The following is a 72,089-nucleotide window of genomic DNA, read 5'->3' as shown; positions in this document are numbered from 1 at the left end:
CAACGAAACAGTGAGGTTGTCAATCTCACTGGCTTGCTGTAACAAAGGATTAACCGTATTGTGTGGAAGATGATTGTTTGCAGAAAACAGTAGAACAGTATTGCAGTAGATTGTATTTCAGTATAGAGAATTGGACCGGGGTCCACAGTTCACTAGAGGTGTCTCTCCCATAAGATAAACAGCATGTTAGGAGAACAAATTACAGTTGGGCAATTGACAAATAAAGAGGGCATGACCATGCACATACATATTATGATGAGTATAGTGAGATTTAATTGGGCATTACGACAAAGTACATAGACCGCTATCCAGCATGCATCTATGCCTAAAAAGTCCACCTTCAGGTTATCATCCGAACCCCCTCCAGTATTAAGTTTCTAACAACAGACAATTGCATTAAGTATTGCGCGTAATGTAATCAGTGACTACATCCTCGAACATAGCACCAATGTTTTATCCCTAGTGGCAACAGCACATCCATAATCTTAGAGGTTTCTCTCACTCCCCCAGATTCACGGAGACATGAACCCACTATCGAGCATAAATACTCCCTCTTGGAGTTACTAGCATCAACTTGGCCAGAGCATCTACTAATAACGGAGAGCATGCAACATCATAAACAACACATAGACATGAATTGATAATCAACATAACATAGTATTCTCTATTCATCGGATCCCAACAAACGCAACATATAGAATTACAGATAGATGATCTTGATCATGTTCGGCAGCTCACAAGACCCGACAATTAAGCACAATGGGGAGAAGACAACCATCTAGCTACTGCTATGGACCCATAGTCCAGGGGTAGACTACTCACACATCACTCCGGAGGCGACCATGGCGGCGTAGAGTCCTCCGGGAGATGATTCCCCTCTCCGGCAGGGTGCCGGAGGCGATCTCCTGAATCCCCCGAGATGGGATTGGCGGCGGCGGCGTCTCTGGAAGGTTTTCCGTATCGTGGCTCTCGGTACTGGGGGTTTCGCGACGGAGGCTTTAAGTAGGCGGAAGGGCAGGTTAAGAGGCGGCACGAGGGGCCCACACTACAGGCCGGCGCGGCCAAGGGCCAGGCCGCGCCGCCCTAGGGTGTGGCCACCTCGTGGCCCCACTTCGTCTCCTCTTCGGTCTTCTGGAAGCTTCGTGGCAAAATAGGACCCTGGGCGTTGATTTCGTCCAATTCCGAGAATATTTCGTTACTAGGATTTCTGAAACCAAAAACAGCATAAAACAGCAACTGGCACTTCGGCATCTTGTTAATAGGTTAGTTCCAGAAAATGCATGAATATGACATAAAGTGTGCATAAAACATGTAGATATCATCAATAATGTGGCATGGAACACAAGAAATTATCGATACGTCGGAGACGTATCACTATGTCCGAGGATGTAGTTATTGATTACATTACGCGCAATACTTAATGCAATTGTCTGTTGTTAGCAACTTAATACTGGAAGGGGTTCGGATGATAACCTGAAGGTGGACTTTTTAGGCATAGATGCATGCTGGATAGCGGTCTATGTACTTTGTCGTAATGCCCAATTAAATCTCACTATACTCACCATAATATGTATGTGCATGGTCATGCCCTCTCTATTTGTCAATTGCCCAACTGTAATTTGTTCACCCAACATGCTATTTATCTTATGGGAGAGACACCTCAAGTGAACTGTGGACCCCGGTCCAATTCTCTATACTGAAATACAATCTACTGCAATACTTGTTCTACTGTTCTCTGCAAACAATCATCTTCCACACTATACATCTAATCCTTTGTTACAGCAAGCCGGTGAGATTGACAACCTCACTGTTTCGTTGGGGCAAAGTACTTGGTTTGTGTTGTGCAGGTTCCACGTTGGCGCCGGAATCACTGGTGTTGCGCCGCACTACATCTCGCCGCCATCAACCTTCAACGTGCTTCTTGACTCCTACTGGTTCGATAAACCTTGGTTTCTAACTGAGGGAAACTTACTGCTGTACGCATCACACCTTCCACTTGGGGTTCCCAACGGTCGCGTGCTGTACGCGTGTCAAGCTAAATTTCTGGCGCCGTTGCCGGGGAGATCAAGACACGCTGCAAGGGGAGTCTCCACATCCCAATCTCTTTACTTTGTTTTTGTCTTGCTTTATTTTATTTACTACTTTGTTTGCTGCACTAAATCAAAATACAAAAAAAATTAGTTGCTAGTTTTACTTTATTTGCTATCTTGTTTGCTATATCAAAAACACAAAAAAATTAGTTACTTGCATTTACTTTATCTAGTTTACTTTATTTACTATTTCTAAAATGGGTACTCCTGAAAATACTAAGTTGTGTGACTTCGCAACCACAAATAATAATGATTTCTTATGCACACCTATTGCTCCACCTGCTACTACAGCAGAATTCTTTGAAATTAAACCTGCTTTACTGAATCTTGTTATGCGAGAGCAATTTTCTGGTGTTAGTTCTGATGATGCTGCTGCCCATCTCAATAATTTTGTTGAATTGTGTGAAATGCAAAAGTATAAAGATGTAGATGGTGACATTATAAAATTAAAATTGTTCCCTTTCTCATTAAGAGGAAGAGCTAAAGATTGGTTGCTATCTCTGCCTAAAAATAGTATTGATTCATGGACTAAATGCAAGGATGCTTTTATTGGTAGATATTATCCTCCTGCTAAAATTATATCTTTGAGGAGTATCATAATGAATTTTAAACAATTGGATACTGAGCATGTTGCACAAGCATGGGAAAGAATGAAATCTCTGGTTAAAAATTGCCCAACCCATGGACTGACTACTTGGATGATCATCCAAACCTTTTATGCAGGACTGAATTTTTCTTCGCGGAACCTATTGGATTCAGCTGCTGGAGGTACCTTTATGTCCATCACTCTTGGTGAAGCAACAAAGCTTCTTGATAATATGATGATTAATTACTCCGAATGGCACACGGAAAGAGCTCCACAAGGTAAGAAGGTAAATTCTGTCGAAGAAACCTCTTCCTTGAGTGATAAGATTGATGCTATTATGTCTATGCTTGTGAATGGTAGGCCTAATGTTGATCCTAATAATGTTCCGTTAGCATCATTGGGTGCTCAAAAAGAATATGTTGATGTGAATTTCATTAAAAATAACAATTATAATAATTCTAGGCCATATCCTGCTAATGGTAACTCTTATGGTAGATACGCTTCACCTAATGAGGAAAAGATGTTAGAAATTGAAAGATCCACCAAGAACTTCATGCAATCACAATATGAGAAAAATAAATTGTTTACTAAAACTATGAATGAGCAATCTACCTTGTTGAAGAATATAGGAAATCAACTTGAAAATTTGAATATGGAGATCTCTGGGTTGCAAACTAAACTTGCGAATGCTGAAAACCAAATCTCATACATGTCTGCGTCACAATCTTCTTTAATTAATAAAATGGCTGCTAAACCCAAGGATATAGATAATAAAATTGTTACTACAGCAAATGCCATCCAAGTTAGAATTAATGAGAATATAAGATTGATGGCCGAATTGCGTGCTAGGTGGGAAAGAGAAGAAAATGAAAAAGAAGACAATATAGCTAAAGTTTGGACTATTACCACCACTAGTAATGCTAATGCTCCACATGTTGCTGCACCTCCTACTATTACTAATAAAAGAATTGGTGTAAGCAATGTTTCCACTTCTAATGCAAAGCGCGAAAAACTGCCTGAAACTGCTAAAACTGCTGAAACTGCCTGTGATAAAACTGTTGAAATTTTTTCCAACATTGGGGATGATGATCCCATTGCTTTAGATTATAATGGTTTGAATTTTGATGATTGCCACATCTCTGAAGTTATAAAGTTCTTACAAAAACTTGCTAAGAGTCCTAATGCTAGTGCTATAAATTTGGCTTTCACGAAACATATTACAAATGCTCTCATAAAAGCAAGAGAAGAGAAATTAGAACGCGAAGCTTCTATTCCTAGAAAGCTAGAGGATGGTTGGGAGCCCATCATTAAGATGAAGGTCAATGATTTTGATTGTAATGCTTTATGTGATCTTGGTGCAAGTATTTCTGTTATGCCTAAGAAAATTTATAATATGCTTAACTTGCCACCGCTGAAAAATTGTTATTTGGATGTTAATCTTGCTGATCATTCTACAAAGAAACCTTTGGGGAAAGTTGATAATGTTCGCATTACCATTAACAATAACCTTGTCCCCGTTGATTTTGTTGTCTTGGATATTGAATGCAATGCATCTTGTCCCATTATATTGGGAAGACCTTTTCTTCGAACTGTTGGTGCTATCATTGATATGAAGGAAGGTAATATTAAATATCAATTTCCTCTCAAGAAAGGTATGGAACACTTCCCTAGAAAGAGAATGAAGTTACCTTTTGATTCTATTATTAGAACAAATTATGATGTTGACACTTCGTCTCTTGATAATACTTGATACACACTTTCTGCGCCTAGCTGAAAGGCGTTAAAGAAAAGCGCTTATGGGAGACAACCCATGTTTTTTACTACAGTACTTTATTTTTATTTTGTGTCTTGGAAGTTGTTTACTACTGTAGCAACCTCTCCTTATCTTAGTTTAGTGTTTTGTTGTGCCAAGTAAAGTCGTTGATAGTAAGGTTCATACTAGATTTGGATTACTGCACAGAAACAGATTTCTTTGCTGTCACGAATCTGGGCCTAATTCTCTGTAGGTAACTCAGAAAATTAAGCCAGTTTACGTGAGTGATCCACAGATATGTACGCAACTTTCATTCAATTTGAGCATTTTCATTTGAGCAAGTCTGGTGCCTCAATAAAATTCGTCTTTACAAACTGTTCTGTTTTGACAGATTCTGCCTTTTATTTCGCATTGCCTGTTTTGCTATGGTTGATGGATTTTTCTATTCCATTAACTTTCAGTAGCTTTTTGCAATGTCCAGAAGTGTTAAGAATGATTATGTCACCTCTGAACATGTGAATTTTGATTATGCACTAACCCTCTAATGAGTTGTTTTGGGTTTGGTGTGGAGGAAGTTTTCAAGGATCAAGAGAGGAAGATGATACAATATGATCAAGGAGAGTGAAAGCTCTAAGCTTGGGGATGCCCCGGTGGTTCATCCCTGCATATTTCAAGAAGACTCAAGCATCTAAGCTTGGGGATGCCCAAGGCATCCCCTTCTTCATCGACAACATTATCAGGTTCCTCTAGTGAAACTATATTTTTATTCCATCATATCTTATGTACTTTGCTTGGAGCATCTGTTTGTTTTTATTTTTGTTTTGTTTGAATAAAGTTGGATCCTAGCATTCATTGTGTGGGAGAGAGACACGCTCCGCTTTTGCATATGGACAAATATGTCCTTATGCTTTACTCATAATATTCATGGCGAAGGTTGAACTGCTTCATTAATTGTTATATGGTTGGAAACGGGAAATGCTACATGTGGTAATTGGTATAATAACTTGAATAATGTGATACTTGGCAATTGTTGTGCTCATGTTTAAGCTCTTGCATCATATACTTTGCACCTATTAGTGAAGAAATACATAGAGCTTGTTAAAATTTGGTTTGCATGATTGGTCTCTCTAAGGTCTAGATATTTTCTAGTAAGTGTCGAACAACAAGGAAGACGGTGTAGAATCTTATAATTCTTACAATATGTCTTTTATGTGAGTTTTGTTGTACCGGTTCATACTTGTGTTTGTTTCAAATAACCTTGCTAGCCTAAGCCTTGTATTGAGAGGGATTACTTCTCGTGCATCCAAATCCTTGAGCCAATAACTATGCCACTTGTGTCCACCATACCTACCTACTACATGGTATTTCTCCGCCATTCCAAAGTAAATTGCTTGAGTGCTACCTTTAAAATTTCCATTCTTTATCTTTGCAATATATAGCTCATGGGACAAATAGCTTAAAAACTATTGTGGTATTGAATATGTACTTATGCATCTTATCTCTTATAAGTTGCTTGTTGTGCGATAACCATGCTCCTGGGGACGCCATCAACACTTTGTTGAATATCATGTGAGTTGCTATGCATGTTCGTCTTGTCTGAAGTAAGGGTGATTTACCATGAGTTGAATGGTTTGAGCATGCATATTGTTAGAGAAGAACATTGGGCCGCTAACTAAAGCCATGATCCATGGTGGAAGTTTCAGTTTTGGACAACTATCCTCAATCTCTTATGAGAAAATTAATTGTTGTTGAATGCTTAAGCATTAAAGAGGAGTCCATTATCTGTTGTCTATGTTGTCCCGGTATGGATGTCTAAGTTGAGAATAATCAAAAGCGAGAAATCCAATGCGAGCTTTCTCCTTAGACCTTTGTACAGGCGGCATAGAGGTACCCCTTTGTGATACTTGGTTAAAACATATGTATTACGGTGATAATCCAGGTAATCCGAGCTAATTAGGACAAGGTGCGGGCACTATTGGTATACTATGCATGAGGCTTGCAACTTGTAGGATATAATTTACATAACACATATGCTTTATTACTACCGTTGACAAAATTGTTTCTTGTTTTCAAAATCAAAGCTCTAGCACAAATATAGCAATCAATGCTTTCCTCTGCGAAGGGCCATTCTTCTACTTTTATGTTGAGTCAGTTCACCTATTTCCTCCCATCTTAAGAAGCAAACACTTGTGTGAACTGTGCATTGATTCTTACATACTTGCATATTGGACTTATTATATTACTTTGCATTGACAACTATCCATGAGATATACATGTTACAAGTTGAAAGCAACCGCTGAAACTTAATCTTCCTTTGTGTTGCTTCAATACCTTTACTATGAATTTATTGCTTTATGAGTTAACTCTTATGCAAGACTTATTGATGCTTGTCTTGAAAGTACTATTCATGAAAAGTCTTTGCTATATGATTCAATTGTTTACTCATTGTCTTTACCATTGCTTTGGATCGCTGCATTCATTACATGTGCTTACAAATAGTATTGATCAAGATTATGATGGCATGTCACTTCAGAAATTATCTTTGTTATCGTTTACCTACTCGGGACGAGTAAGAACTAAGCTTGGGGATGCTGATACGTCTCCAACGTATCGATAATTTATTATGTTCCATGCTACTTTATTGATGATACCTACATGTTTTATACATACTTTATGTCATATTTATGCATTTTCCGGCACTAACCTATTAACGAGATGCCGAAGAGCCAGTTGCTCTTTTCTGCTGTTTTTGGTTTCAGAAATCCTAGTAAGGAAATATTCTCGGAATTGGACGAAATCAACGCCCAGGATCTTATTTTTCCACGAAGCATCCAGAAGTTCGGAGAGGAAACGAAGTGGGGCGACGAGGCGGCCACACAACAGGGCGGTGCGACCCAAGCCCTGGCCGTGCCGGCTTGGCGTGTGGGCCCCTCGTGACGCCCCCTGACCTACCTCTTCCGCCTACTTAAGCCTTCGTTGATAATAACTCCAGTACCGAGAGCCACGATATGGAAAACCTTCCGGAGATGCCGCCGCCGCCAATCCCATCTCGGGGGATTCAGGAGATCGCCTCCGGCACCCTGCCGGAGAGGGGAATCATCTCCCGGAGGATTCTTCACCGCCATGGTCGCCTCCGGAGTGATGTGTGAGTAGTTCACCCCTGGACTATGGGTCCATAGCAGTAGCTAGATGGTCGTCTTCTCCTAATTATGCTATCATTGTTGGATCTTGTGAGCTGCCTAACATGATCAAGATCATCTATCTGTAATGCTACATGTTGCGTTTGTTGGGATCCGATGAATAATGAATGCTATGTTATATTGATTATCAATCTATCATCTATGTGTTTTTTATGATCTTGCATGCTCTCCGTTGCTAGTAGAGGCTCTGGCCAAGTATTTGCTTGTAACTCCAAGAGGATGTGGGTTCATGCCTCCATTAAATCTGGGGGAGTGACAGCAACCTCTAAGGTTGTGGATGTGCTGTTTCCACTAGGGATAAAACATCAATGCTATGTCTAAGGATATATTTGTTGATTACATTACACACCATACTTAATGCAATTGTCTGTTGTTTGCAACTTAATACTGGAGGGGGTTCGGATGATAACCTGAAGGTGGAATTTTTAGGCATAGATGCATGCTGGATAGCGGTCTATGTACTTTGTCGTAATGCCCAATTAAATCTCACAATACTCATCATAACATGTATGTGCATGGTCATGCCCTCTTTATTTGTCAATTGCCCAACTGTAATTTGTTCACCCAACATGCTTATTCTTATGGGAGAGACACCACTAGTGAACTGTGGACCCCGGTCCATTCTTTACATAGAATACAATCAACTGCAATACTCGTTCTACTGTTTTCTGCAAATATCATCATCCATACTATACATCTAATCCTTTGTTACAGCAAGCCGGTGAGATTGACAACCTCACTGTCATGTTGGGGCAAAGTAAATTGGTTGTGTTGTGCAGGTTCCACGTTGGCGCCGGAATCCCTGGTGTTGCGCCGCACTACACTCCGCCACCATCAACCTTCAACGTGCTTCTTGGCTCCTACTGTTTCGATAAACCTTGGTTTCTTACTGAGGGAAAACTTGCCGCTGTACGCATCACACCTTCCTCTTGGGGTTCCCAACGGACGCTTGATGTACGCGTATCACATATGTGTGTTGTTCTGGCCACCAACGATAGATCGAGAGAGAGAGAGAGAGAGAGAGAGAGAGATTGAAATCCCCAAGAATTAGAGTAACCCCTTGCACAAGTGTTGGCCATATATATATAATATGAATCCCAATAATGTTCATACATGATAGGGCATATGTGTGAAGCAATTTTTTTTCGAGAACTTGTAAAGATTCAAATTTATCAGTGCTAATGGAAACTAGTGCACATTAGAGGGACCCCCTTGCACACGTGTTGGCCATCTATGTATAGTTTGAATCCCAATAATATTCATACATGATAGGCTATATGTGAATCATTTTTTCTTCCAAGAACTTGTCAAGATTCAAATTTATCGGTGCTAATGGAAACTAGTGCGCACTAGACGAGCCCCTTGCGCAAGTGCTGGCCATTACATATAGTTTAAATCTCAAGAATGTTCATACACGATAGTCCATATGTGCAAAGGAATTTTTTTCCCCGTGAACTTGTCAAAATTCAAGTTTATCGGTGCAAATGGAAACTAGTCCAAAAAATTACATAGAGGTCCAAAAGAACTAGACAACAACTAATAGGACCTGCAACTTTACAAAAAAGACCCCAAAACATATAGAAGAAAATCAATCAAGTCCTTCTGGACCGCACATCAGATCTCTGCTCCGCATCCTTTCCAGCAACTCCGTCGCCGGGGACGCACCACTTGGGACGGTGTCGCCGGTAGTCGCCAGGACGAAGGAGAAGAAGGGCCTCAGCAACGGCATATTATTGGCTCTGAGAAGGGCCGCTGAAAGGCAAAGATGTTCACGGGCAAGACGGATGACGCCGTCGTATGCCCCGAGCTTGTGAACGTTAGCAGCTTGACTTCCCCATTGGCCAGATCTGAAGCACTGACCAAAGCAAGCCTCACCGTTAGCGCCATCACCTTGATGGCACCAGATCGGGGTTTGGCCGGCAAGATCCGCCAGATTCACCATAGTCCAGATCTGAAGCCGATGATGAGATCCCCGACTCCATTGCGCCATTCTGCTCATGGGAAACACTGGATCTAAGCTTACAACAACACTAACTCCCTCGGATCCAAATTAGCTGACTCAACTTTGCTTATCTAAATATGGGTGTATCCACACATGTTTTTACTCTAGATACAAACACGTCTAAGGATAGTTGAATCAATTAATTTAGTTTGGAGGGTGTACGATATACAGAGAGAAGTCGGCCTCGTCTCCGGCCGGCGAGGCCGCCGGAGAGAAGGGGGAGAGGAGCCGGGGGAGTGGGAGAGACTCGAGAGAGAAAGAGAAGAGGAAGAAATGAGAACTCCCTGGGGAAGAACATTATTTTTGTCGTTCTGCTCGTAGCTTGAAACTAAAAATTCCGGCCGCGCGCCAAATCATCCCGCCGCATCCATTCGAAAATCCCGTGACCAGTTTTACCCTTTTAACCCTGGTTCGGAAGCTACAACCCACCGACCATGGAGGGCTCTTTCGGTAACAATGAAATATCTTGCCTAGATCCCGAACCCTCCCCACAGGCCCACACCCACCCACCAACCATTCGCCCCATTAGCTCAAAAATACTCTCACACGCCAAAGCTCTGACTCTCTACACTACTAGATCTGCTTCGCCGCCGACATACTCCTCCATAGCGTAGCCTTGATCGTGTTGGCTGTCCACCCACCTGATCCGCTCCACCGCCGCCCTCGCCACCGAAGGATCTGCTTCACCGCCGACCTCGCCACCGATGGATTTGCTTCACCACCGACCTCGCCACCGACGGATCTGCTTCACCGCCGACCTCGCCACCGACGGATCTGCTTCACCGCCGACCTCATCCACAGCGTAGCAATCAACGCCTTTCCTGTCGACGCACCGGATCCTCTCCAACGGAACCGGGTCTACTTCACCGCGGCCCCCCTCCACAGAAGCAGATCTATTCCACCGACTACCTCGGCGCAGCGGCTGTATCAACTTCACCGAATCCCTTGCCAGCCAACCATATCTGCTTCACTAACACGTACTTCTACTGAAACAGTGTCGACTCATCGTCTCCCGCATTCGCCGCCGCTGGAATGCAAGTTGCCGCCCCCGTCCACCCCGCCGCAGCTTGGTTAGTACGCTGGCCCGTTAGATCGCGGTGTTTCTTTAGCCATGTTTTGTGTAGTTATTTGCAGATCTCATATGCCATTAACTTTCTTGATGTGTTACTTCGCATGAAGTTCGTTTAAGTATTGTACAGTACAAAAGCATTATCCGGTCGCTACCATCATGTTCATTCTACTGACACATGTGTGCATCCACATATTTATAGCCTTATACCCATTCATTTGCTGCCAACTGTTTTTGCTCTGCATGTTATTCCTTTTATAGTCATGCTATGGGCATTTCCAATCTGGTTGTTCTTATACCACGTCATTAGCTCACCGCTAGCCGCTAGCTGTTTTCCCGTGCCTGCTATTCTCACACTGCTTTTATAATCATGCTATGTGCATTTCCAATCTGCTTGCTCTTATACCTCGTCTTTAGCTTATAGCTATTTTTTTCCATGAATGCTCCTGTCGCACAGCTTGTATAGTTATTGCTGCGTGCATGTCTTGTCTTTGTATTATCGTAGACTAACTTGTCAATGTTATTTTTCCTAGGGATTGATCATGCGAACCACTTATTAGAATATCCAACATTAACAGCGGGGACGCTAGGGAAGGTTGGAATCTGAGTTCTTGGTTGGTAACTCGCGCTTACTTCCGTTATTATCTATAACCTATATGCATTGTTCCTTATGCAAGAGATTAACACTTGGAACCCTGCCATAGCAATGCCATCCATGCTTTACTATGTTTCTGCCTATTTGATATGCTTGTCTTGGAGCAACTGCGAAGGTGATATGAACCTGACATTTGGTCATTCGTAATGCCAGTTTACTTTATGTGGAAAACCTTGGCATTACCCTACTCTAAATCTGAATGTCTGAAATTCGTATCTCATGCAAAGCAACATCTAGTTGGTTTTAATCTGATATCTGGTAAATATTGGCTTATTCATTTGGCAGCTCAAGTTTTTTGTTATTTGAAACCAGCTGACTTGGTCTTAAATGTGATATCTAAACACAGATTAAGGACAATGGAGCAGGAGGATTAGCATTTCACTTGATGGCTGAACCTAAAATGACAGGCATGTCGACCACGACTAGTGCACGCAAGAGAAGGACCTGCAGCGAGCCAGTATGTGCTTAGTACATGCATCTTATCTTATCTTGTGCTTATTTCTGCTACATGCTGTTATCTGATCTCTACATTGCGTAATACATTTTTGAATAGTTAATTGTTGTAACTATGTTTGCAATATTACCAGAATGCAGTTTTAGTGAAGCAGTCATCATTAGAAGATACTCGCCAAAGCGACCCTGTGCAACATTATGATGTAAGTCTGCTTAGTACAAGTTCCATACATTGTCTTATTTATGCAACTTGTTATTATCTTATATCTACATTGCATAATAAATGTTTGAATAGTTCACTGTTGTAACTATGTTTGCAATATTACTAGAATGCAGTTGTAATGAAGAAGTCCTTAGTAGAAGATAGAGCGCAAAAAAGGTTCCGGGGTGAGCCTATGCAACGATATAATGTAAGTCTGTGCTTAGTACTTGTGACTATCTCATATCGACAATGCTTAATACATGTTTGCATAGTTCATCGTTTAACTCTTTTTGCTTTATTATCAGAATGAAAGTTGTGATGAAGCAATCTTGATCAGAAGAGAGGCCCACAAAAAGTTCTGATCTTTCTTCTGATGCATCCTCTCATAGCCGTCAACCTAGACCATTCCTTTCACCAAACAGTAAATATCTCAAGGCTGTACTTTATAAAAGACATGGTATTGCAGCTTTAAGATCTGTAGCTGATATGTTGACCAAGAGTACACAAGATTCAATCAAGGCGATTGCCAAATGTCAACGTGTTATTGATGATGCTAATAGAAGTCTTCAATGATTCTATGTTTTTTTTTATTTGGGCACATTAATTGCCTTGTAATTTTCCTAGTTATTTTATTTGTGTATGTAATTGTGTGTATCATTGATATCAGATTGTGGGCTCATGAAATTTAATGCAATTTGACTAGTCAAACAACCAGGGCCCTACTTTCATTTTGGGCCGGCTCACTTACTTATTGGGCCGCCCTGTAAACACGATAGTGGGCCCACCTGCTTATTGGGCCGGCCCACTATCTTGTTGGGCCGGCCCACTTGCTATATGGTGGACCCCACATACTAAATGGGCCGGCCCTTTAACAGGCAAGTGGGACCCACCTGTGTTTTTGGACCGGCCCACTATCTTCTTGGGCCGGCCCACTTGCTATACGGTGGACCCCACATACTAAATGGGCCGGCCCTTTAACAGGCAAGTGGGACCCACCTGTGTTTTTGGCCCGGCCCACTTTCTTGTTGGGCCAGCCCACTTGCTATGTGGTGGACCCCACATACTAAATGGGCCGACCCTTTAACAGGAAAGTGGGACCCACCCGTGTTTTTGGCCCGGCCCACTATCTTCTTGGGCCGGCCCACTGGCTATGTGGTGGACCCCACATACTAAATGGGTTGGCCCTTTAACAGGAAAGTGGGACCCACCCGTGTTTTTGGCCCGGCCCACTAGCTTGCTGGGCCGGCCCATTTGCTATATGGTGGACCCCACATACTAAATGGGTTGGCCCTTTAACAGGAAAGTGGGACCCACCCGTGTTTTTTGGCCCGGCCCACTTTTTTGTTGGGCTAGCCCATTTGATCTATTGTGGACCCCACGTACTAATTGGGCCGGCCCGATAGCAGGAAAGTGGGACCCACATGCTAATTGGGCCGACCCAATAACTTCTTGGGCACGCCCACTTGCTTTAAGGTGGACCCCACTTGTAAAATGGGCCGGCCCGATAACAGGAAAGTGGGTCCCACATGTCTTGTGGGCCGGCCTTTTTGCCTGTTGATCGGTCAAACGAGTGCATTCGGCCCGGCCCACATGTTTAGTGGGCCGGCCCATTAATGTTTTGACCAGTCAACCTTAGAGGTTAGGCCCGGCCCATGTAACTAATGGTCCAGCCCAGCTATATAGTTGACCGGTCAAACTAAGTCAGCTGGCCCGGCCCGCAAACTTAATGGGCCGGCCCGCTTAAGACGTGGCAGGCCTCGTGTGGGCCTACCGTCTACCACGGGGTTTCAGCCGGTTAACGAGGTTAACTGAAAGTTAACGGCGTCTGCCACATGGCAGTTTGCATGACGTCAGCAGTCAACGGGCTCCCGGAAACACTTCTGCAACGGTCCGATTTTCCGTGGCGGAAGGGCGCCCAAGCGCGACGGACTGAAAAAAACGTGGCAGGACTTTGCCTGACGCAGTTTCGACAACAGAACCCATATCGTCGGGTTAAGCCCATAGGCGACGAAAAATACCCCTTAGCGGACGATTTTGGGACGTTGTCTATCAGAACTTTTCTTGTAGTGTAAAATGGATAGAGGCTTATTTTTTCATACTCATGTTTTTAACTTGTTTAAATCTTGGTCAAACCTATTATTTGACCAAGATTCAAATGGGTATAAAAATTCAAAAAAAATCAAAAAATGAAAAACCAAAGAACATAGTCTTCGTATGTCATATAGTAAGCATTCAATTAAGATGATAAACAAGGTCTAGACATATTCAAACAAGAAAAATCATGTATCTACCCCTAACCCTAAACTCTGTTTCATGAAGTCAAGCATGAAGATATGTGGTTTTTGGTTTCGAACATGGAAGTTTCAAAAACCCTCCCAAGAGCTTCATTTTTAACTGACTAAGAAGCATACATGCTTACTTTTTCATATCCATGTTTTAAACTTTTTCAAATCTTGGTGAAACCAAGGATTTGACCAAGATTCAAATGGGTATAAAAATTCAAAAAAAAACAAGGTCTTCTTATGTTATATAGTAAGCATTCAATTAAGTTGATAAACAAGGTCTAGACATATTCAAACCAGGAAAATCATGTATCTACCCCCTAACCCTAAACTCTGTCTTATGAAGTCAAGCATGCATGAAGAGAAGTGGTTTTTGGTTTCAAACATGGAAATTTCAAAAACCCTCCCAAGAGCTTCATTTTGGAGTGACTAAGAAGGATATATGCTTAATTTTTCATATTCATATTTTAAACTTGTTTAAATCATAGTCAAACCTAGGATTTGACCAAGATTAAGATGGGCATAAAATTAAAAAAAACAATAAAATGGAAAACCAATGCACATATTCTTCTTATGTCATATATTAAGCATTCAATTAAGTTGATAAACAAGGTCTAGACATATTCAAACCAGAAAAATCATGTATCTACCCCATATCCCTAAACTCTAACTTATGAAGTCAAGCATGAAGAGAAGTGGTTTTTGGTTTTAAACATGGAAATTTCAAAAACCCTCCCAAGAGCTTCATTTTGGAGTGACTAAGAAGCATACGTACATGCTTACTTTTTCATATTCATGTTTAAACTTGTTCAAATCTTGGTCAAACCTATGATTTGACCAAGATTCAAATGGGTATAAAAAATGAAAACCAAGGTCTTCTTATGTCATATAGTAAGCATTCAATTAAGTTGATAAACAAGGTCTAGACATATTCAAACCAGAAAAATCATGTATCTACCCCCTAACCCTAAACTCTGTCTCATGAAGTCAAGCGCATGAAGATATGTAGTTTTTGGTTTCAAACATGGAAATTTCAAAAACCCCGCAATAGCTTCATTTTTAAGTGATTAATTAAGAAGCATACATGCATGCTTACTTTTTCATATTCATGTTTTAAACTTGTTTAAATCATGGTCGAACCTAGGATTTGACCAAGATTCAAATGGGCATAAAAATTAAAAATAAATCAAAATAAATGAAAAACCAAGGCATATAGTCTTATTATGTCATATAGTAAGCATTCAATTAAGTTGATAAACAAGGTCTAGACATATTCAAACCAGAAAAATTATGTATCTACCCCCTAACCCTAAACTATGTCTTATGAAGTCAAGCATGAAGAGAAGTGGTTTTTGGTTTCAAACATGGAAATTTCAAAAACCCTCCCAAAAGCTTCATTTTGGAGTGACTAAATTGGATAGAGGCTTAGTTTTTCATACTCATGTTTTTAACTTGTTTAAATCTTGGTCAAACCTATTATTTGACCAAGATTCAAATGGGTATAAAAAAATAGAAAAAATAAAAAAATGAAAAACCAGAGCACATAGTCTTCGTATGTCATATAGTAAGCATTCAAGTTCATAAAGAAGGTCTAGACATACTCAAACCAGAAAAATCATGTATCTACCCCATAACGGTAAACTCTGTCTTGTGATGTCAAGCATGAAGAGAAGTGGTTTTTGGTTTCAAACATGGAAATTTCAAAAACCCTCTCAAGAGCTTCATTTTGGAGTGACTAAGAAGGATCCATAGGAAACTATGTACTAATACAGTATAATAATCACCCGAGTTATTAGAGCAACAAGTCTGTCACTTACGTGTGGTTCCCATGCGTGAGGTCCCACACTTCAGTGAGCACAAGTCACGTACGCTAGGTAGGAAAACTCCCAGCCATCTTGTTTGTCAAGAGAGAGGCATCAACACACACACACACACACACACACACACAGTCTCTCTCTCTCTCTCCATCTCTCCAATTATCCACCTCCGTTGGCTGCCGGTTTTGGCAGGGCATTTCTAGCTCAGCTCGTAGGCCATGGTGTGCAGGCTCTGTAGCCGTGGCGATTTGGTCGCGCCAAGTGGTTCGTCCCCGGCTGCGACGACGATCAATCCGGACGGTGGCTGTTAAGGACCCGATCGCATTTCTTGCTTTCAGCCTGGGGTCTGCCATGTAAATCTTAGGGATTTAGATGTAATTTCCTGTTTATTTTGTGTGCTGCTGTAAACTGTGCTCTGATGCGTATTGGAAATATGGGTCCTTCAGGATTGTTTGGTTGTCCCTCTAAAAAAACATCTCTCTCATTCTCGGTCTCGCTCGCACCCCCTGCGCACTGACAACCCTGCACAACAGTCAGCATCACCCGAAAAAATCTAGACACTATAAATAAGTGGGGCCCCGTGACTGCTCTCCCTTCGATTTTGGCCTGCTAATATAAAATTATATAATCCGAACTAGTATTCCTCTAAAAAAATCATTTTGGTATGCATTGTTTGGTACTTTTGATAGCAAGAGTACTTACTCCCTCCGTTAGCAAATAGTCTTCAGTTTCATGTTTATGAAGTCAAGCATGAAGAGAAGTAGTTTTGGGTTTCAAACATGGAAATTTCAAAAACCTCCCCAAACTTCATTTTAGAGTGACTAAGAAGGATACAAGCTTCCCTTTTCATTTTCATGTTTTAAACTTGTTTAAATTATCTTGGTCAAATCTAGGATTTGACAAGATTCAATTGGGCAAACATATGATAAGTGATGCAAAAATTCTTTGATTAGAAATGGGGTTGTTCGAACCCTGTAGTTGGATTTTTTTGAACCTTGATCCGGAGTACCTTTTTATTATTACCTATGCAGCACATATGTGTTTGCCCGTCGAGTGAAACTCGGAGGAAGAGAGATCACTCGGAAGGAGAGAAGAAGGAGGGAGAGCATTATGGTGTCTCCCCTTTTTCGGGTGATGATGTTGACTGTTGTGCAGGGTTTGTCAGTGAGCAGGAGGTGCGAGCGAGCGAGCGAGTCGAGCGAGGCCGAGAATGAGAGTGACTAAGAAGGATGCAGGCTTTCCATTTCATTTTCATGTTTTAAACTTGTTTAAATCTTGGTCAAACCTAGGATTTGACCAAAAGATTCAAATGGGCATAAAATTTAGGAAAAAAATCAAAAGAAGGAAAAAAACAAAGGACATAGCATTCTTATGTCATATATATATTAAGCATTCAATTACGTTGATAAACAAGGTCTAGACATATTCAAACCAGAAAATCATGTATATATCTACCCCTAACCCTAAACTCTGTCTTATGAAGTCAAGCATGCATGAAGAGAAGTGATTTTTGGTTTCAAACATGGAAATTTCAAGAACCCTCCCAAGATTTACATTTTGGAGTGACTAAGAAGGATATATGCTTAATTTTTATATTCATGATTTAAATTTGTTTAAACCATGGTCAAACCTAGGATTTGACCAATATTCAAATGGGCATAAAAAATTTAAAAAAATCAAAAAATGAAAAACCAAGGCACATAGTCTTCTTATGTCATGTAGTAAGCATTCAAGTTGGTAAACAAGGTCTAGACATACTCAAACCAGAAAAATCATGTATATATCTACCCATAACCCTAATCTATGTCTTATAAAGTCAATCATGAAGAGAAGTGGTTTTGGGTTTCAAACATGGAAATTTCAAGAACCTCCCAAAAGCTTCATTTTAGAGTGTGACTAAGAAGGATCCAGGCTTACCTTTTCATTTTCATGTTCTAAACTTGTTTAAATCCTGGTCAAACCTAGGATTTCACAAAGATTCAACTATATGGGTATAAAATTCAAAAAAAAAATAGAAAAATAAAAAACCAAAGCACATAGCATTCTTATGTCATATAGTAAGCATTAAAGTTGATAAATAAGGTCTAGACATATTCAAACTAGAAAAAAATCATGTATATATCTACCCCTAACCCTAAACTCTGTCTTATGAAGTCAAGCATGCATTAAGAGAATTGATTTTTGGTTTCAAACATGGATATTTCAAAAACCCACCCAAGAGCTACATTTTGGAGTGACTAAGAAGGATAGATGCTTAATTTTCATATTCATGATTTAAACTTATTCAAATCTTGGTCAAACCTAGGATTTGACCAAGATTCAAATGGGCCTAAAAATTCAAAAAAAAACGAAAAAATGAAAAACCAAGGTCTTCTTATGTCATATAGTAAGCATTCAATTAAGATGATAAACAAGGTCTAGACATATTCAAACAAGAAAAATCATGTATCTACCCCCTAACCCTAAACTCTGTTTCATGAAGTCAAGCATGAAGATATGTGGTTTTTGGTTTCGAACATGGAAATTTCAAAAACCCTCCCGGGAGCTTCATTTTTAAGTGACTAAGAAACATGCATGCTTACTTTTTCATATTCATGTTTTAAACTTATTCAAATCTGGGTGAAACCAAGGATTTGACCAAGATTCAAATGAGTATAAAAATTCAAGAAAACAAGGTCTTCTTATGTATATAGTAAGCATTCAATTAAGTTGATACACAAGGTCTAGACATATTCAAACCAGGAAAATCATGTATCTACCCCCTAACCCTAAACTCTGTCTTATGAAGTTGACTAAGAAGGATAGATGCTTAATTTTTCATATTCATGATTTAAATTTGTTTAAATCATGGTCAAACCTAGAATTTGACCAAGATTCAAATGGGCATAAAAAATTAAAAAAAAATCAAGAAATGAAAAACCAAGGCACATAGTCTTCTTATGTCATACTAGCATAATACCCGTGCTTTGCTACGGACAGACTAAGCATTCCGTAATTTTATTTGGAAACTAATTAGATTTTGCTATTATTGCATTTAAATGAAACTTGGGAACACTTGTTTCTTATGTCATTCTAAATTTAGACTTGTTCATGTCATACTGCTTCATCGAGCTATATCAGATTTACTTGATTTCTAGTTTATGTAATTGGTCTGCCATCCCTATATTTGAAGTTACAACTGCCAATACTTTGACGCGCCATAGGGTATTTTGTTCCTTACAAACAGACAGGGGCAGATCTATACACCTCGATCAACCCTGGCGATTGTGGGTTAACGGTATCTCCAACAGTGCGACATAAACAGACACTCATTGACTTTTTGCGTTCGTGTGGTTCTAAAATGCGTCAGAACCAGGCCTAATAGTCCGATGCATAGTGACCGGACCGTCCGCGGAGACGCAAACGTGGCGTATATTTATGTCTCGGATGCGTCACGGCGGACGCTGCACGGATGCGCCAAGTGACCGCTCGCTTTTCCAATGGGCCCATCTGGCAGCGAGCCAAAGGGCTGTATCGAGCGCATCACTTTCTTCGCTGCTTCGGCGGGCATCACTTCCGCATCTGCGGTTCGCCATAAATGCCGCGCCTGCCTCTTCTGCATGCGCGCTGGCGGGCGGTGGCTGGAATTCTGCGCCATCAATGGCATCGAGTCCCGCACGCGCCCGGACTTTAAAAGTTGACCGACATCGTCCCTGCCATCACCCTCACCATGGACACCTCCGCTCCCACCTGCACCACCGCGTGCCGCCGCATCACCATGGGGAAGAAGAACCACGACTCCGAGGCGTCCGACAGCGGCGCCAAGAAGGACACACGGCCGAACAAGCTACCACTTCCCATCAATGTGGCACGGATCATGCACGCGAACTGGACGCCGTGCCACCATTGACGGGATGTGCACCTGCCTGGAGGCGGCTGGCGGCTCAGCCACCTCTGGGTGCCTATGTCGCACGTGCCTCTACGCGAGCCAGAGAGGAGTGCCGAGATCCGGCGCAGGTGGCGATACCTACCGCCGGACCTCCGTGCCGATCCCGCCTTCGCCGTCGATTGCAATAGCTGGCACAGCTGACGCTAGACCGAGGAGGATTCGAGGAGGAAGGCGGGCTTCCTCAGCGACCGAGACTTCCCGTTTGAGCGGCCACCGCAGCCTCGTTGTCGAACACGGTAGCCGGCGGCGCCTCCACAGGACGACGACGAGGACTACGGCGTGCTGGCCAACCACAATGAGGAGGCCAATGACGACCAGCCTTCGCCGTCGACTGCAATAGTTGGCACAGCTAGCGCTAGACCCAGGAGGATTCAAGGAGGAAAAAAATGCGTCGCGCCGCTGGGGCACCCCGACGCAAAGGGATGCGCGGACATTTAGGCCTCCAAAATGTGTTGCCCCGTTGGATATCCCTAAGCTCATATTTGAAACTCTTTTACGAATATGATGATCATATAAATCAAACATCAATGGTATTAAAAAGGGATTTAAACCAAATTCAGCTTGTTAGATAAATAGATTCAATTTTGTAGTAGAGCGTCATTAAAAAAATAGGAAGAATTGTAGTCATAGTCATAGTCGCTGGAAATGACATTATATTATAGTCATAGTTACTGAAAATTTTGCTCATAGAATCTCGTTCATACATATCCAATTTCAAGGATGTAAAAGACATTAGATTGTAGTCATAGTCGCTGGAAATAACTGATTGCACAGTGGATTTGTATGAATGAGATTCTATGAGCATGACGTTGGTACATAGTTGGTCGCCGATCTGATGCCAACCATTTAAACATGCATCGGCTTCAGTAGAGTGCCACTTCCGGAGCTCTGGCTCCTACACCATCGTTGTGACTGTCTCACACAACAATCTCGCACAACGATCTCCCCATACCCCTTGGAAGAAAGCCGCGTAGCCGGGGCGGGGGGGGCAACGCTCAGATGTGGCGGCCGTGAGAGCATCTCCAGTCGTGCCCCCGTCGAGGCCCCCGGTGAGCGTTTTTTCCATCCGGACGGCGTAATTCGGTCCAGTCGCGCCCCCGGTTCCTCGTTTTCGTCCGGATTTGGCCCTTCATCCATCCGGCGAGCCCACGCCATCCCCGGCCCCCCGGGGCGCGCTCGGGGACTCCGGACGAAACGAAAGTGCGCGAAACGTTCCCGCGCGTCTGGTGGCCCCAACTTGTCGGCGAGAGACACCGATCGTCGTCCTCATCGCATCGTCTTCCGCGCGCTGTAAAAGCCTGCCGCCGGTCAGCATTCACCGGACGCGTAGCTTCCACGCGGCGAGTTAATGCCGTCGCCTCGGTTTCATGCGCGCCTACCGCTATTTATCGCCGAACTACCCCGGCTGCCCCGCATTCACCTCCTCGCTCGTCTTCCCCCAAATCATCCCCGAACTCGAAGGAACCAGCAATGGCGAACGACGGTGCGGCCAACAACGGCTTCGGCCGCCGCTCTCTCCACCAATGGGAGGGGCGACTCCTGCACGCGGCGGGCTACCCTGCGCCGCCGGACTTCCGCGCGCCGGGAGGCTGGAGGCTGAGCGCAGGCGGCGTGCCGATCCCGCCGCCGCCAACGGGTGGCGGCGCACTCGAAACGGCGATCGAGGAGGTGCGCGCCACTCTCAGTGACGACCACGAAGCGTGGATCGCGTTCTTCCGGCGAAGGTACGAACGCGAACTCGCCGCTTACGACAGCCCTCCTCCTCCTCCGGCAAGGAACAACGCCGCCGGCCGCCGCCGATGGTGGAGCGCGCCCAACCGCACCCTCGAGAATGTGCTCGCGCACATCGAGGACGGGAACTCCCCTGTCCTGGGGATGCCGCCGCCGGTGGCGGCAACCGTGTTGCACCGGCACGGTAGTTCCTGGATACCGAGGAGGATGGCGCCGTCCTCTTCGTCGTCGGGCTCGAGATCGGCGTCTAGGTCCGGCGGGTCGACGCCGGCCACCGTCAAGAAGGAGTGGCCGTCTCCGGCCACCGCGAAGAAGGAGCCGGCGTCTCCACCGCCGACCAGAGGGCGCAGCAGCGGCGCGCTCGTCATCCGCGACCAGCCCTCCTCGCCGCAACGCGGGCGGAAGAGGAAGACGGCGAAGAATCAGGCCGCCGCGGCCGCCGCCAACCAGCTCGCCGAGGAGGAGGCGAAGCGCGCGGAGGACGCCGCGGTGGCGGAGGCGATCGCCAGGTCGCTGAAGGACCTGGTGCCCGCCGACAACAGCCTCCCCATCGACGCCGCGCTGGAGTGGTCCAGGCGATCGGGAGCGCCAGAGGCGGAGCGACAGCGGCGGATGTTGGATCTGGCCGCCGCGCGACAACTCACCGCCCGTGCCGCCGCACCGTCGTCCTCGCGGAACGCCGCGCCCAGGGAGGTGATCAAGCTCGAGGAGAGCAGCGACGACGACATCTACCGGCCGTCGCCTCCACGCGCCAGCGACGCTGGCCAGGGCACGAGCCGCTGGTACGAGGCGCCGCCGCTCCAGGACGGCGCCGGCTCCAGCTGAAGGAGATATGCCCTAGAGGCAATAATAAAGTGATTATTATTTATATCTTTATGTTTATGATAAATGTTTATATATCATGCTATAATTGTATTAACCGAAACATTAGTACATGTGTGATATGTAGACAACAAGAAGTCCCTAGTATGCCTCTTAAACTAGCTTGTTGATTAATGGATGATTAGTTTCATAATCATGAACATTGGATGTTATTAATAACAAGGTTATATCATTATATGAATGATGTAATGGACACACCCAATTAAGCGTAGCATAAGATCTCGTCATTAAGTTATTTGCTATAAGCTTTCGATACATAGTTACCTAGTCCTTATGACCATGAGATCATGTAAATCACTTATACCGGAAAGGTACTTTGATTACATCAAACGCCACTGCGTAAATGGGTGGTTATAAAGGTGGGATTAAGTATCCGGAAAGTATGAGTTGAGGCATATGGATCACAGTGGGATTTGTCCATCCCGATGACGGATAGATATACTCTGGGCCCTCTCGGTGGAATGTCGTCTAATGTCTTGCAAGCATATGAATAAGTTCATAAGAGACCACATACCACGGTACGAGTAAAGAGTACTTGTCAGGAGACGAGGTTGAACAAGGTATAGAGTGATACCGATGATCAAACCTCGGACAAGTAAAATATCGCGTGACAAAGGGAATTGGTATCGTATGTGAATGGTTCATTCGATCACTGAAGTCATCGTTGAATATGTGGGAGCCATTATGGATCTCCAGATCCCGCTATTGGTTATTGGTCGGAGTGAGTACTCAACCATGTCCGCATAGTTCACGAACCGTAGGGTGACACACTTAAAGTTGGATGTTGAAATGGTAGAATTTGAATATGGAATGGAGTTCGAATATTTGTTCGGAGTCCCGGATGAGATCCCGGACATCACGAGGAGTTCCGGAATAGTCCGGAGAATAAAATTCATATATAGGAAGTCATATTCCAAGTTTGGAAATGATCCGGTGCATTTATGGCAGGTTCTAGAAGGTTCTAGAAAAGTCCGGAAGAATGGCACTTTGGAAAGTGGAGTCCCGAAGAGACTCCACTTGCATGACCAGCCAACCCTAAAGGGGAGGAGTCCAAGGTGGACTCCCCTAGGGTGGCCGGCCAACCCACCTCAAGGAAAGGTGGGAGTCCCACCTTGGGTAGGACTCCCTCCTTGAGTAGGTTTCCCACATATGGGAGGTTTTAGTGTTGGGGTCTTATTCGAAGACTTGGACTAGAACTCTTGGGGCTTCCACCTATATAATGAGGGGCATAGAGAGGGGGCTGATCACTTCAAGCCTCAGCCTTGGCCGCACCCCTTAGAGGGCCGGCGCCCAACCCCCTCTCTCTCCCCAAACCCTAGCGGTCTCTCTCCTCCACCACATCCCGCACGCTTAAGCGAAGCTCCGCCGGATTTCTCCACCACCACCGACACCACGCCGTCGTGCTGTCGGATTCACGAGGAGCTACTACTTCCGCTGCCCGCTGGAACGGGGAGGTCGACGTCGTCTTCATCAACAACCGAACGTGTGACCGAGTACGGAGGTGCTGCCCGTTCGTGGCGCCAGAAGCGATCGTGATCAAGATCTTCTACGCGCTTTTGCAAGCGGCAAGTGATCGTCTACCGCAGCAATAAGAGCCTACTCTTATAGGATTTGGAATCTCTTCAAGGGTTAGTCTTGATCATCCCCTCGTTGCTACCGTCTTCTAGATTGCATCTTGGCTTGGATTGCATGTTCGCGATAGGAAATTTTTTGTTTTCTATGCTACGAATCCCTACAGTGGTATCAGAGCCGTGTCTATGCATAGATGGTTGCATGAGTAGAACACAATGGTTTTGTGGGCGTTGATGCTCTTGTTATCTTTAGTTTAAGTACTTTGCATCTTTGTGGCATAGTGGGATGAAGCGGCTCGGACTAACTTTACATGACCGCGTTCATGAGACTTGTTCCTCGTTCGACATGCAACTTGTATTGCATAAGAGGCTTTGCGGGTGTCTGTCTCTCCTACTATAGTGAAGATTCAACTTACTCTTCTATTGACAACACTAGTATCACCGTTGTTGTTCATGTTCGTAGGTAGATTAGATCTTACTCAAAAACCCTAAACCACGTAAAATATGCAAACCAAATTAGAGACGTCTAACTTGTTTTTGCAGGGTTTGGTGATGTGATATGGTCATAATGTGATGATGAATATGTATGAGATGATCATTATTGTATTGTGGCAACCGGCAGGAGCCTTATGGTTGTCTTTAAATTTCATGTTGAGTAGTATTTCAAAGTAGTTGTAATAGTTGCTACATGAGGTGAACAACCATGAAGCCGGCACCATGAACCTTGACGCTACGCCGATGATGATAGAGATCATGCCCGTTGATGATGGAGATCATGTCCGTGCTTTGGAGATGAAGATCGAAGGCGCAAAGACTAAAGGGCCATATCATATCACATATGAATTGCATGTGATGTTAATCCTTTATGCATCTTATTTTGCTTAGATCGCGACGGTAGCATTATAAGATGATCCCTCACATTAATATCAAGATAATAAAGTGTTCTCCCCTCGTATGCACCGTTGCCAAAGTTCGTCGTTTCAAAGCATCTCGTGATGATCGGATGTGATAGATTCAACGTTCATATACAACGGGTGTAAGCCATGTTGCACACGAGGAATACTTGGGTTTGCTTGACGAGCCTAGCATGTACAGACATGGCCTCGGGACAACGGAAACCGAAAGGTTGAACATGAGTCATATGGATGATATGATCAACTGTTATCACCAGAATTTGACCGAATCAGAAGTGGGCCGCGATCAAGATGGACTTGAAGAATATACATGGAAGAATTACGTGAATCGGCCTGTTATGCTGAGTTTGGGCTAGTTTGCCTTTGTATCTGTAACATATTAGGATACGTGTCGATTAGTTAGAATTTTACCCGTGCACGGTTAGGTGCACGTCTACGTTAGAAAGTCCCCTGGACTATAAATATGTATCTAGGGTTTATGGAATAAACAACAACCAACGTTCAACCAACCAAATCAATCTCGGCGCATCGCCAACTCCTTCGTCTCGAGGGTTTCTACCGGTAAGCAACATGCTGCCTAGATCGCATCTTGCGATCTAGGCAGCATAAGCTTCATGTTGTTCATGCGTTGCTCGTACTGAAGCCTTTTTGATGGCGAGCAACGTAGTTATCATAGATGTGTTAGGGTTAGCATTGTTCTTCGTTTAAACATGCTATCGTAGTGCAACGCTTGCATATCTAGCCGCCCTTACACCTATCTTAGGTGTAGGGGCGGCACCCCGCTTGATCATTATTTAGTAGATCTGATCCGTTACGGTTGCTCCTTGTTCATCAAGGATTAGTTTAATATCTGCAATAGTTAGGCCTTACAAAGGGTTGGAGGATCCAGCGGCATGTAGGGTGGCGTTCGTTAGTCCTAGACAGGATGTTCCGGGGATCAACCTCGTGTTGGTTTTTAGGCCTTGTTTAGGATCGGCTTACGATCACCGTGCGTGGCCGCGAGGCCCAATCGTGAGTAGGATGATCCGATTATGCGGTGAAAACCCTAAATCGTCGTAGATCTCATTAGCTTTATCTTGATCAAGCAGGACCACCATATATTCGTGCACCCCGTACGAATCATGGGTGGATCGGCTCCTTGAGCCGATTCACAGGATAACCTGAGAGCCGATCGAGGCTCGTATTTAATGTTTACGTGTATGCCATGCAGGAAACTAAGCGAGGCATCTCCATCACCTTCCTGACCAGGTATAGGTCAGGTGGCACGCCCTTGCAATCAGCATCGGACGTGTGACCAGAAGGCTTTGCGGGCCGTCGCTCGGAGGGACCTCGGCCAGCCGCAACCCTAGGTTGTTCCCGGCTCTACGGTGTTGCCCGTCGCTGCCCGCCGGTGGGTTTTGGCAGCAACACATTCTGGCACGCCCGGTGGGACAAGCTTCTACATCAACCACATCGCCATCTACATCTGAGATGGCGGACGGCACGCCAGTCACGTACGAGGATCTGACCGACGAGCTCAAGAAGAAGTATGACGAGATCAAAGTCATCCTCGAAGCCGACCTCATCGGCTCTTTCCACAGAACCCGTTCACATGGCATCAGGTGGAAGGGGTTCTCGCCTAATGGTGCACTAGATGGGATAGACCTCTCTGCCCCGTCGGAAGAACGCACCAGGTCCCTGCGGCAGGATATCAACTACTTGGTGGCTCACTCGCTACACCGCCACTCCGAGAACCTGGTCAACACGTTGGAGCATGTCGCTCTTCGCGTAATCCAGGAGATCATGAGGCTCCAGTATTCGCCGTCAGGACCAGCTCTCGGGACGCATCAAGGAGAGTTGCCACTCCAGTCCCGTCCACCGCTGCCATTTGCGTTGGCAGCACCAGAGGTGCCGGCTTCACCGGCATTCGTCGTCTACAAGATCGGTGGTGACCCTAGTGACTACCAGTTCTTGCCTGAGGCGTCTAAGGAGATCCCTCACGGGTACACGTGCACGTATGTGCCAGATTGCGGTAACTGGGCGCTCACAAACCAGGCCACAACATCAGGGACTTCTGGGAAAACAGGAGGGACGTCAGCGACAGATCTTGAGAAGCAGACGTGGCTAACTAAGTACGCCACCCCGACGAACCTCCAGAGCTCAGCTCCTGCAGTTGGCTCAGAGCTGGAAAAGCAAACATCGCTGGCTAAGTACGCCACCCCGGCGAATCTTCAGAGTTCAACTCCTGCAGCCAGCACAGCGGATCAGATCAGTACCATACTGAGAGATCAGTTCGGCATGGTGCCGAAGAGGAGGGCAATCGGCTATTCTAAGCCGTACCCCGACGACTACGAGATGATCCCGCTGCCACCTAAATATCGGCTCCCTGATTTCTCCAAATTCAGTGGATCAGATGGGTCCAGCTCCATCGAGCACGTAGGCCGATATTTGGCACAACTAGGGCCGGCCTCAGTGTCGGATCAACTACGCGTGAGGCTCTTCTCACAGTCCCTCACGGGATCGGCTTTCGGATGGTACACCTCGTTGCCACCAGACTCCATCCGGACATGGAAGCAGTTGGAAGAGCAGTTCCATATGCAGTACCATTCAGAGGCTTCTGAGTCCGGCATTGCCGATCTAGCACAACTACGTCAGAAGCGTGGAGAAACTGTGACAGAATACATCCAGCGCTTCAGGAATCTTAGGAACCGATGTTATTCGGTTCATATAACTGAAAAGGAAGCAGTCGAGTTGGCAGTAGCGGGCCTTGCAACACCGCTCAAGGACATGGCCTCCCAAGCAGACTACCCCTCACTGGCGCACATGGTTCAGAAACTGTCGGCATATGAACAGCACCACCCGGACCTGTACCAGGACAAATTCAAACGTGCAGTAGTCCTGGTCGATGCAGAGGAAGACGAAGTTTCTGTGGGAGATCAAGAGGTAGCAGTGGCTGAATGGACTCGGGGAGGAACCCCCGTGTCCTGCAAATGGGTAAAGCCACCAGGCCCGCCCAGGGGTTTTGATTTTGACGTGACCAAGACTGAGCAAATCTTCGACCTCCTGCTCAAGGAGAAGCAGTTGACAATTCCCGAAGGTCTCAAATTCCGCACGGTACAAGAGCTGAACGGAAAGCCATACTGCAAATGGCATAACTCGCTCTCCCATGCCACCAACGACTGCAGGGTGTGGCGTCAGCACATCCAAGCGGCGATAGAAAAAGGGCGTCTGATTTTCAACCAGTACGCCATGAAGGTCGACACCCAGCCCTTTCCCGCCGTTAACATGGTAGAGTGCACTTACCCTGAAGGTTGCCAGCCAGGATCCTCGTTCAGCATCAACATGGTAGGACCTGGGCACCACTCTGGCAAAGATGTAGACGAGGGAAGCTGCTCTCGTAGCAAGGACACAGAGGAGGCCGCTCCATGCGATTGGCTCCATCATGATGGCAAGCGCTACGTCACAGAGGGAGAAGTTAAGAACATAAGATATCAGCGACCCCTCTCTGATCACCTCCTCAACAAGTATGTAAGTCAGTATGACCAACGCCGACGGTCCAGCTATGATGATGAAGGAGATCGTCTGGCTAGAGAAGCCAGAAAATATCATCGGCATGATCGCGATGAGGAGGAGCACGAGCGCCGTGCCATAGGAAAATCAAGGGAGCAAGGCGACAACGACAGGCACTGGGACTGCCCCTTCTTCAGACACTGCTGGGATTCAGGAATGAGCCGATTGCCCACAATCGGCAATTGCCCAGAATGCAACCAGAAGAAGAAGGAGGCAGCCAACGTGTCTGTGTTCAGGCGCTTAGGGCCTCTCCCGCCACAAAGCAAACGCGCTGAGTCCCCTCGGTGGGCAGATCTCGAGGATTCTGAAGACGAAGGACAAGAAGAAGAAGAAGACAGGTACCACCGGCCAAGGTGGTGCCCTGATGGACTCAGCTGTTCACAAAAGCGCAGGGTTCAGCGATTGCGCGGCCTGGAGGAAGCCGAAAGGTTATACTTGCATACGTTAAGGAAGGCACGACCTGATCTGGCTGCGAAAGTTCAGCGAACCCTGGACGAAGAGGGTCGTCCACGGAAAATGGAGTGGCGTCCCAAGCAAAGGAAAGCCGATGATGAAACATCGGCTGGTACAAACATGGTGCTCGTCCTACCGACGGAGCTTAGTGCTCCACGATTACACGATGCACTCAAGGTGGACGACAGCAAGCGCATCAACATGATAAGGTCAGAGATTGGGCTGGTTTTATCCACCAGCCTGGCCGAGTAGCAAGGGCAAACCGATGAGCAAACGGGGCGAGGCTGATCCTTGTGATCGGCCCCAAAAATTATGAAGGAGCATCACAGAACCTTCAGTCAGCGCTTCAATCGATATGTAGGCCGATTCTAGCAATCGGCCAAAATTATCTTCACCACATGTTCTGCTTGTGTTCAACATCGATCTACTGGGCAGCGGCCACGTCGCCGGATAAAAGTCAGCACGAATCCTCGCGGAGCCGACGCGCAAGTATAGTGCCTTGGCTAACCACAAAGCCGATATCTGCAGTCACCTGGCAGATTCGGCTCGGGGGGCATATAGTCAGATGAACATGTGCAGATAAACATGTGTACACATGTGTGCAGAGAAACACTGGGAGCCGATTAGGAAAAATCGGCCAGTAAAAAAAAAAAATTTTACATAACATACAGCCGATGCAAGGGCATCGACTTTAGAATTAAGAAGCGAAGCCGATGCGCAGCCATCGACTCTAGTATAGTCACACAAGACCAAGACCTACTGGCTATGTGCTCAGGGCTCACATTGTCGCCAAGTCAGTTAAGCCGATGCGCCCAGTGGAAGGAAACTGATCGATGGGGGCAAGTCTGGCTGATTCTTCATGGTGGCTATCTCGGATTACCAGATTACCTAAGGTCAGAGCCCTTTTGTTTGATCTGTGCATCCATGCCGGTATTCTCGCCTTGATTGAGGCTCGGGGGGCAGCTCGCCCTAAAATTCTTTGTTTTTGGAAAGCCGATTTCGTTGGAATCGGCTGGTTCCATATTACTAACTTGGAAGCCAATGGTAACGTGTTCGGCTGATTCGTCACTATTCTCGCCTTGGGTGAGGCTTGGGGGGCAACTCGCCTGAAAGTTTCTTGGCTCTGGAGAGCATATTTGGTTGGAATCGGCTGGCTCTACATCGCAACTGTTCTGAAAAGGGGTGCTTTTGCTACAGAGGTATCAGCTTTAGCATCCAAGCTGATTCAGCGACAGTTCCAGGGTCCTTGTAAAGACACTTGCTCAAGACTAAACCCACGGCTTACGGCGATTGGCAGTGGCTATCATCATCGGTAAGACTGGCTAATTTGGAGGGATGACTGAATTGACCTGTCTCGCAGATTATCGTGAGAGACTGATGCGTTGCCATCAGTCATTGGACATTGATTGGGCTAACGGTCGATAAAGTCAGATGAGGGAAAATCGGCTGAATCAGCGTACAGGACATCGGCAAAGTCAAAAGAAGTTTTCATTGATAATAAAATTTCTTACAAGGAGAAGCCGATTGTTCAACAAAAGGGAACGGATTACTACTGCCAACCCTATGCTAGCAAATCCCTACTCTAAGGGCTGTTGCTGTCGTTGCCGTCGCTGAGGTAGCTGCCGCCATTGCTGCTGTCGGCGAGTTCTTCGTTGCTGCTACTGTGACCTTCAGCAGAGACCTCCTCCTCGTCATCATCATTGTCCTCGTCTGACCAAGCCCAGCCCCGGATACGCTTTGGTGATGGTTCGTCGGAGGAGGTGTCGTCCTCCTGTTCCTTCTTCAGGTCGGAGGAGACGTCTTCTTCTTCGTCGTCCTCTTCTTCTTTGGTGACGGAGGTGAATTTGCCCTGGAAGGGAGGGTCGTCGTCATCGCTCTCCGCCTCCAGTGCTCCGTCAACCAGGTACCGGAGGTCATCCTCCCCGTCAGTTAGGGGCATGGCCCCATCTGACCAGATGAGGTCCTCACCCTCCGGCACAAAATCGAAGTCCCACTCCCGCTTGTCCCAGTGTTTGGGAGCCCGGCGGTTGTACGCCTCCATCTGATCGTGCTCTGGAACCAGCTCGCTTGAGGAAGAGGATTGGAGAGAAACGGAAGAGGAGGAAGAAGACGACATGGCTGAGGGAGAAGAGGGTTTTTTGGTGCCGATAGCTAGAACAGAGGAAGGGGATGAAGAGGGCTAATCGATCGGCACAGTTAAATAATGAGAAGCCTGGTGGGAATTTAATGCCGTTGCAGTTTCCGAGGAAGTGATGCCAAAGCTATCGAATTTTGCAGAGAAGTTGGAAAGACAGGGCATCATGATGAAGAATACTGCGGCAGGTCTGCTCTGCCACGACATGACCCGACGAAGGAAAAGCAGGGTGATTTTGGAATTACCAATTCCAAAACCAGGGGGGCATGTGTTATCACCAGAATTTGACCGAGTCAGAAGTGGGCCGCGATCAAGATGGACTTGAAGAATATACATGGAAGAATTACGTGAATCGGCCTGTTATGCTGAGTTTGGGCTAGTTTGCCTTTGTATCTGTAACATATTAGGATACGTGTCGATTAGTTAGAATTTTACCCGTGCACGGTTAGGTGCACGTCTACGTTAGAAAGTCCCCTGGACTATAAATATGTATCTAGGGTTTATGGAATAAACAACAACCAACGTTCAACCAACCAAATCAATCTCGGCGCATCGCCAACTCCTTCGTCTCGAGGGTTTCTACCGGTAAGCAACATGCTGCCTAGATCGCATCTTGCGATCTAGGCAGCACAAGCTTCATGTTGTTCATGCGTTGCTCGTACTAAAGCCTTTTTGATGGCGAGCAACGTAGTTATCATAGATGTGTTAGGGTTAGCATTGTTCTTCGTTTAAACATGCTATCGTAGTGCAACCCTTGCATATCTAGCCGCCCTTACACCTATCTTAGGTGTAGGGGCGGCACCCCGCTTGATCATTATTTAGTAGATCTGATCCGTTACGGTTGCTCCTTGTTCATCAAGGATTAGTTTAATATCTGCAATAGTTAGGCCTTACAAAGGGTTGGAGGATCCAGCGGCATGTAGGGTGGCGTTCGTTAGTCCTAGACAGGATGTTCCGGGGATCAACCTCGTGTTGGTTTTTAGGCCTTGTTTAGGATCGGCTTACGATCACCGTGCGTGGCCGCGAGGCCCAATCGTGAGTAGGATGATCCGATTATGCGGTGAAAACCCTAAATCGTCGTAGATCTCATTAGCTTTATCTTGATCAAGCAGGACCACCATATATTCGTGCACCCCGTACGAATCATGGGTGGATCGGCTCCTTGAGCCGATTCACAGGATAACCTGAGAGCCGATCGAGGCTCGTATTTAATGTTTACGTGTATGCCATGCAGGAAACTAAGCGAGGCATCTCCATCACCTTCCTGACCAGGTATAGGTCAGGTGGCACGCCCTTGCAATCAGCATCGGACGTGTGACCAGAAGGCTTTGCGGGCCGTCGCTCGGAGGGACCTCGGCCAGCCGCAGCCCTAGGTTGTTCCCGGCTCTACGGTGTTGCCCGTCGCTGCCCGCCGGTGGGTTTTGGCAGCAACATCAACATGTTGATATTCACCATTGAAGCTACATCATCTCACGTGATGATCGGTTTTGGTATAGTGGATTTGGATCGTGTACCACTTAACAATTATGAGGGATGTTGTATTAAGTGGGAGTTCATTAGTAATTAGATTAAAACATGAACTAATTATCATAAACATAGTCTGAGTAGTATTTTGAATTAATTTTGTAGTATTGGCATCCGTTTTCTACCATGCGCTAGTCTTGTTATTGAGATAGAAATACTGTTAAAATCTGACAAGAAACTTTACGGATTGGTACCGTATTGTTAAAGAATCAAGAATTGATTAAGTCCTATTGCAAACTTTTAGTAAACCTCACATTGTTGATTCAAAGAGCTATGGTTTCAATTAGTACCTAAAGTTATCTTGTCTCCGTGAAACTTGAAGTTCAAATCTGTTTGAAAAGTAAGGAGCTGAAAATTTAGTTTTCAGAAATAATCAAGGTATGAGATATATGTGATATCTAAGACCTTATTGCAAGATGATAGAATATAAATTTGGTGAGACTACATAAACTCATAAGTTTTATGGGAATGTATGAAGGTTGAAGACGCCAGGCGTCACAATCCTCCAACTATTGGGGCACTAATAATATTCGCATATCCATGAAGTTATCGTCCTTAGTATGCACCGTTGCTAAGACTCGTCGTTTCGAAGCATCACGTGATGATCGGGTGTGATAGATTCTACGTGTGCATACAACGGGTGCAAGCCAGATTTGCACATGCGAATACCAAGGTTAAAACTTTACGAGCCTAACATGTACAGACAAGGTCTCGGAAAGTCGTCATGATATAATGGATAAAATTATGAGTGAAATTGTTCATCATATTACAAAGTTACTAATAGTGAAATCTAGAACACTTGTCATATGATGATCAACTTCAAAATAAGAACCTCAAGGTTATTGGTATTAGACCAACAAACCTAGAAGTTTTTAATGTTGAAGTGTTTTTCTGAATAATGAGGAAAGCTAAAAGAGAAACTGCAAAAGATTTTTTGGCAGAAAGAAAGAAAAGACTAGAAAGTCTAGCTCAGGTGTATATAAATGATATACATGTTATGGTTGTATTCCTAGTTAGGTCACACTATAAATTCTTGGGTATTAGTACTATATTGGTTGGTATGAAGTGTCATACAAAACAACGCAATACAAGAATACAATGGCCTAAGTGACTGACAAGGAATATGATAGAAATGCACGTCTGGAACAAAATAAAGTGTTATTATGTTCGTCGTTGGCATTCTATCTAGCCCTTAGAATTTATAATAAAGAACTTAATAATTGTTATTTTGCTCCGGTCAAATGAAAACAATGAGTTGTTCAAATTATGACATTACTCCATGTACGATGGATAAGTTATTATAAATCTTAATGGTGAAACACACATACATAAAACTGACGCTAAAATGCCATAAGGCAAATGATTTGAATTCCACTTATTTGTGGAACCGCCATTTAGGTCATGTTAGAAAGGAACGCATAAAGGAACTCCATGCAAATGGATTTTTTGGAGTCATTTGATTTTTGAATCATTTGGCGCTTGCAAATTTTTTTCTAAAGAGAATGATTAAAATACCGTTCATAGGCCAAGAGTTGAACGGGCAACAAACTTAGTGGAAAAATACATAATGATGTATATGGTTCACTGAGCATAGTTGTGTGCGGGAGATTCTTCTACTTCATGAAAACTTTCAACAATGAATGAGTATATATATATGGATATATTCGATAAGGAAGAAGTTTGAAACATTTGAATGGGTTCAAATAAATTTCAACATGAAGTGGAAATCAACGTAATAGAAAAGTCAAATATCTATGATTGGATCATGGTGGAAATATTTGAATTACGAGTTTTAGCGAACATCTAAGAGAGTTATGAAATTATTCTACAACTCACATTTCTTGGAGTATCATAATGATGATATAGTATCAGAGATATGTATCCAAACCTTGTTGGATCAATGATGAGATAAAATATTGATGCCATTATATTTTTGTGGATTATGCTTTAGTGACTACCGCTTTTACACTGAATAGAGCATCATCATGATCTGAAGAAATGACACCATACGAGTTATGGCATGGGTATAAACCCTAATAGTCCTTTCTTTAAATTTTGGTCTAAAAGTTAACAACCAAAATCGGATGAATGTCTTTGTTGGTTATCCCAGAGAATTGATTGGGAATTCTTCCCACTATGGAGACAAAGACAAAAGTGTTTGTCAATGTTTCTTATTTCCAAGAAATTGTTTCTAGTGAAGTATTTGAGTGGGAGGACAATATAATTTGATAAGGTTTATGAACCTGAGCATAATGATCAGAGTAGCGCAGCATCGGAATTGGTTTCGGAAGCGGCCACGACGATCATGGCTCCCATGACTACAAAGTGTTTTAGCCATGGAGATCGAAGTACATATTGAACCTTGTAGGTATGGTTTACTTTGTGATCAAATAAATGATTTGTGGACAAAGGATTGATTTTGAACAATGATAAACCAACTACAAACAAAGAAGTTATGATGGGCCCTGACTCCGTTAAAATGGCCATACGCCATGAAATCCATAATAGATGAATACTTTTTGAAAGTAAATGGATCTATAGACTTGGATGAAATATCCTTAAAGAAGCTCGACTTGTCGAAAAATTGTTTACGACAAAGTTCAAAGAGTTGACTACGATAAGATTAGATCTTCCGTAGCAATGTTTATAGTCTATGTGGATTATTCTAGTAATCACTACATATTTCTTTTATGAGTTATGCTAGTAGGATGGCAAAATACACTACTTAACAGAAGTATGTATACAAGATACAACCAATTGTTTTGCTAGTCCGTAGAATACTAGATAGGAATACGAACTTCAATTGGATGAAGTGAGTATTACGGAGTTGGAATCTTCACCAGATGAAATAGTCAAAGAGTTTTTGATTTCATCAGAAATGATGAAGAGGCTTGCATTTGCAAGAAATTAAGTGGGAGCGCTGAGACATATTTATAATACTTTATGTAGATGACATATAGTTGATTATAAATAATGTAATTATATACTTGATTAAAATGTTTCATTGAAAATTAACTTCAATGAAAGGATATGGACTAAAACATATTTAGTGTCAAGATCTATGAAGATAGATTGAAACACATAATAAGTTTAAGTCAAAGTACATAGAATGGATATTGAAATAGTTCAATATAGAAATATTAAGAAAATGTTCTTGTCATGTGAAGGTTTAACAAGACTTGAGTGTATCTGACACTCAATGAGTAAAAACACATGAGTGATTTTAGATCACGAATAAAATGTACAAAATCAGATATCTTGTGCTCTAAAATGTTATGAGCATATACCGGAATGATTCATAAGATGATCATGGGACGACAGTAAGAATATCCTTGAGTACTTTAGAAGAACTAAGGATATATATTTTTTTTTGTATGAAGAAATGACAAACAAATCGCTGTAAGGTGTTACACCGATATTGGTTTTGTCACATATAAAATATAATTTCAATCTCAAATTAGACTAAGTGTTGTTTAAAAGGTAGCACAATGAGCTAGAAATTGTCTATGCTAGATTTAGAAGAGTTCTAAATATTGTGACGGATTCTAAAAAAGAAGGCAGAGTATGTCATTGTTTTGACAATGACAAAGGATGTTAAGTCAAGAGGTTCTTTGAGAACTTGGTGTAGTTTCGACGGAGTCAGAACTTTGAAGCTATATTGTGTATGACAATATTAGTGACATATTTCAGACCGCGGAATTAAGGTTCCACCAGAAGACCAAACATATTTAATGCCGACTCATTTGGAAATGAGTGATGCGTTGAGACGCAAATAAATTACAAAATACATACGTTTCTGAGCGTGTCAGATCTGTTGACTAAAAACCTCTCCCGTGAGCAATACATGATAAAGCACCATAAGGCCAAGGTGTTATATCTTTACAAATGTAAACTAGATTATTGACTCTACTGCAAGTGGGAGACTAAAGGAGATATGCCCTAGAGGCAATAATAAAGTGGTTATTATTTATATCTTTATGTTTATGATAAATGTTTATATATCATGCTATAATTGTATTAACCGAAACATTAGTACATGTGTGATATGTAGACAACAAGAAGTCCCTAGTATGCCTCTTAAACTAGCTTGTTGATTAATGGATGATTAGTTTCATAATCATGAACATTGGATGTTATTAATAACAAGGTTATATCATTATATGAATGATGTAATGGACACACCCAATTAAGCGTAGCATAAGATCTCGTCATTAAGTTATTTGCTATAAGCTTTCGATACATAGTTACCTAGTCCTTATGACCATGAGATCATGTAAATCACTTATACCGGAAAGGTACTTTGATTACATCAAACGCCACTGCGTAAATGGGTGGTTATAAAGGTGGGATTAAGTATCCGGAAAGTATGAGTTGAGGCATATGGATCACAGTGGGATTTGTCCATCCCGATGACGGATAGATATACTCTGGGCCCTCTCGGTGGAATGTCGTCTAATGTCTTGCAAGCATATGAATAAGTTCATAAGAGACCACATACCACGGTACGAGTAAAGAGTACTTGTCAGGAGACGAGGTTGAACAAGGTATAGAGTGATACCGATGATCAAACCTCGGACAAGTAAAATATCGCGTGACAAAGGGAATTGGTATCGTATGTGAATGGTTCATTCGATCACTGAAGTCATCGTTGAATATGTGGGAGCCATTATGGATCTCCAGATCCCGCTATTGGTTATTGGTCGGAGTGAGTACTCAACCATGTCCGCATAGTTCACGAACCGTAGGGTGACACACTTAAAGTTGGATGTTGAAATGGTAGAATTTGAATATGGAATGGAGTTCGAATATTTGTTCGGAGTCCCGGATGAGATCCCGGACATCACGAGGAGTTCCGGAATAGTCCGGAGAATAAGATTCATATATAGGAAGTCATATTCCAAGTTTGGAAATGATCCGGTGCATTTATGGCAGGTTCTAGAAGGTTCTAGAAAAGTCCTAAGAATGGCACTTTGGAAAGTGGAGTCCCGAAGAGACTCCACTTGCATGACCAGCCAACCCTAAAGGGGAGGAGTCCAAGGTGGACTCCCCTAGGGTGGCCGGCCAACCCACCTCAAGGAAAGGTGGGAGTCCCACCTTGGGTAGGACTCCCTCCTTGAGTAGGTTTCCCACATATGGGAGGTTTTAGTGTTGGGGTCTTATTCGAAGACTTGGACTAGAACTCTTGGGGCTTCCACCTATATAATGAGGGGCATAGAGAGGGGGCTGATCACTTCAAGCCTCAGCCTTGGCCGCACCCCTTAGAGGGCCGGCGCCCAACCCCCTCTCTCTCCCCAAACCCTAGCGGTCTCTCTCCTCCACCACATCCCGCACGCTTAAGCGAAGCTCCGCCGGATTTCTCCACCACCACCGACACCACGCCGTCGTGCTGTCGGATTCAAGAGGAGCTACTACTTCCGCTGCCCGCTGGAACGGGGAGGTGGACGTCGTCTTCATCAACAACCGAACGTGTGACCGAGTACGGAGGTGCTGCCCGTTCGTGGCGCCAGAAGCGATCGTGATCAAGATCTTCTACGCGCTTTTGCAAGCGGCAAGTGATCGTCTACCGCAGCAATAAGAGCCTACTCTTATAGGCTTTGGAATCTCTTCAAGGGTTAGTCTTGATCATCCCCTCGTTGCTACCGTCTTCTAGATTGCATCTTGGCTTGGATTGCATGTTCGCGATAGGAAATTTTTTGTTTTCTATGCTACGAATCCCTACACCAGCGACGACGACGACGGCGGCAACTACACGACCTTCTACCGCCATTTCGGCATGTAGGAGGCCGCTTTTAGTTTTAGTATTAGTTTGCCAATCGCCGAATTTAAATATATGTACGAATTCGGCCTATTTATGTACGAACTCGCCTCTATATGTTAAATATCATTAAATTTCGCTTATGTTTGAACGAATTCGCTTATTTTGTCTGAATTCGTCGTATTACGTTGCATCCATCCTGGGCTCGCGGCTGGGAAAATGGGCCTCCCCACGCCAAATCTTCCTCCAATCCGGACGAAAATTTCGCCGGATTTGGGCGTGGGGAGCCCAAACGAGTGGGGATGCTCTGAGGCCCGGGGGACTCCAAGCGTCCGGCACGGGGCGGCGCGCGGGGATAACAGAGGCGGCAGGCAAGGGGCAGCGCAGGGGGCAGCAATGACGATCGGGAAGTAGCGGCACGCGGTGGCCGCTGTGTGCCTGTGTCGACGCTAAGCTGAATCACAATTGCCCTTTTCAGTGTTGCTTATCCAGAACTACGGGTTGATTTGAAGTCTTGCAGGGGGCTAAACACAAAATAAAAAATCAAGCGGACGGACGTACGCCCTACCAGACCAATTGAAATTTAATAGTTAAGATATTAAGCATTCAATTAAGTTGATAAACAAGGTCTAGACATATTCAAACCCGGAAAATCATGTATCTAGCTACCCCTAACCCTAAACTCTGTCTTATGAAGTCAAGCATGCATGAAGAGAAATGGTTTTTGGTTTCAAACATGGAAATTTCAAAAACCCTCCCAAGAGCTTCATTTTGGAGTGACTAAGAAGGATATATGCTTAATTTTTCATATTCATGTTTTAAACTTGTTTAAATCATGGTCAAACCTAGGATTTGACCAAGATTCAGATAGGCATAAAATGAAAAAATAACAATAAAATGAAAAACCAATGCACATAGTTTTCTTATGTCATATAGTAAGCATTCAATTAAGTTGATAAACAAGGTCTAGATATATTCAAACCAGAAATATCATGTATCTACCCCTATCCCTAAACTCTAACTTATGAAGTCAAGCATGAAGAGAAGTGGTTTTTGGTTTCAAACATGAAAATTTCAAAAACCCTCCGAAGAGCTTCATTTTGGAGTGACTAAGAAGCATACGTACATGCTTACTTTTTCATATTCATGTTTTAAACTTGTTCAAATCTTGGTCAAACCTATGATTTGACCAAGATTCAAATGGGTATAAAAAAATGAAAACCAAGGTCTTCTTATGTCATATAGTAAGCATTCAATTAAGTTGATAAACAAGGTCTAGACATATTCAAACCAGAAAAATCATGTATCAAGCTACCCCTAACCCCAAACTCTGTCTTATGAAGACAAACATGAAGATAAGTACGTGGTTTTTTGGTTTCAAACATGGAAATTTCAAAAACCCTCTCAAGACCTTCATTTTGGAGTAACTACGAAGGATACATGCTTACTTTTTCATATTCATGTTTTAAACTTGTTTAAATCATGGTCAAACCAAGGATTTGACCAAGATTCAAATGGGCATAATTTAAAAAAAAACAAAAAATGAAAAACCAAGGAACATAGTCTTCTTATGTCATATAGTAAGCATTCAATTAAGTTGATAAACAAGGTCTAGACATATTCAAACCAGAGAAATCATGTATCTACCCCTAACCCTAAACTTTGTCTCATGAAGTCAAGCATGATGATATGTGGTTTTTGGTTTCAAACATGGAAATTTCAAAAACCATCCCAAGAGCTTCATTTTGAAGTGATTAATTAAGAAGCATACATGCATGCTTACTTTTTCATATTAATGTTTTAAACTTATTCAAATCTTGGTGAAACCTAGGATTTGACCAAGATTCAAATGGGTATAAAAATTAAAAAATAATATAAAAAACAAGGTCTTCTTATGTTATATAGTAAGCATTCAATTAAGTTGATAAATAAGATCTAGACATATTCAAACCAGAAAAATCATGTATCTACCCCTAACCCTAAGCATGTGTCTCGTTGTTTGCCCCATGATACAATATCTACCTATGTTACACTAATCTCCTCTCTCCTACTTAATTAGCTGCCACATCAGCATTTTTGTGGGACCAATATGTATGATACTATCTATGATACTAGCACTATCATGTGGGTACCTAAATCTCGAGTCAAAGTTTGACACAAAACCGATGTGGACTTTATTAATGGTGGAAGGGAGTAACAATCATAAGCACACTATTATTATTGATTGAACAACATTTTATTTGATGTGCCATAAGAAGTTTAGAAACTCCTAGCCCCTGGAGGTGGCGTTTTGGCACACGCGTGCATATGCACCCATTATAGAAAATAATAAAAAAAAATTATATAAATGTTAAAAAAATCTGACATAATTTTTTTGGTATACATTGTGACATCCTATGTTCGTTCACAAGTTTTCGTGGAAAAACAACATTTTGTGTGGTGTGTACAAAAAAGGCAAAAATGTACTGTACGTAGTCGTGTTACAGCATCAAAATTTGTCTTTTTTACAGGAGCCACATAATTTTTTTAAAAAACTTATGTACCAACATAAAATATCTAGATATACATGTAAAATTTTAGTTTATAATTTTTTGACACTTTGAAATGTGGATTCACACAATGGATTCCTCTACCTCGACCCCCTTGGATTCCTGAACAGACTTACAGTACTACTAGTAGGGCCTACTATTTTTTATTATTATTACCTACTGCAGCCAAAATTTAATCTCATCGAGTGGTAAAATTCCCTGCCAATGCCCAAATATCTCGCGCCGTAAAGTTTCAGATCTACGAATATTTTTACCCTCAAAAGAAGGACTGCCAAATTCCCTTTTTCTCCTCTATCGCCCAGTTTCGCCCTAGTTTCGCCCGCAAGCCCTCAGAGAAACCGCCCCTCTTACCTACCTCCAGACCTTCACGACCGCCGCACCGGAAAATCACCGCCGCACTTCGTCGTTCAAGCTACCACGGCTTCAAACCTCGAGGCTGCCCTATCCGCTTGATCCGCACCTACTCCGGCGTCCACCGCACCGTATCTCGTTCGCCGACTCTATCGACCACCGCACCTGACCAGCTTCGCCAATACCTACGTCCCCGTGCACTGCACATCATCTGCTTCACCGACCTTCTAGTTCGGCCGGCGCGCTAAACACTTCATCGACCGCCCAGCATGTCCTTCTCCGACCCCCCAAGATCTGCTTCCCCGGCACCCACCGCAACAGCAGTCCCCTCGCCGACCTCCACGTCACCCGTAAGAACGCGGAACACGTCTAAACGCCGCCCAGAAATAGGTAACCAGACATCCCTGCGCATTTTGTTCTGTTAGGAGTATTGCAGCTGACTGTATTTCTGAATTCAAGCAATATTTTAAACTTACAAGTGCTTTCGCTGGTAACCACCTCATCCTTTAGATTTAAACACAACGCATAAGTATTTTTTCCCTGACCTAACCCACCCATTTGCTGAAACTCTACATGGTATCAGAGCCTAGGTTTCCTTCCTGCTAGTGCTAGCCGCCCCAAATAGTACCATACAAGTTCTTCCTTTGACCACAAAAACCACCGTTGAGATGTAGAAATCCAGGCGGCGGGAGGCCGCATCAGGTGCTCTGCGTGGGTTGCGGCTATCACACACAGCGATGTGAGTTGTGTGTGATCGGCGGCTGCTCGCGCGGGGACAAAGAAGATGGTGAAGATCGTTTTGGTTTAGAAAGGAGAGAAGAGGAAGTTAATCCGTGGCAGAGAGATCTGGATCCGTGCGAGGGGGAGATGTTGGAGGCATGCAGAGTGGGCCAAGCCTTTGAGCGCAGGGCGGAGCCGGAGGTTGGTGCTGGACGTTGACCAACACGAGTCGGTCGATGTGGCCAGGTGCGGTCTGCCAGGTTGGCCAGGGCGCGCAGACGAGGCGCCATCCGAGTGGAAGTGATGAGAAAATGGAGATGTGAGGCTATGAGGATATGTTGTGATGGAGTTGATGAGGCTGTAGTTGAGTCGTGATGGAGTTGATGAGGCTGCGGTTTAGTGGTGATGGTGATGGTTGTGGATATGTCCAGGGGAAAGGCATGCGTGCCTGAGGTGAGACTGGTTGAGGCCTAACCGGGGGATAGGCATGGGTGCTTGAGGAGTGGATGGTTGAGGCAGGAGTTGGCTGGGGGTTTGTGGGAGAGACGGAAGAGGTCAGTGGCCGGGCAGAGTGGAGAAGAGAGGCTGAGGACATTGAGGCGAGTGTGGATGGTTCTGCGGAACTTGTGTGGTGAGGCAGTCGGGGTTGTTGAGGACATGTATGGTTAGGAGTTGTGCGTATCCCAGATGGTTGAAGCTGGATGTCTTCGCTACTGATGAAGAGATGAATCGAGATGACAAGATGATGGAAAGTGCAATGCTGTCATGTATCCTAGGAGTTATGCTGAAAGTTCATTACTCGTAGTTGTCATATGTGTAATGTTGTTGTTGCAAGATGGCCATGGTTGTTTACCCATGATCATCTTGAGGGGGTGTGTTGGACCATGAGTGAGTTTAGTAGCAGCGCTGTAGTAATATTGTATCTAGTGTGAGGCCCATAGAGGCCCATGTCCAGTGGTATTGTAACCCTAACTCAGATGATATAAATACAGAGTGTGGTGGTCTGAGTGACCTAACCCACCCATTCGCTGAAACTCTAAAAAATATGAGCCACCAATCATGAGCCGTTGAATGCTCTAAATGTCCACGATTGACAACAACAACAACAACAACAAAGCCTTTATTCCCAAACAAGTTGGGGTAGGCTATACAAGTCCACCATTGACACAATTACAATTTCTCACTATTTGGCCGTAGGCTACTGCTCTAGTTACATCATGTTTGATATCTTTCTGTGATCCTGTATTACATTTTTATGCACGTCATAATGCTTCTACTACTGTTTGGTGTCAATTTAATTATAGCAAATCCTTGTCTCGTAACTGTTTGTTGTTATTACACGTGCAGCAGGCACATCTTACACTCAGAAACATAGAGTAAAGCTCGCCTATAATCATGTAAGTACCTGCTGTTTTTTGTATATTGCTTAATGCAAACTTCTATATCTTGGATCCTGTTTCTGTTTACAATTGGCCTCTCCTTCATGCATAGGAGAAACAGTGAGGCACCAGGTTCTTCTGTCCAAGTACCTGATGAGGTCCGTGTGACTCAAAAAAAAGCTCACGTAAGTTCCCTGTTTTTTTTGGAATGTTAATTTACCTCCTGTGCGTAGTTCAATTGCATCATTTTCTGTATGTTGCACTACCTAAGTTGCCTAATGGAATCTAATAAAATACAAACAATGACCATATGGAACATTGCACACTGCCTTTGACCCATCTGGCATCCGGCATGCCTGAGTATAAGTTACATGATTTGGCTATGTTAAACAAGTCCTGAAATTGTATTATGTTAATTTTTTGCCTGTTGCTTCATTGAGTTTGCTTGTTGTTCCATGGCTAGCATGAAGTTTGATAGAAATGATCGTAGCTGAAATGATGCACTTCGTGTTTTTTTATTGCTTTATTCCTAACCTAGCTTCCTATTCTACTTGAAACATGATTGCTTTATTCCTAACCTAGCTTCCTATTCTACTTGAAACATTGTGAAAAAAATAGTTATATTACTTGTTTAAATGTCTAGCTTTGTTTTTCTGAGTCCCATTGACATGATGTGGTATATCCATATTCAAATGATCTGGCTGTTTATATAATACGCTCCATGTTCAATTGCTTCATTCATTTTCTAGTAAACTACTAGTAAGTAGCACGTGCTTTGCACGTCACGACATATATAATTTTAAAATATATTTCCATATTTCATTTGATGTTGATAATTATTATTTTTTCCTAAAATTAGTCACAAAGCCTAAAGTTTGGCTTTTGAAAAACTAATACACCCTAAAAGAAGTAATGGAAGGAGTAATATGTGAGTTCACTGCAATTAAGTTTTTTAGTCAGTATGAAATAGAAGTATATCCTAATACGAAAGTGACACAACTTTTTCATGGACACCCTATTAGGATTATGTATATTTTTTTGATTAGAGTCGAGAATTTTTAAGGATCTATCTTACCTTTTGCGGCATGCATATTGCACGACAAGACTATCTAATTTATATATTTCTACCATATTTTTTGAAATTTAAAATACATTATCCAATATCTATGTATAAATTTACTACCTCAATACTTTTTATGTGACCCACACATGGCCACCGTTAGATTTTATATCAAAACTGGTTTGTCATGAGGAAAAAAGTTAGACCTTAATATTAGTAAATATGAAATATTAGTACTAAATTAATATATAATATTTTATCAGCCTTGGTTGGTGGACCAATGAACTTCGTATCTTCGAGCTTGAAGATGATTCTTGTAACATAGTAATTGCTATTTGTTTTCCTAGCACAGAATTATATATCAAGATCTTCACATAACCATGTACGATGAAGATGATATTTTTCATAACAAAGTGCCAATGTAGACGATGGCATGTGCTTCTATAAACTCCCAAAACAAAAATGTTTTCTTGAGTAAAACAAAAGAACGGCTGAGATTAAATGATACATGTTTGGTATTAGGGGTGAGATGGCTGAGATTAAATGATACCATTATACCCTTTCGGGGGATTACACTATTTTAAATTTTGAGGGTATATAAAAGCTAAAGCCTTAGATTTTGTTGGCAAGTGAATGTTGTCATTGGCCCTATTATGGATTTTGCATTTCTATTGCCACTACTTGTACTGACATCTCGCTTCATTCGTGTTTAATTCGGTCCCGTTGGTACTCGAACCCGGGTGGGCTGGCTGCGCACTCGCAAGCCTTGCCACTGAGCTAGCACTCAGTTCTCAGATTAAGCAATGCCTCGTTATGCTTAATTTAAATGTTATGGCACTTCATCCAAGCCATACAATTAATTGTTGCATTGACCTTCTACGTTGTCGAAGGCACTATCTGAGTCATGCTTAAATCAATCATACATTATTTTCCTAATTGTATCCAATCCAACATGCACATGTTTTGACTGTATTTGGCTATTTGCTAGATTTCTTCTGTGCAGTGACCTGGCTTCGTTATTGGGCACATGATGTCTAGTTGCTTTGTTCATTGTATACATCATCGCCATGATCTAGTTTGGTTTGTTCTAAGAGGCATGTGGCTTAACTGGTTTCTTTGTTATATCTGCCCATGGTTCTTTCAAAATTATGTCAACAGTGATGTTTGTTTGCCGTGTATTGTATTGCATTTTAACTTGTATTGTCTTAGTTTCAGCCTGCAAACAAAGCTGTAATGTCAGTAGGGACATCCCATTTATCAAGTGTTGCGGTCATTTCACAGAGCAACAGTGACAGTGGCACGTGCTCTCATTGGTCCACTGAGTCCAGTACACCAACCGTTCCAGAAGAAATAGATGTACGAGGCTCTATTTTTGATTGCTTACTATGTTATATCAGCTCAATGATGCTCTTGAAATTGGAGGTCTTTTATTGCATCATATGATGTTGTAACTTGTTTTATCTAAATTTCAGGCTTCAAATAAAGCTACAAAGCCAGAAGCAAGGGCCAATGCCTCAAGTATTGATGTTTCACAAAGCAGCAGTGAGAGTGCATATTGCTCGCATAGGCCCATGGTATCTATTGCTCAACTTAATCCGGCACAAAGAGATTTGGGGGATGCACTCCAAGAGGCAGTTGATATATTTGGGCGGGAAAACATAGATGCTGATGAAATAATTGCCAACACACGCCAAGAGATACATGAATTGAAAAATAGGCAAACTTTGACAGAAAATGTTCTAAAGAATCTCCTATGCACTTGTCATGGTAAGCCAGTTGTGATGTGTCTGGGAATTGAAGGTGTCTAAATAAACTTTGATTCTGTTGTTCAGTCAAGTGGACTGCTGATGCCAATGCTGTAATTAATTACTGCTCAAAATTTCATTCAAAATTTCGTGGTCTGTAATAATTGCAATTTTTTTTGTTGTACTAAAATTAGATATGTTCCATGTGGCTGCTGTATTTTGTGTGAAATAATATCCTGATGTGTATTTCAATTAAACCATAAATCGGCTGCATGCTGTTTGAATCTGAGCGCACGTGTGAACTATTTTCTGCTGGTAATGCAATAAAGGTTGTTTCTTCAAAGACTACAAACATGGTAGCCCATTAATAATACCTTAATAATTATGCCTGCTAGCAAGATAGATGGTCCTTATTATAGTCAGGCATGCCAACTTGTATGATTAAAACTAGTTCGTACACATTAAATCTACCATCTGCATTTTTCTCTCTAATAACTTTTCTTTTTACACAACTCAACACTTGTCATGCTAATATGAAATTTGAGATGGCAAAACCTGGGAAAGATAAAGATATCACCAAAAACTCTTTCCTGCGAAATGCTGGGTTTTGAAGCCCAAGTCCAAGTCTTACTCTGCTCAAGTTTTGGAGGAACAACTCCAAGTAGAACGAGTTGCAACAGCTATGCTAAGAACAAAAGTTGACATGTTGAGATCGAGATTAGAAGCATGCAATGCCCTACATCACGAGGCCAATCAAGTTCGTTATAATCTCCCAAAGACTAAGAAAATGCCATAGATAATTGGAGATGAACACTACATAGTGAGTACATTGGTCTTGTGAAATGTTTCCTTAGATTATGGCACCTTTCCTACTTTTGTTGGTGGATTCATTTATCTGCGGTTGGGATCAACTTGGTAGTTGTTCTTGTGGATGTTATATAAATTAATTGCGTAGTCTTTTTCAATCAGTTCGAACTTAAATGGTATCATAGCCAAGGTCTCAAGTTTGAATTGTCGAACGTGTGGTTTAATTTAATCTCAGTTGGGCGGCAAAATCTCCCACCAATCCTGAAATATTTCAAACGCATTTTTGAATGTGATTAAGAAGATAGGGACAGAGATCCAGTGCCCCCACGTTCACAGGGCACAACGTGACCTGAGGCTTCCCATCCACCATTCGTTTCAATCCAACGGCAAGGAAAGCAACAGCGTGACCCGATTAATTTCTGCTGAACTGAAGAGCTGTTGTGTTCTCTCGAACCTAAAGAAATAGAGAAGGGAACAGAAGATGATTTTGGTTCCGAGCGCATCTAGCTGGGCCAAAAATGCGTCTGGTACACGCTCCAGTGGAGCGACGCATAGTGACTGGGCCATTCACAGCGATGCAAACATGCCTAAATATGCGCCTCAGATCCGTCACGCGGACGCTGCGTGGACGCGTAAAGTGTCCGCTCGCATCTGGCGGACATTTCGTTGGGCCCGCCTGGCAATGACCTAGCGTCGATGCGTCTTCTCAGCGGCGCCGCTTCGGCAGTCTACGGTCGCGTAAAATGGCGATGCCTCGCGTGGCACGCGCTGTCACCTACCTCTGCGAATGGCGATGCCATGCGTGCCGCGGCCGTAGCGTGCCTCCGACCTATATAAACAGGAGCGCACGCATATCATCTCCTCCCACACTAAATAACGGTGAGTAGGAGGTTGAGCGGCATCGGCTAGGGTTTAGTGTGGGAGGAGACGATATGCGCGCACCCCTGTATATATATGTCGGAGGCAGGCGACGGTCGCTGCACGCATGGCATCGCCATTACGCGGCCGCAGACTGCCGAAGCGGCGCCGCTGAGAAGACGCATCGACGCTGGGTCACAGCCAAGCGGGCCCGACGAAACGTTCGCCAGACGCGAGCGGACACTTTACGCGTCCACGCATCGTCCGCGCGACGGATCCAAGACGCATATCTGGGCATGTTTGCGTCACTGCGAACGGCCCAGTCACTATGCATCGTCCCGCTGGAGTTTGTACCAGACGCATGTTTGGCCCGGCCAGATGCGCTCGGAACCGAAATCATCTTCTGTTCCCTTCTCTATTTCTTCAGGTTCGAGAGAACACAGCAGCTCTTCAGTTCAGCAGAAATTAATCGGGTCACGCTGTTGCTTTCCTTGCCGTTGGGTTGAAACGAATGGTGGATGGGAAGCCTCAGGTCACGCTGTGCCCTGTGAACGTGGGGGCACTGGATCTCTGTCCAGAAGATAGATCATGATCATGGTAGTGATTTTGCACTCGGCCTTGAACAGAGGTACTAGTACGGTCTCACAATTTTTTATCATTATAGTTGGACCTTAGCCAAATTCAAAATCTCATAGCGACAAAACTTCCCGCCCACAAAATACAAAAATTTCACACGCTTCCAAATTCCCATTCTACCCCTGTGGAGATGACAGCAAAGTCAGTTGGTGGGGGGGTCTGCCCGTCATTTTTTCGATCACCACCTCCCTAGCCCGGAAAGCCTCACAAAAAAAATTCATTTCCCTCAGACCACCCACCGGAACTTCCCAAGTCCCTCTCTCCCACCTCCACGACCACCGCACCGGAACATCCCCGCCGGACTTCCCTGGCCTACCCGAGGCCTCGCGATCCTCGTCATCCGGCTGCCTGCCGGAGCCGCTTCATCAACGCCGTCATCAACCGGACCGGGTCATCGCCGCCGAACCTCGAAACCATATGCTCATCCAGCAGTCTACCGCAGTCTCTTAAGCTGCGGTATCGTCCACCCCACCGGAGCCGCTTCGCCGGATCTGTCGTCCACCGCATCGGATCTTGCTCACCGACACCGCTGTGCATGAACCAGATCTGCTTCACCGGCGCCGTGCATGATCTAAACTCTTCTACTGTCGCTTTTCTATTGCTTGCCTGCAAGTTCTTGTTTAATCTTGGGGGAACCTGTTTGTGCTAACGACGCACCGTTACGTTTTTGCAGATGAGATGTGTAACCATGAATTGTAATGGCCGTTGCTGGCGTGTAGTTGACGTGGGAGTTAGAAATCTTTGTGGTGTAACTTCAGTTCCCCGGCAACGGCGCCAGAAAAAGAGCTTGATACGCGTACAGCACGCGTCCGTTGGGAACCCCAAGAGGAAGGTGTGATGCGTACAGCGGCAAGTTTTCCCTCAGTATGAAACCAAGGTTTATCGAACCAGTAGGAGCCAAGAAGCACGTTGAAGGTTGATGGCGGCGAGATGTAGTGCGGCGCAACACCAGGGATTCCGACGCCAACGTGGAACCTGCACAACACAAACCAAGTACTTTGCCCCAACGAAACAGCAAGGTTGTCAATCTCACCGGCTTGCTGTAACAAAGGATTAGATGTATAGTGTGGATGATGATTGTTTGCAGAAAACAGTAGAACAGTATTGCAGTAGATTGTATTTCAGTAAAGAGAATTGGACCGGGGTCCACAGTTCACTAGAGGTGTCTCTCCCATAAGATAAACAGCATGTTGGGTGAACAAATTACAGTTGGGCAATTGACAAATAAAGAGGGCATGACCATGCACATACATATTATGATGAGTATTGTGAGATTTAATTGGGCATTACGACAAAGTACATAGACCACTATCCAGCATGCATCTATGCCTAAAAAGTCCACCTTCAAAGTTATCATCCGAACCCTCCGGTATTAAGTTGCTAACAACAGACAATTGCATTAAGTATTGCGCGTAATGTAATCAAGAACTACATCCTCGAACATAGCACCAATGTTTTATCCCTAGTGGAAACAGCACATCCATAATCTTAGAGATTTCTGTCACTTCCTGCAGTTCACGGAGACATGAACCCACTATCGAGCATAAATACTCCCTCTTGGAGTTACAAGCATCTACTTGGCCAGAGCATCTACTAGTAACGGAGAGCATGCAAGATCATAAACAACACATAGATATAAATTGATAATCAACATAACAAGTATTCTCTATTCATCGGATCCCAACAAACGCAACATATAGAATTACAGATAGATGATCTTGATCATGTTCGGCAGCTCACAAGACCCGACAATTAAGCACAATGAGGAGAAGACAACCATCTAGCTACTGCTATGGACCCATAGTCCAGGGGTAGACTACTCACACATCACTCCGGAGGCGACCATGGCGGCGTAGAGTCCTCCGGGAGATGATTCCCCTCTCCGGCAGGGTGCCGGAGGCGATCTCCTGAATCCCCCGAGATGGGATTGGCGGCGGCGGCGTCTCTGGAAGGTTTTCCGTATCGTGGCTCTCGGTACTGGGGGTTTCGCGACGAAGGCTATTTGTAGGCGGAAGGGCAGGTCAAGGGGCATCACGAGGGGCCCACACCATAGGTCGGCGCGGCTAGGGCTTGGGCCGCGCCGCCCTGTGGTTTGGCCACCTCGTGGCCCCACTTCGTTGACTCTTCGGTCTTCTGGAAGCTTCGTGGCAAAATAGGACCCTGGGCGTTGATTTTGTCCAATTCCGAGAATATTTCCTTACTAGGATTTCTGAAACCAAAAACAGCAGAAAACAAAGAATCGCACTTCGGCATCTTGTTAATAGGTTAGTTCCAGAAAATGCACGAATATGACATAAAGTGTGCACAAAACATGTAGATAACATCAGTAATGTGGCATGGAACATAAGAAATTATCGATACGTCGGATACGTATCAGCATCCCCAAGCTTAGTTCCTGCTCGTCCCGAGCAGGTAAACGATAAACAAAGATAATTTCTGGAGTGACATGCCATCATAACCTTGATCATACTATTTGTAAGCATATGTAGTGAACGCAGCGGTCAAAACAATGTATATGACATGAGTAAACAAGTGAATCATATAGCAAAGACTTTTCATGAATAGTACTTCAAGACAAGCATCAATAAGTCTTGCATAAGAGTTAACTCATAAAGCAATAATTCATAGTAGAGGCATTGAAGCAACACAAAGGAAGATGAAGTTTCAGTGGTTGCTTTCAACTTGTAACATGTATATCTCATGGATATTGTCAACATAGAGTAATATAATAAGTGCAATATGCAAGTATGTAGGAATCAATGCACAATTCACACAAGTGTTTGCTTCTTGAGATGGAGAGAAATAGGTGAACTGACTCAACATAAAAGTAAAAGAATGGTCCTTCAAAGAGGAAAAGCATCGATTGCTATATTTGTCCTAGAGCTTTGATTTTGAAAACATATAGAGAGCAATAAAAGTAAAATTTTGAGAGGTGTTTGTTGTTGTCAACGAATGGTAGTGGGCACTCTAACCCCCTTGCCGGACAAACCTTCAAAGAGCGGCTCCCATTTTATTTTATTTTATTTTTGTGTGGCACTCCTTCCAACCTTTCTTTCACAAACCATGGCTAACCGAATCCTTCGGGTGCCTGCCAACAATCTCATACCATGAAGGAGTGCCTTTTTATTTTAGTTTTATTATGATGACACTCCTCCCCACCTTTGCTTTCTCAAGCCATGGCTAACCGAATCCTTCGGGTGCCGTCCAACAATCACATACCATGGAGGAGTGTCTTTTTTTATTAATTAATTTGGGACTGGGAATCCCATTGCCAGCTCTTTTTGCAAAATTATTGGATAAGCGGATGAAGCCACTAGTCCATTGGTGAAAGTTGCCCAACAAGATTGAAAGATAAACACCACATACTTCCTCATGAGCTATAAAACATTGACACAAATCAGAGGTGATAAATTTTGAATTGTTTAAAGGTAGCACTCAAGCAATATACTTTGGAATAGCGTAGAAATACCATGTAGTAGGTAGGTATGGTGGACACAAATGGCATAGTGGTTGGCTCAAGTATTTTGGATGCATGAGAAGTATTCCCTCTCGATACAAGGTTTAGGCTAGCAAGGCTATTTGAAACAAACACAAGGATGAACCGGTGCAGCAAAACTCACATAAAAGACATATTGAAAACATTATAAGACTCTACACCGTCTTCCTTGTTGTTCAAACTCAATACTAGAAATTATCTAGACCTTAGAGAGACCAAATATGCAAACCAAATTTTAGCATGCTCTATGTATTTCTTCATTAATAGGTGCAAAGTATATGATGCAAGAGCTTAAACATGAGCACAAAAATTTCCAAGTATCACATTATCCAAGACATTTTAGCAAATTACTACATGTATCATTTTCCAATTCCAACCATATAACAATTTAACGAAGAAGAAACTTCGCAATGAATATTATGAGTAAAGCCTAAGGACATACTTGTCCATATGCTACAGCGGAGCGTGTCTCTCTCCCACAAAGTGAATGCTAGGATCCATTTTATTCAAACAAAACAAAAATAAAAACAAACCGACGCTCCAAGAAAAGCACATAAGATGTGATGGAATAAAAATATAGTTTCAGGGGAGGAACCTGATAATGTTGTCGATGAAGAAGGGGATGCCTTGGGCATCCCCAAGCTTAGACGCTTGAGTCTTCTTGATATATGCAGGGGTGAACCACCGGGGCATCCCCAAGCTTAGAGCTTTCACTCTCCTTGATCATGTTGTATCATCTCCCTCTCTTGATCCTTGAAAACTTCCTCCACACCAAACTTAGAACAACTCATTAGAGGGTTAGTGCACAATCAAAATATACATGTTCAGAGGTGACATAATCATTCTTAACACTTCTGGACATTGCACAAAGCTACTGAAAGTCAATGGAATCGAAATATCCATCGATCATAACAAAACTGGCAATGCGAAATAAAAGGCAGAATCTGTCAAAACAGAACAGTTCGTATTGACGAATTTTATTGAGGCACCAGACTTGCTCAAATGAAAATGCTCAAATAGAATGAAAGTTGCGTACGTATCTGAGGATCACTCACGTAAATTGGCATAATTTTCTGAGTTACCTACAGATTATTTTGCCCAGATTCGTGACAGCAAAGAAATCTGTTTCTGCGCAGTAATCCAAATCTAGTATGAACTTTACTATCAACGACTTTACTTGGCACAATAAAACACTAAACTAAGATAAGGAGAGGTTGCTACAGTAGTAAACAACTTCCAAGACACAAAATAAAAATAAAGTACTGTAGTAAAAACATGGGTTGTCTCCCATAAGCGCTTTTCTTTAATGCCTTTCAGCTAGGCACAGAAAGTGTGTATCAAGTATTGTCAAGAGACGAAGTGTCAACATCATATTTTGTCCTAATAATAGAATCAAAAGGTAACTTCATTCTCTTTCTAGGGAAGTGTTCCATACCTTTCTTGAGCGGAAATTGATATTTAATATTACCTTCCTTCATATCAATGATAGCACCAACAGTTCGAAGAAAAGGTCTTCCCAATATAATGGGACAAGATGCATTGCATTCAATATCCAAGACAACAAAATCAACGGGGACAAGGTTATTGTTAATGGTAATACGAACATTATCAACTTTCCCCAAAGGTTTCTTTGTAGAATGATCAGCAAGATTAACATCCAAATAACAATTTTTCAGCGGTGGCAAGTCAAGCATATTATAGATTTTCTTAGGCATAACAGAAATACTTGCACCAAGATCACATAAAGCATTACAATAAAAATCTTTAACCTTCATCTTAATGATGGGTTCCCAACCATCCTCTAGCTTCCTAGGAATAGAGGCTTCGCGCTCTAGTTTCTCTTCTCTAGCTTTTATGAGAGCATTTGTAATATGTTTCGTGAAAGCCAAGTTTATAGCACTAGCATTAGGACTCTTAGCAAGTTTTTGTAAGAACTTTATAACTTCAGAGATATGACAATCATCAAAATCCAAACCATTATAATCTAAAGCAATGGGATCATCATCCCCAATGTTGGAAAAAATTTCAGCAGCTTTATCACAGTGCTTTCAGCTTTTTAGCAGTTTCAGGCAGTTTCTCGCGCTTTGCATTAGAAGTGGAAACATTGCCAACACCAATTATTTTACCATTAAAAGTAGGAGGTGCAGAAACATGTGTAGCATTAGCATTACTAGTGGTGGTAATAGTCCAAACTTTAGCTATATTCTCTTCTTTTTCATTTTCTTCTCTTTCCCACCTAGCACGCAATCCGGCCATCAATCTTATATTCTCATTAATTCTAACTTGAATGGCATTTGCTGTAGTAGTAATTTTATTATGATGATTTTCATTAGGCATAACTTTTGATTTCAAAAGATCAACATCAGCAGCAAGACTATCGACTTTAGAAGCAAGTATATCAATTTTCCCAAGCTTTTCTTCAACAGATTTGTTAAAAGCAGTTTGTGTACTAATAAATTCTTTAAGCATGGCTTCAAGTCCAGGGGGTGTATTCCTATTATTGTTGTAAGAATTCCCATAAGAATTACCATAGCCGTTGCCATTATTATAAGGATATGGCCTATAGTTGTTACTAGAATTGTTCCGGTAAGCATTGTTGTTGAAATTATTATTTTTAATGAAGTTTACATCAAAATGTTCTTCTTGAGCAACCAATGAAGCTAACGGAAAATTATTAGGATCAATATTTGTCCTATCATTCACAAGCATAGACATAATAGCATCAATCTTATCACTCAAGGAAGAGGTTTCTTCGACAGAATTTACCTTCTTACCTTGTGGAGCTCTTTCCGTGTGCCATTCAGAGTAGTTGATCATCATATTATCAAGAAGCTTTGTTGCTTCACCAAGAGTCATGGACATAAAGGTACCTCCAGTAGCTGAATCCAATAGGTTCCGCGAAGAAAAATTCAGTCCTGCATAAAAGGTTTGGATGATCATCCAAGTAGTCAGTCCATGGGTTGGGCGATTTTTAACCAAAGATTTCATTCTTTCCCATGCTTGTGCAACATGTTCAGTATCCAATTGTTTAAAATTCATTATGCTACTCCTCAAAGATATAATTTTAGCAGGGGGATAATATCTACCAATAAAAGCATCCTTGCATTTAGTCCATGAATCAATACTATTCTTAGGCAGAGATAGCAACCAATCTTTAGCTCTTCCTCTTAATGAGAAAGGGAACAATTTTAACTTTATAATGTCACCATCTACATCTTTATATTTTTGCATTTCACATAGTTCAACAAAATTATTAAGATGGGCAGCAGCATCATCAGAACTAACACCAGAAAATTGCTCTCGCATAACAAGATTTAGTAAAGCAGGTTTAATTTCAAAGAATTCTGCTGTAGTAGCAGGTGGAGCAATAGGTGTGCATAAGAAATCATTATTATTTGTGGTTGTGAAGTCACACAACTTAGTATTTTCAGGAGTACCCATTTTAGCAACAGTAAATAAAGCAAACTAGATAAAGTAAATGCAAGTAACTAATTTTTTTGTGTTTTTGATATAGAGTGCAAGATAGTAAATAGAGTAAAACTAGCAACTAATTTTTTTGTATTTTGATTTAGTGCAGCAAACAAAGTAGTAAATAAAACTAAGCAAGACAAAAACAAAGTAAAGAGATTGCGATGTGGAGACTCCCCTTGCAGCGTGTCTTGATCTCCCCGGCAACGGCGCCAGAAAAAGAGTTGCTGGCGTGTAGTTGACGTGGGAGTTAGAAATCTTTGTGGTGTAACTTCAGTTCCCCGGCAACGGCGCCAGAAAAAGAGCTTGATACGCGTACAGCACGCGTCCGTTGGGAACCCCAAGAGGAAGGTGTAATGCGTACAGCGGCAAGTTTTCCCTCAGTATGAAACCAAGGTTTATCGAACCAGTAGGAGCCAAGAAGCACGTTGAAGGTTGATGGCGGCGAGATGTAGTGCGGCGCAACACCAGGGATTCCGGCGCCAACGTGGAACCTGCACAACACAAACCAAGTACTTTGCCCCAACGAAACAGCGAGGTTGTCAATCTCACCGGCTTGCTATAACAAAGGATTAGATGTATAGTGTGGATGATGATTGTTTGCAGAAACAAAGTAGAACAAGATTGCAAGAGATTGTATTTCAGTAAAGAGAATTGGACCGGGGTCCACAGTTCACTAGAGGTGTCTCTCCCATAAGATAAACAGCATGTTGGGTGAACAAATTACAGTTGGGCAATTGACAAATGAAGAGGGCATGACCATGCACATACATATTATGATGAGTATTGTGAGATTTAATTGGGCATTACGACAAAGTACATAGACCGCTATCCAACATGCATCTATGCCTAAAAAGTCCACCTTCAGGTTATCATCCGAACCCCCTCCAGTATTAAGTTGCTAACAACAGACAATTGCATTAAGTATTGCGCGTAATGTAATCAGTAACTACATCCTCGAACATAGCACCAATGTTTTATCCCTAGTGGCAACATCACATCCATAATCTTAGAGATTTCTGTCACTTCCCCAGAATCACGGAGACATGAACCCACTATCGAGCATAAATACTCCCTCTTGGAGTTACAAGCATCTACTTGGCCAGAGCATCTACTAGTAACGGAGAGCATGCAAGATCATAAACAACACATAGATATAAATTGATAATCAACATAACAAGTATTCTCTATTCATCGGATCCCAACAAACGCAACATATAGAATTACAGATAGATGATCTTGATCATGTTCGGCAGCTCACAAGACCCGACAATTAAGCACAATGAGGAGAAGACAACCATCTAGCTACTGCTATCGACCCATAGTCCAGGGGTAGACTACTCACACATCACTCCGGAGGCGACCATGGCGGCGTAGAGTCCTCCGGGAGATGATTCCCCTCTCCGGCAGGGTGCCGGAGGCGATCTCCTGAATCCCCCGAGATGGGATTGGCGGCGGCGGCGTCTCTGGAAGGTTTTCCGTATCGTGGCTCTCGGTACTGGGGGTTTCGCGACGAAGGCTATTATTAGGCGGAAGGGCAGGTCAAGGGGCGTCACGAGGGGCCCACACCATAGGTCGGCGCGGCCAGGGCTTGGGCCGCGCCGCCCTGTGGTTTGGCCACCTCGTGGCCCCACTTCGTTGACTCTTCGGTCTTCTGGAAGCTTCGTGGCAAAATAGGACCCTGGGCGTTGATTTCGTCCAATTCCGAGAATATTTCCTTACTAGGATTTCTGAAACCAAAAACAGCAGAAATTAGCAACTGGCACTTCGGCATCTTGTTAATAGGTTAGTTCCAGAAAATGCACGAATATGACATAAAGTGTGCACAAAACATGTAGATAACATCAATAATGTGGCATGGAACATAAGAAATTATCGATACGTCGGAGACGTATCAGCCGTCTCTCCAACCCCAAGTAGCACATGTAGTGTGCTTCATCACCGGATCTATCAACCCCAGGAAGATCTGCTGTGACTCCCACAGAGTGCTTCTCCTAATGTAAGTCCCTTGTTTTAGCGCCATGTTCTGTGTTTAGATGCTTGTTTGTCTGAAGCTCTTTTAGTTCATTCCTAGCTATGACCGTAACACCTTTCTATTTTCTAGTTCATTGCTAACTTTAAGCAATTGGACATTTTGGTATGCATTCCCTGCTCTGTAGATGTAGCCATCATAACTTCTATCTTGCTCAGTCGTTGTTAAAAAAATTATAGGCTGCTACTATTTTGTTCATGCCAATATTGTTCTCCCTGAACATGTTGGTTTGCATTCCCTGTACTACAGGTGATGCCATTGTTATTTCTATCTACTTCGTCGTAAGCTAACAAAGTAACTGTCTGCTATTAGTTCCTGCATGCTATCGCTCTGCCATCCTGCAGTACAAATTTATTTGAACTCGTCACAGCAGCTACTTCCGTCATAATTTTGCCTGCCATCTGATTCTTCGAAAGCTGCAATATTAACTTGTTTCTCTTAATTGTCATGGCACTCACATATAGAATGGTGAACATATTGGTGTGCATTCCCTCTTCTACAAGTTCACAGGTAATCCCACTATATTCCATTTCTGGTCCATCCTAAGCCGTAGCATTAACTATCCTCTATGTGTTGCTCATTACAACTTTATATCCCGAAACAAATTGATTTGTTTCCCTTATCTACAAGTTTATGAGTGATGCCATTATAACTCCTATCTGTTTTATTCCTAGCTATTATAGTAACATCCTGCTATTATTTAGTTCATGGCCAATTTTAAGTAATTGCACATGTTGGTTCACATTCCCTACTCTATAGCTTTTGGCATCGTAACTTCTATATTTGGTTTACATTCCCTGCTGTGTAGATCTAGCCATCATAACTTTATCTTGCTCAGTCGTTGTTACAAAAATTATGGCCTGCTACTATGTTGTTTGTGCCAATTTTTTACTCCATGAACATGTTGGCTTGCATTCCCTGTACTACAGGTGATGCCATTGTTTTGTATCTACTTCATTGTAAGCTAACAAAGTAAGGACTTAGTTTGGCATGCTATCACTCTGCTATCTAGCCTGTAGTACAAATAAACTTGTCATATTACTAGATAATAATTTTGCGTGCCATCTTGTTCTTCAAAAGCTGCATTATTGACTTGTTTCTCTGACTTGGCATGACGCTCACATATGGAATGCTGAACATATTGGTTTGCATTCCCTCTTATACAAGTTCACAGGTGATCCCACTATATTCTGTATCTGGTCCATCCTAAGCTCTAGCATTAACTATCCTCTATGTGTTGCTCATTACAAGTTTATATCCCGAAACATCTTGATTTGCATCCCCTTCACTATAAGTTCAGGAGTATTATTTTGTTCACGGTCAATTTGAAGTAATTGCACTTGGCACTTGTTGGGTCACATTTCCTCCTCTTTAGCTTTTGCCATCGTAACTTCTATTTTTGGTTTACATTCCCCACTCTGTAGATGTAGCCATCATAACTTCATCTTGCTCAGTCGTTGTTACAAAATTTATAGCCTGCTACTATGTTGTTCATGCCAATTTTGTACTCCCTGAACATGTTGGTTTGCATGGGAATCGACAGTAGTAAGTCTGTTGTTTCATTCTAACGTGCTCTGTTATATTGGTTGTTGGTATGCGGCATGCACTCTTTGTTTGCTTATTGTGCGCATTACAATGATCTTGTTATAATGACGAAATGATGAGTTCCAAATTCTTTGGCAAACAATATTGTAGTGTCTTTTCCTTTCCATTGTTGTTGTCTTAACTTGTAATGTCTTTGTTTCAGATATAGGTGCTGCATGGACAACTTGAAAGATTGTCGAATCGCTTCATTGTATTGCTAGGTTTAATTACCATTCAATTTCTCTGGGTTCTGTAATATTTTTTCAAAGCCTTGCAGCTGATGTAATATTTAGTTAGTTTTATAGTTCTTTCGCGCATTTTTTCTATGGTGCTTGTGGTAAGTGAGGCTATCCGATAGAAATCATGTGCTGCGTAAATATTCTCAGTATCTAAATCACAAATTCCCATCCCTTAAACGGCCCAATTAAGCGAAATCACATATGTGCCGGCCCGCAAAATCCTAAAGCGCCTATTATGCCGGCATATAAACAACAACTAAACGGGCTGGCCCACTTACTTATTGGGCCAGCCCACTTGATTTACGGTGGACCCCACACTCTAATTGGGCCGACCCACTTGCTTTAAGGTGGACCCCACCCACTACTGGGCTGGCCCTGTAACAGAAAAGTGGGCCCCACAAGCTTATTGGGCCGGCCAGCTAACTCGTCGGGCTAGCCCACCTGATTTACCGTGGACCCCACATGCTAATTGGGCCGGCCCACTAACTTGTTGGGCCAGCCCAATTGCTTTTGTGGTGGACCCCTGATACGTCTCAAACGTATCTATAATTTCTTATGTTTCATGCTACTTTTTATGACAATACTCACATGTTTTATACATACTTTACATCGTTATTATGCATTTTCCGGCACTAACCTATTGACGAGATGCCGAAGAGTGAGTTGCTGTTTTCTGCTGTTTTTGGTTTCAGAAATCCTACAAAGGAAATATTCTCGGAATTGGACGAAATCAACGCCGAGGGTGTTATTTTTTCACGGAGCTTCCAGAAGACCGAAGGGGATACGGAGTGGGGCCACGAGGGGCCGTAACCATAGGGCGGCGCGGCCAGCATGGGGCCCGCGCCGGTCTATGGTGTGGGGCCCCTGCGCCGCCTCCAACTCTGCCCTTCCGCCTACATATACTCTCTGTCGCGAAAACCCTATGACCGAGAGCCACGATACGAAAATACTTCCAGAGACGCAGCCGCCGCCAATCCCATCTCGGGGGATTCAGGAGATCGCCTCCGGCACCCTGCCGGAGAGGGAAATCATCTCCCAGAGGACTCTTCATCACCATGATCGCCTCCGGATTGATGTGTGAGTAGTTCATCCTTGGACTATGGGTCCATAGCAGTAGCTAGATGGTTGTCTTCTCCTCATTGTGCTATCATGTTAGATCTTGTGAGCTGCCTATCATGATCAAGATCATCTATTTGTAATGCTACATGTTGTGTTTGTTGGGATCCGATGAATATGGAATACTATGTCAAGTTGATTATCAATCTATCATATATGTGTTGTTTATGTTCTTGCATGCTCTCCATTGCTAGTAGAGGCTCTGGCCAAGTTGATACTTGTAACTCCAAGAGGCATTATTTATGCTCGATACTGGGTTCATGTCTCCATTGAATCTGGGACAGTGACAGAAAGTTCTAAGGTTGTGGATGTGATGTTGCTACTAGGGATAAAACATCGATGCTTTGTCTAAGGATATTTGTGTTGATTACATTACGCACCATACTTAATGCAATTGTCTGTTGTTGGCAACTTAATACTGGAAGGGGTGCGGATGCTAACCCGAAGGTGGACTTTTTAGGCATAGATGCATGCTGGATAACGGTATATTTACTTTGTCGTAATGCCCTGATTAAATCTCATAGTAGTCATCGTGATATGTATGTGCATTGTTATGCCCTCTCTATTTGTCAATTGCCCAACTGTAATTTGTTCACCCAACATGCTATTTCTTATTGGAGAGACACCACTAGTGAACTGTGGACCCCGGTCCATTCTTTTACATCTGAATACAATCTACTACAAACATTGTTCTTTACTGTTCTTTGCAAACAAACATCATCTTCCACACTATACATTTAATCCTTTGTTTACAGCAAGCCGGTGAGATTGACAACCTCACTGTTACGTTGGGGCAAAGTATTTTGATTGTGTTGTGCAGGTTCCACGTTGGCGCCGGAATTCCTGGTGTTGCGCCGCACTACACTCCGTCACCAACGACCTTCACGTGTTCCTTGACTCCTACTGGTTCGATGACGTTGGTTTCTTACTGAGGGAGAACTTGCTGCTGTACGCATCACACCTTCCTCTTGGGGTTCCCAACGGACCTGTGCTTCACGCGTATCAACCCCACGTACTAAAATGGGCCAGCCCTTTAACAGGAAAGTGGGACCCACCTGTGTTTTTGGCCCGGCCCACTATCTTGTTGAGCCGGCCCACTTGCTATATGGTGGACCCCATATACTAAATGGGCCGGCCCTTTAACAGGAAAGTGGGACCCACCTATGTTTTTGGCACGTCCCACTTACTTGTTGGGCCAGCCCACTTGCTATATGGTGGACCCCGCATACTAAATGGGCCGGCCCTTTAACAGGAAAGTGGGACCCACCTGTGTTTTTGGCCCGGCCCACTATCTTGTTGGGCCGGCCCACTATCTTGTTGGGCCAGCCCACTCGCTATATGGTGGACCCCACATACTAAATGGGCCGACCCTTTAATAGGAAAGTGGGACCCACCTTTGTTTTTGGCCCGGCCCACTGGCTTGTTGGGCCAGCCCATTTGATCTATTGTGGACCCCACGTACAAAATGGGCTGGCCCGATAGCAGGATAGTGGGACCCACATGCTAATTGGGCCGGCCCAATAACTTCTTGGGCCGGCCCACTTGCTTTAAGGTGGACCCCACTTTGTAAATGGGCCGGCCCGATAACAGGAAAGTGGGTCCCGCATGTCTTGTGGGACGGCCCTTTTGCTTGTTGACCGGTCAAACGAGTGCATTCGGCCCGGCCCACATGCTTAGTGGGCCGGCCCATTGAACTTTTGACCAGTCAACCTTCGAGGTTAGGCCCGGCCCACGTAACTAATGGACCAGCCCAGCTATATAGTTGACCGGTCAAACTAAGTCAGCTGGCCCGGCCCGCAAACTTAATGGGCCTGCCCGCTTAAGACGTGGCAGGCCTCGTGTGGGCCTACCATCTACCACGGGGTTTCAGCCGGTTAACGCCGTTAACTGCCAGTTAACGGCGTCTGCCACGTGTCAGTTTGCATGACGTCAGCAGTCAACGGGCTCCCGGAAACACTTCTGCAATGGTTCGATTTTCCGTGGCGGAAGGGCGCCCAAGCGCGACGGACCAAAAAAATCATCGTAGGACTTTGCCTGACGCAGTTTTGACAACATAACCCATATCGTCTGGTTAGGGCCATAGGCGACGAAAAATGGCCCTTAGCGGACGATTTTGGGACGTTGTCTATCAGAACTTTTCTTGTAGTGCTTCCAAATCCCTGAAAACCAAGTTATTCCAAAGTGTCCACCATAAATACCTACGCATGGCATTTCAAACCATTCCAAGTAAATTTTCATGTGCTACCTTTAAAACCTTCAAAGTACTTCTCAATTTGTGTCAATGTTTTATAGCTCATGAGGAAGTATGTGGTGTTTCATCTTTCAACCTTGTCATTTACTCCTGACAGACTTTCACCAATGGACTAGTGGCACATCCGCTTATCCAATAATTTTGCAAAAAGAGCTGGCAATGGGGTACCCAGCCCCAATTAATTAACTTTCATCGATAATTCTCATCACATGTTTTGCCCTGATTTATAAGTAAGCAACTTAATTTGCAAATAGATACTCCTCCATTGTATGTGAATGTTGGAAGGCACCCGCGGATTCGGTTAGCCATGGCTTGTGTAAGCAAAGGTTGGGAGGAGTGTCATCCATAATGAAACTAACGTACATGTGTAAACAAAAGAGAAGAGGGATGATTTACCTTGCTGGTAGTGATAACGTCCTTCATGGGAGCTGCTCTTGAAAGTCTGGTTGACGAGGTAGTTAGAGTGCCCACTAACATTCGTTGACAACAACAAACACCTCTCAAAACAATTTTACTTCTGTTTTAAAAATGAAAAGCTCTAGCACATGTTAATCCCTGCTTCCCTCTGCGAAGGTTCAATATTTTACTTTTATGTTGAGTCACCATCCTTTCTTTGAGCACCTTCTTGAGAGCATAATTGTCATTCTTACTGTAATATGTTTGTCCCAGAATATGGTTAACTGTAGTATAACTTTGATGCTTTTATCTTTGATAATCTTTACTTCTAGTCTTTCCATGAATTTCAGAGGTGCCTGCGCATTTATGTTTTGCTGTACAAATACGGGCAAGCGAGATACCACTTTATCATATATTTTTATGAGCATTGCAATCCTGCTGATAGATATGTTTCATGATGCTTATTATTAGTTTGTTGGTATCTTTTTCATGATTGACATAACTATTAGATGACTTTACTTGCATTTATCTTATTATGAATTGCCTAAGTACTTGTCCATATAATGAGAATATTTACATCATATGAGCAAATGTGTTCGTGAAAGTTCTTTTATCGCACTCAGTTGTTAATTGAATTGCTTGAGGACAAGCAATAAGCTAAGCTTGGGGGGAGTTGATATGTCCAAAACGTATCTACTTTCCCGAACACTTTTGCTATTGCTTTGCCTCTAATTTGTGTATTTTGGATACAACTAACACGGATTAACGCTGTTTTCAGCAGAATTGCCCTGGTGTCTTATTTTTGTGCAGAAAATCAACTTTCAGGAAAATCCCCGGAAATAATTGCAATGGGCCTATTTTCATAGAAGACTTACGGAGCCGGAAGACGAGATGGAGGGGGGCCACAAGGTGTGCACACCGCATGGCGGCGCGGTGGGCCCCTGGGCCACGCTGTTGCTGTCAAAACCCACCGGCGGGCAGCGACGGGCAACACAGTAGAGCCGGGAACAACCTAGGGCTGCGGCTGGCCGAGGTCCCTCCGAGCGACGGCCCGCAAAGCCTCTGGTACACACGTCCGATGCTGATGCAAGGGCGTGCCACCTGACCTATACCTGGTCAGGAAGGTGATGGAGATGCCTCGCTTAGTTTCCTGCATGGCATACACGTAAACATTAAATACGAGCCTCGATCGGCTCTCAGGTTATCCTGTGAATCGGCTCAAGGAGCCGATCCACCCATGATTCGTACGAGGTGCACGAATATATGGTGGTCCTGCTTGATCAAGATAAAGCTAATGCGATCTACGACGATTTAGGGTTTTCACCGCATAATCGGATCATCCTACTCACGATTGGGCCTCGCGGCCACGCACGGTGATCGTATGCCGATCCTAGGTAGGGCCTAAAAACCAACACGAGGTTGATCCCCGGAACATCCTGCCTAGGACTAGCAAACGACACCCTACGTGCCGCTGGATCCTCCAACCCTTTGTAAGGCCTAACTATTGCAGATATTAAACTAATCCTTGATGAACAAGGAGCAACCGTAACGGATCGGATCTACTAAATAATGATCAAGCGGGGTGCCGCCCCTACACCTAAGATAGGTGTAAGGGCGGCTAGATATGCAAGGGTTGCACTACGATAGCATGTTATACGAAGAACTATGCTAACCCTAACACATCTATGATAACTACGTTGCTCGCCATCAAAAAGGCTTCAGTACGAGCAACGCATGAACAACATAAAGCTTCTGCTGCCTAGATCGCAAGATGCGATCTAGGCAGCATGATGCTTACCGGTAGAAACCCTCGAGACGAAGGAGTTGGCGATGCGCCGAGATTGATTGGTTGGTTGAACGTTGGTTGTTGTTTATTCCATAAACCCTAGATACATATTTATAGTCCAGGGGACTTTCTAACGTGGGAACAATCCCCACCGTGCACGAGACGAACTCTAACTTCTAATCTAAGATGCGATCTACTATATTACAGATACAAGGGCAAACTAGCCCAACTTTGCATAACAGGCCGATTCTTGTTCTTTCTTCCATGTATATCTTCAAATCCTATCTTGATCGCGGCCCACCTCTGACTCGGTCAAATTCTGGTGATAACACATGCCCCCCTGGTTTTGGAATTGGTAATTCCAAAATCACTCTGCTTTTCCTTCGTTGGGTCATGTCGTGGCAGAACCATTGCAGTATCCGTCATCATGATGCCTTGCCTTCTCAACTTCTCCGCGTGACCTGGCAGTTTTTTTTTCTTTTAGGCACCACTTCCTCGGAAACTGCTGTGGCATTGAATTTCCACTATATCCCCTTTTATTTAACCGCTCCGCACAGTTTATTTCCGCATCTTCTTCGCATTAGCACTCCAAAAGCCCTCCTGTGCCACCATGTCTTCTTCCTCCTCTGCTTCATCGGATCTTTCCACCCAGTCCTCTTCCTCCCGCGAGCCGACGCCGGAGCCAAACCCGGCGGAGGTCCACGCAGCCAACACCCGCCGCGCCATTGAGGCCGGGGAGGAGTCTAGCCATGACTTCTCCATCTGGTCAGAGGACGACAAGTCCCTGACCGACGGGGAAAGCGACCTCTGCTTCCTCGCCGACGAGGAAATGGAGGAGGAGAGCGACGACGATCGCTTCTCCTGCGACTTCACCTCTCCCGAGGAGGAGGAGGAGGAGGAAGAAGAGGAGGAGGAGGAGGATGACACCTCCTCCGACGAGCCGCCGGCCAAGCGGTTCTGCCCCTGGCCGGGAAACCTCAGCGACTTCGACAGCAACGACGATGACGCTGACGAAGAGGACGAGGACAATGAGGGCCCGGTCGGCGGCCATTGGAGTGACGACGAGCCCGCCGGGAGCAGCACCGACAGCGGCGACGACGGCGACGATGAGGGCAGTGATGGCCCGTAGATAGGACCTCTAGTATAGGGCCAGTAGCAGTAGATGGGGCAATGTATCCCCTAGTACTTCCTTTTGAGAGCAATCAGCTCTTTATGTAAGAAATCTCGCCTATCAATGAAGAACTTTTCCCAATTCGATTTTGCCGATTTCCTTTGAGCTTAATTTAGCCGATTTCCTCTCATACTGACCTTGCCGATTTGTCCCCTTTGCCAATGCGTAATGAGCCGATAGCAACGCATCGGTCCTTTAAAATTCACCCTTCCATTCTTCAACTGATGATTTTGAAATCTGGTGGATAATGTAGAATCTTCAGGGAAGCCTTTGAATTCTTCCAACCAAACCTAATGGTCTTCTTTAACACTCATCATTTGTGAAGAAGGTTGCGATGAAAGATCAGCCGATGGTGCCCCAATCGGCTCCTGAACAGAGCATCCACCAGGCCTGCTGCCCCCCGAGCCTTACTCGAGGCGAGAATGTCAGAGAGGATACACCAAAGCCGATCACCTTTCTTCCTTAGAAAGCCGATATACCCCTTCTGTCAACACTGCTGAACTAGTACCAATGGTTGAAAATCCTCGACAAGAAGGTTCAGGAACCCGGATCGGCTCAAAGCAGGTGAAGAAGTTCTCATTGTTTTACTCCCACGAAGAAGTAGAGGGTAAACCTCGTATAATTGCACTAGAGTCGATGGCTGCGCATCGGCTTCGTTTCTTAGTTCTAAAGTCGATGCCCTTGCATCGGCTGTATAAAAAATGTTTTTTTTTACTGGCCGATTCTTTCCTATCGGCCCCAATATTTTACTGCACACATGTTTACACATGTTTATCTGCACATGTTCATCTGACTCTATGCCCCCCGAGCCGAATCTGCCAGGTGACTGTAGATATCGGCTTTGTGGTTAGCCAAGGCACTGTACTTGCACGTCGGCTCCGCGAGGATTCGTGTTGCCTTTCATCCGCCGACGTGGCCGCTGCCCAGTAGATCGATGTCGAACACAAGCAGAACATGTGGTGAAGATAATTTTGGCCGATTGCTGGAATCGGCCTCCATATCGATTGAAGCGCTGACTGAAGGTTCTGTAATGTCCCTTCATAGATTTTTGGGGCCGATCACAAGGATCAGCCTCGCCCCGTTTGCTCATCGGTTTGTTCTTGCTACTCGGTCAGGCTGGTGGACAAAACCAGCCCAACCTCTGACTTTATCATGTTGATGCGCTTGCTGTCGTCCACCTTGAGTGCATCGTGTAATCGTGGAGCACTAAGCTCCGTCGGAAGGACGAGCACCATGTTTGTACCAGCCGATGTTTCATCGTCAGCTTTCCTTTGCTTGGGACGCCACTCCATTTTCCGTGGACGACCCTCTTCGTCCAGGGTTCGCTGAACTTTCGCAGCCAGATCAGGTTGTGCCTTCCTTAGCGTATGCAAGTATAACCTTTCGGCTTCCTCCAGGCCGCGCAATCGCTGAACCCTGCGCTTTTGGGAACGGCTGAGTCCATCAGGGCACCACCTTGGATGGTGGTACCTGTCTTCTTCTTCTTCTTGTCCCTCGTCTTCTGAATCATCGAGATCTTCCCATCGAGGGGACTCAGCACGTTTTCTTTGTGGCGGGAGAGGCCCTAAGCGCTTGAACACGGACACGTTGGCTGCCTCCTTCTTCTTCTGGTTGCATTCTGGGCAATTGCCGATTGTGGGCAATCGGCTCATTCCTGAATCCCAGCAGTGTCTGAAGAAGGGGCAGTCCCAGTGCCTGTCGTTGTCGTCTTGCTCCCTTGATTTTCCTTTGGCACGGCGCTCGTGCTCCTCCTCATCGCGATCATGCCGACGATATCTTCTGGCTTCTCTAGCCAGACGATCTCTTTCATCATCATCGCTAGATCGTCGGCGTTGGTCATACTGACTCACATACTTGTTGAGGAGGTGATCAGAGAGGGGTCGCTGATATCTTATGTTCTTCACTTCTCCCTCTGTGACGTAGCGCTTGCCATCATGACGGAGCCGATCACGTGGAACGGCCTCCTCTGTGTCCTTGCTACGAGAGTAGCTGCCCTTGTCTCCATCTTTGCCAGAGTGGTGCCCAGGTCCTACCATGTTGACGCTGAACGAGGACCCTGGCTGGCAACCTTCAGGGTAAGTGCATTCCACCATGTTAACGGCGGGGAAGGGCTGGGTGTCGACCTTCATGGCGTACTGGTTGAAAATCAGACGCCCTTTTTCTATCGCCGCTTGGATGTGCTGACGCCACACCCTGCAGTCGTTGGTGGCATGGGAGAGCGAGTTATGCCATTTGCAGTATGGCTTTCCGTTCAGCTCTTGTACCGTGGGGAATTTGAGACCTTCAGGAATCGTCAACTGCTTCTCCTTGAGCAGGAGGTCGAAGATTTGCTCAGTTTTGGTCACGTCAAAATCAAACCCCCTGGGCGGGCCTGGTGGCTTTACCCATTTGCAGGACACGGGGGTCCCCCCTGAGTCCATTCAGCCACTGCTACCTCTTGATTCCCCGCAGAAGCTTCATCTTCCTCTGCCTCGACTAGGACTACTGCACGCTTGAATTTGTCCTGGTACAGGTCCGGGTGGCGCTGTTCATATGCCGACAGTTTCTGAACCATGTGCGCCAGTGAGGGGTAGTCTGCTTGGGAGGCCATGTCCTAGAGCGGTGTTGCGAGGCCCGCCACTGCCAACTCGACTGCTTCCTTTTCAGTCACACGAACCGAATAACATCGGTTCCTAAGAGTCCTGAAGCGCTGGATGTATTCTGTCACAGTTTCCCCACGCTTCTGACGTATTTGTGCTAGATCGGCAAGGCCAGACTCGGAAACCTCTGAGTGGTACTGCATATGGAACTGTTCTTCCAACTGCTTCCAAGTCCGGATCGAGTCTGGTGGCAACGAGGTGTACCACCCGAAAGCCGATCCCGTGAGGGACTGTGAGAAGAACCTCACGCATAGCGAATCCGACACTGAGGCCGTTCCTAGCTGTGCCAAATATCGGCCCACGTGCTCGATGGAGCTGGAACCATCCGATCCACTGAATTTCGAGAAATCAGGGAGCCGATATTTAGGTGGTAGCGGGATCATTTCGTAGTCGTCGGGGTACGGCTTGGAATAGCCGATTGCCCTCCTTTTCGGCACCATGCCGAACTGGTCTCTCAGTATGGTGCTGATCTGATCCGCTGTGCTGGCTGCAGGAGTTGAACTCTGAAGATTCACCGGGGTGGCGTACTTAGCCAGCCATGTTTGCTTTTCCAGCTCTGAGCCAACTGCAGGAGCTGAGCTCTGGAGGTTCGTCGGGGTGGCGTACTTAGTTAGCCACGTCTGCTTCTCAAGATCTGTCGCTGACGTCTCTCCTGTTTTCCCAGAAGTCCCTGATGTTGTGGCCTGGTTTTTGAGCGCCCAGTTACCGCAATCTGGCACATACGTGCACGTGTACCCGTGAGGGATCTCCTTAGGCGCCTCATGCAAGAACTGGTAGTCACTAGGGTCACCACCGATCTTGTAGACGACGAATGCCGGTGAAGTCGGCACTTCTGGTGCTGCCAACGCAAATGGCAGCGGTGGACGGGACTGGAGTGGCAACTCTCCTTGATGCATCCCGAGAGCTGGTCCTGACGGCGAGTACTGGTGCCTCATGATCTCCTGGATCACGCGAAGAGCGACACGCTCCAACGTGTTTACCAGGTTCTCAGAGTGGCGGTGTAGCGAGTGAGCCACCAAGTAGTTGATCTCCTGCCGCAGGGACCTGGTGCGTTCTTCCGACGGGGCAGAGAGGTCTATCCCATCGAGTGCACCATTAGGCGAGAACCCCTTCCACCTGATGCCATGTGAACGGGTTCTGTGGAAAGAGCCGATGAGGTCGGCTTCGAGGATGACTTTGATCTCGTCATACTTCTTCTTGAGCTCGTCGGTCAGATCCTCGTACGTGACTGGAGTGCCGTCCGCCATCTCAGATGTAGATGGCGAGGTGGTTGATGTCGAAGCTTGTCCCACCGGGCGTGCCAGAATGTGTTGCTATCAAAACCCACCGGCGGGCAGCGACGGGCAACACAGTAGAGCCGGGAACAACCTAGGGCTGCGGCTGGCCGAGGTCCCTCCGAGCGACGGCCCGCAAAGCCTCTGGTACACATGTCCGATGCTGATTCAAGGGCGTGCCACCTGACCTATACCTGGTCAGGAAGGTGATGGAGATGCCTCGCTTAGTTTCCTGCATGGCATACACGTAAACATTAAATACGAGCCTCGATCGGCGCTCAGGTTATCCTGTGAATCGGCTCAAGGAGCCGATCCACCCATGATTCGTACGAGGTGCACGAATATATGGTGGTCCTGCTTGATCAAGATAAAGCTAATGCGATCTACGACGATTTAGGGTTTTCACCGCATAATCGGATCATCCTACTCACGATTGGGCCTCGCGGCCACGCACGGTGATCGTAAGCCGATCCTAGGTAGGGCCTAAAAACCAACACGAGGTTGATCCCCGGAACATCCTGCCTAGGACTAGCAAACGACACCCTACGTGCCGCTGGATCCTCCAACCCTTTGTAAGGCCTAACTATTGCAGATATTAAACTAATCCTTGATGAACAAGGAGCAACCGTAACGGATCGGATCTACTAAATAATGATCAAGCGGGGTGCCGCCCCTACACCTAAGATAGGTGTAAGGGCGGCTAGATATGCAAGGGTTGCACTACGATAGCATGTTATACGAAGAACTATGCTAACCCTAACACATCTATGATAACTACGTTGCTCGCCATCAAAAAGGCTTCAGTACGAGCAACGCATGAACAACATAAAGCTTCTGCTGCCTAGATCGCAAGATGCGATCTAGGCAGCATGATGCTTACCGGTAGAAACCCTCGAGACGAAGGAGTTGGCGATGCGCCGAGATTGATTGGTTGGTTGAACGTTGGTTGTTGTTTATTCCATAAACCCTAGATACATATTTATAGTCCAGGGGACTTTCTAACGTGGGAACAATCCCCACCGTGCACGAGACGAACTCTAACTTCTAATCTAAGATGCGATCTACTATATTACAGATACAAGGGCAAACTAGCCCAACTTTGCATAACAGGCCGATTCTTGTTCTTTCTTCCATGTATATCTTCAAATCCTATCTTGATCGCGGCCCACCTCTGACTCGGTCAAATTCTGGTGATAACACACGCCGCCCTATGGTAGCGCCACCTCGGCCAGCCCCCGACGCTCCCCTCTGGACTACTTAAAGCCCTTGACCTAAAAACGCACGGGGGTTCGACCAATTTTCCAGAAGACATCCAGAACTCTGCCGCCGTCGCGAAACCAAATCTCGGGATCAGAAACTCCATTCTGGCACCCTGCCGGGACGGGGAATTGGAGGAGATCATCGCCATCATCGCCACCGACGCCTCTCCATCAACCATCCATGCTTCCCCCATCCATGTGTGAGTAAATCCCTCGCTGTAGGCTGAAGGGGATGGTAGGGATTGGATGAGATTGTTCATGTAATAGCCATAAGATTGTTAGGGCATGGTGCCTAGTATCCGTTGTTGGTACTTTTATGATATTGTTGCAACTTGTTATGCTTAATGCTTGTCACTAGGGCCCGAGTGCCATGATTTCAGATCTGAACATGTTATTGATTCATGATGATATTCATTGTTTTATGATCTTACCTACAAGTTGTATACACATATTGTTGTCCGGAACCTGAGGCCCCAAAGTGACAGAAATTTGGACAACCGGAGGGGAAGGCTGTGATATGAGGATCACATGTGTTCACGGAGTGTTAATGCTTTGCTCCAGTACTCTATTAAAAGTTGTACCTTAATTACCAGTAGTTTCCCTAGAGGCCCAGCTGCCACCGGCTGGTAGGACAAAAGATGTTGTGCAAGTTTCTCATTGCGAGCACGTACGACTATATACGGAACACATGCCTATGGTTATTTAGTACTTGGATACTGTTTT

This window comes from Lolium perenne, chromosome 1 (genome assembly GCF_019359855.2).
Source record: "Lolium perenne isolate Kyuss_39 chromosome 1, Kyuss_2.0, whole genome shotgun sequence".
In the NCBI taxonomy this organism is placed as follows: domain Eukaryota; kingdom Viridiplantae; phylum Streptophyta; class Magnoliopsida; order Poales; family Poaceae; genus Lolium; species Lolium perenne.
The sequence above is the reverse complement of the archived record's forward strand: the minus strand, read 5'-3'. Positions refer to the sequence as shown.